The 57,890-nt window shown below is 40.9% G+C and overlaps 2 protein-coding genes across 5 annotated transcripts; one reads left to right on the forward strand and one right to left on the reverse strand.

The window, feature by feature from the left end:
• Positions 1 to 14,001: 14,001 nt before the first annotated feature.
• On the reverse strand, positions 14,002 to 36,294 carry INTS7 (integrator complex subunit 7; the record flags this gene model as incomplete). Of its 4 annotated transcripts, none has more annotated exons than XM_080340844.1 (20): positions 14,002 to 14,328; positions 15,265 to 15,450; positions 16,266 to 16,364; positions 17,651 to 17,741; positions 18,801 to 18,869; positions 19,259 to 19,362; positions 20,151 to 20,345; positions 24,003 to 24,209; positions 24,929 to 25,066; positions 25,792 to 26,031; positions 26,716 to 26,813; positions 27,393 to 27,527; positions 28,504 to 28,621; positions 30,469 to 30,591; positions 31,088 to 31,287; positions 31,794 to 31,840; positions 32,360 to 32,497; positions 34,507 to 34,653; positions 35,533 to 35,662; positions 36,204 to 36,294. In XM_080340844.1, the coding sequence occupies 20 exons, from the start codon at positions 36,292 to 36,294 to the stop codon at positions 14,041 to 14,043; spliced, it is 2,844 nt and encodes a 947-aa protein (XP_080196970.1). In that variant the 3' UTR covers positions 14,002 to 14,040. The 4 variants fall into 4 exon arrangements, with proteins under 4 accessions (XP_080196970.1, XP_080196971.1, XP_080196969.1 ...); XM_080340845.1 differs by having other exon boundaries at positions 16,266 to 16,322; positions 17,621 to 17,741; XM_080340843.1 differs by having other exon boundaries at positions 17,609 to 17,741.
• A 361-nt stretch (positions 36,295 to 36,655) lies between these two features.
• DTL (denticleless E3 ubiquitin protein ligase homolog) lies at positions 36,656 to 57,299 on the forward strand (the record flags this gene model as incomplete). Its single annotated transcript, XM_080342120.1, has 15 exons — positions 36,656 to 36,701; positions 36,924 to 37,049; positions 37,837 to 37,935; positions 38,260 to 38,321; positions 38,413 to 38,533; positions 39,031 to 39,096; positions 40,222 to 40,337; positions 41,007 to 41,080; positions 42,008 to 42,111; positions 43,094 to 43,198; positions 45,112 to 45,224; positions 48,900 to 48,989; positions 50,807 to 50,945; positions 54,890 to 55,752; positions 57,231 to 57,299. The coding sequence occupies 15 exons, from the start codon at positions 36,656 to 36,658 to the stop codon at positions 57,297 to 57,299; spliced, it is 2,193 nt and encodes a 730-aa protein (XP_080198246.1).
• Positions 57,300 to 57,890: the final 591 nt, after the last annotated feature.

The following is a 57,890-nucleotide window of genomic DNA, read 5'->3' on the forward strand; positions in this document are numbered from 1 at the left end:
ATGCTGCAAGAAAGTTATGCAGTTTTTGCACAACAAGCTGAAGCCGAGTGAAGAAATAGTGCAACACTGGGAAATCTAAAAGAAGAAGTCACATTGTAATTCACATTTAAGCCATGCTCACCCACATCCTCTGCAGTCTCACTACCTGCTCGTTTCATGCCTGAGAAACACTATTGCTGTCTCTGCTGACTGTAGTAAAGTACCGTTGTCTGTTGTTTACAGCAATTAATCATTTCTTTGGGTAAAGTTCAGTTAAAGCTACTGTTGGCATTGGTTAATCAGTAGTCATTAATTAAATTAGACAACACTATTAGTTAGGCATTAAAAGGTAGCCTGCTTTTTCTTTTTGTTTTTTTCCCCTCTCCAGAGTTAAAGATGTAGGAGGAGGCTGAATTCCAGAACACCTTTACGCATCTTAGTTGCAGTTTCACATTAAGTTTATCATCCTAAGCCAGGGACAGTCCCAGGGTGAATCAAAGGGAGCAGAAGGGAGGAGGCTGCATTACAACTGCCACGTTACGTAACTGGCATCAACAAGAAGGCCCTTTCCTGTCCTCCCCACAATAAATCCAAGCTAGGCCACTTCATCCTGGTTTGTACTAGCCTTAAGCAACAGTCACCATCAATCAAAGAGGAATTTTAATCTAGAGATTTGAGAGTAATGCTTTTATGTACTACAGACCCCCAAGACCAGTTTCCTTAAGTCTGTGCCACAGCACAAACATGTTTGTAAGGGACAAATACTCCATAATTTCAATGCCATAGTCAAGCACTGCCCAAAAGCTCCATTGGCTGGCATGTCCAATGTGCTGGAAATTGCTCTTCCTAAAATACCACAGTTGTTTTTCGTTAGTGCTATTGATGCACTCCAACTTAATAAAATGTAATAAAAGCTGTTAGACCATTTTAAACTGTGGCTAAGAAAAGCAATCCTCAGGGCGTGGATGAACCCAGGCAGACCACGGGGGATTACATAGCTTGATTTGCTCAGCCTAACACTCATAACAAAAGGCAAAGGGAAACAAAACGAAAGTTTCAAAATGATCAAGACACAACTAATGCTACTTTTGCTTAGATTTATTCATCTACTGTGTCTTTAGGAAAAAAACGGTTAAAGAACATAAAAACCCAACAGAAACTCTAAATGAAAGACTCCCTTTACTACACAGAAGTGATACAAGGGGAAAGAAAAAACCCTTTCAAGCATCTGCTAGAGTGTTCTCTCTTTTTCCTCGAATACGAATACTCTGCCCACAATACTCCATAGTTCCAGTTTCACTGAGCTCCTTTGGACACACATACATTCTGTCCATCCCACTTAGCCTGTGCTCTGGTCAGTCCAACCTCCCAGTGCATTGTGCCCACTGCCTCACGCCATCTCAAACTCAACAGCTTCGCTAAGGTCCCAGCTTTCACCTCTTGGTGCATTATAGCCCCAAGGATTAAAATAGAAGCCAGTGCCAAAAGAGGAAAGAGCACGAGGCAGAAGAGCAGGATCTGGGCTGGGCATATATTTGAGTAGGACACAGCACCTGCAGCATATATACCCTGGGTCACTCACCAGGTCGTTCAGATGGGGCTGCATCCCCAGCCTCCAGGAGAAAAAATGGCAGTAAAATGGAACTGTGAGACTGATAAACGAGATGTCTGGTTATTGGTGTAACTCAGGTCTTTCTGCTTGCTTCCACTAATATTGTCAAGACTGACAGAAAGCAGTGAAAGCCACGATAATTAGATTTGAGGTGGAGGAGAAGGGGAAACAGGCTAATATATTGAGGTTCTTAAAAATTATCAAACAAGATGTGCCTTGTATTAATGCTGAGTGGAAAAATGATACATCACAGCAAATTTAGTATCATAGAACCATAACTGCTTATCACACGGAGCTGTGAGAACTCGGTACTGACTGAATCGAGGTCAAGATTTAATTGCATGTCTTTTAGATAAGATTTTTAAATGGCAGTATCTGTCTAAAAAGAAGACATTAATTCAAACATTTTAGGCCAAAGATCTACAGAGAAGCAGAAACTTCCAGTCAGAGCAAAAATATGAAAAAAATAAGTAAAAAGATATCTTGTTTTAAGATGTGTCTTGATTGCCAAACTGTAAGTATATGCTCCAGTAATATGCTGGAGGAATAGCTGGAGCAACCCTAGTTATGACTTGGTCAAGGGAATCTGCAAGAGGACCTACCATGCCCAGCTTAAATCTGTTTCTTTTCCTGAAGGCAGGGAGGAGAGGAAGCAGAGACTTGACATCTTCTGGTCCCACATCAGCTATTGCTGTCTCAAGCTGAGGTGGAGCCCGGTAATTTGGAGTATTGCAAATTGTATTGCACATTCCACTCCCTGCAACACACGCTCTTATTGTGGTAACTTCAGTCTGCAAGTAGAGGTAGTATAGGAGTTGTTACATACCTTAGATATTGATCATCTCTCCCTTAAGGATGGGGTACACCTTAAAAAACAAACAAACAAAAAACAACCCCCCAAAAAACCACAAAATGACAACAGTCATTAGCTGAGGCCACAAAAACATTCCCCAGGCTCCACTCTGATAGATGCCAAAGGCAGAAGGCAGGACTGCAACCAAGCACAGGGTATGTGTGTCCCAATCGATAGCAGAAAGGCTCACATTCCAGGTGAGGAAACACACTTAGATCTCTGCTATTCATTATGCTGCCAACAGCTTTAACACTTGCTCTTGGCCACTAAATTTTCCCAGTGAAATGTGAGCAAGGACGAGAGCTGCCCTAACACAGCCTGGTCAGGCAGAGGCTGTTGCTCACCGTAAAGTTGCAAGGGTGATCCCTGCTGCTACCCACCACACACATGCACATTATTTCTAGCTGCTCCTGCTCTTCCTTCTTTCTGACATAAATTCCTAAGTAGCACAACTTTTGCAAAGATAACTTAAGGGAATGACAAAAAGAAACAGTGGGTATATTTGGAAGTACTGGGTGTAAACACTGTTGTACAGGATGACCTGTTAGAAACTATGGATTATGTCTTGAGGAGATGGATGAAAATATGCAAATTAAAAGCTGGATGAAGACACAATTGCGGAGAAATCCACTTGTGAATATGACAAACAAAGGAAACAGATTATAGGGAAACATGTTACTCAAGTGTTTACATAAGATTGCTCAAAGATACTACATAGTGCACTCTGGAGAAACCTAAACCATTGCAGGAAGTCAGGAAGATTGGCAAATCACTACTCTACCAACACACCGAGAAGCACTCACTCTTTACCATGGGCCTTAAAAAACACCACTACTTGACTTTATGATCAAAACAAAAAGATAAAAACATTAACTTGCAATTTGAGTTATGCAATTCTGTAGTCCAGAGATCAGCAGCTGCCAAAACCTCACACCATCTCTGGTCACTGTCTTTAGAAACAGGTGGCAAATTAAATATCCTTAAAAAATTCAATGGATTAATATTCTGTTCCAATAGGAAAGTGTTGAGTGATACAGAAAAAAGTATATATTTGCTATTTTAATTTAAAGTCTGTATTTCTCAAATATTACCACTGATTCTCAGTAGCATCTCTACTTAATTAACTGTTTCTTTTTAGGTCTCTGTGTCCTTTTCATCCATCATGTGCGCTATGTTGCTGGGATTTTACCAAGCCTCTAGCAGCTGATCTGGTTCACACTGAATTTCAGCTGAACAGTCACAAAAATCCTGCAGGGTCTCTACAAAGGTCAACATGATATACACAAATGTATATTAATTTATATGTTTTCATTATGCAAGAAAAACAATATGAATTACTGATTAAAAACAGTACATGTGAATCTAGGTATGCCAAAAACTACTTCTATCTAATCTGATCGTCCTAGTCTGGGACTTCATTATGCATGGAAACAAGAGCTGGTATACTCAGATTTTTTCAGTCCAGTCTACAGTTTCACATTCACAGCCATTTGCATGCAATCAGTTCTGGGCCAAGGCTACTCCTAAGTACATTTGTGATCTGCAAACAGAGTTCAATAGAGCTGCCTACACAAACATAGCAAATCAAGTTTTGAATTTGTGATACAATGCTATTGGATTGGCCATTAAAAACCAACAAAAACCCCAAAATATCCTCACAAGAACAAACAAAAACACAACCAAAAAACCCCAAGCACAGGAGCATGTAAATATCAGCTGTTGCTGCCAGCTAGATTAAAAAGTATGCTTACAAACAAGATTCTAGCTTTAGCAATTCGGAAGTATTTTAATAGTCAAACTTCCCTATGTGCCTTCAGTGAAGCTGTACCACTAAAGGACATAAGGACATTTGGGATCCTCTCTCCAGTATGCCTCCCTAACACAGCTAATGAATGCTCTTTGCAAGCCACATTACGCGTATTCTGTCGTGGGCCTGATATTTGCTTTGTATTTATTGAATTTATTGCTTCTAAGAGCTAAAGCGGAGAACTTCTTCTATAGTCCGGGGTTTTATTCCTCATTCTGAATTCTGTCAGACAGACTTGATCATCAAGTACACTTAAATTAGTCTTTAATCAGTAGTTTCATTACTTAAAATATGCTATGGTGAGTGCATTTATTAAATGCACTGTTAAATCTCTTCCCCTCTCCCAGAAACTCAAGATCCTTTTCAAATTTTCTTTTAGAATTAATCTTTAATCTTTGCTATTACCGAAGTATAAGTTTGACCAGTTTCTCTTATCTTCCACCCCCCATTCAGAGTAGCAGTTGCTTATAAACCACAAATATTAATACTTTAAACACTTAACATCTTGAAGATAAGGTACAAAGTGGTCATGCATCTCCAACATACTTTAGTAAGTAGAATGCCTACTCAACTGTAGCTCCTTCTGCTCCTAGGTAGTCAAAATAATTAAAGAAACAATTTAAATAATGACAACATTAATCACAAGTAACATTCTTTGCAATGCGGGGATTCTTTGCCATTGCCTGGATAATACACGTAAATATTTCACTGTATCAGGTTGTATGTCCTGCCAGGCCTGTAAATGAAGTGGCCTGGAAGTTTTAATATTTTAGAGTGGCACAAATGAGTCATGGTCTCGACTGCCTGTGCTGAGAGTGAATTATGTACCTTGAATCATATACCTTGTTTTAACAGAAGTCCAATACAGAACTACTGCAGTGATCTTGTGTCCTGAGTTGACCCTACTACAGCATTAACCGGATTTGTCCTCCAGTAAAGGAAACTTTTGCCTGCAGCCTGTTTAGCAATTTGATTCCTGTGAATCCACCTGGACTATCAAGTAACCAAATCACCGGCGAACAAGTTACGTCTCAGGTAGCACAGTTGCAGATTGCTGCTCTCCTGCTGGATAAGGCCCTTTCCATCTCTGACCTTCTGTCATTTCAGCTGGCAATTTTTCATTACCAGCACCACAACTAGTACTAAGAACTGGTAAAAATAAATCAGTGCTCAAACAGCTAAACTGCTATGACTAACCCAGACTCCATAGCTTCTTTGGAAAACTGGCCACAGTCTTTCCTTGTAGGTAAAGGACAAAGGGAGTTATGTTTTTATTCCCAGTGATCTCATTATTTCAAAACTCTATAGTTTACTGAATATGTAACTTCATTAGTTGTAATCGTTTCTAAAAGCACAATCAGAGGGTGTTAAGTATTTTCCTTTTCCAAAAGGTGGAGATGAGGAAACAAAACACGTGATAATTACAGTGATATATTTTTAAATTGCTAACTGGCAATCAACTTTTGTCAACTTGGAAGGCTCACTCACACAAGCGCTCTCCACCTCCTGTCTGCACTTCCTTTTCTACAGGTTTGAGCAGAAGTCACTTGGCTTATAAAACTTATTATTTCCTTTTCTGCTGCTCTTTTACTCTCTGAATGGTCAAACAGGTCAGGCACAACCTAGTAAGACTAGGCATTTGAAGGCCAAATCTAAGCTAATTGGATTGTCTAGCAACATTGTCAGAAAGACAGATTTTATGGAATTTTTTTTTAAAGCCACACTTCCTGGAGTCAAGTACTAAAAATAAAAATGAGGAATGAGATTATGTAAAACAGAATTTATGGCTATCATTATTGTGGAAAAGCAGCTGAAGGTAAAAGCTCCAAGAGATTAAAAGTGGTGCTTTTTAAAAGCTATTTATTCAGATTGCATAGCAGAGTATTTGAGGTGGCCAATGCCAGCTTCTCCTAGGCTGCCCTGGAGTCACTGGAAGCAGGCTGAGATGTGCAGCAGGAGGAGGGCATCAGGCTCCCTGTAGCTTCTCAGATCAAAGAAGATGCAATCTCTGCCAGCGGAAGGTGAGAGGTCAGGCACACGTGAGGACTCATCCATCAGAAAAACGACAGTGCATCACAAGGGAACTGTGGCTGACCTGACAGCAGATTATTAGCCCATAAATGCTGTTATTAGCCATGATGATAAGGGCAGTGCCCAGAAAGCACAAAGCCCAGGAGAAGCAGAAAGGCACACTTCAGGTGATGAGGTGGGCATCACAGAGGGCTCTGCCATCTGTCTCGTCACAGCAAGAGCTCGCTATGTTTATACTACAGAACGGGCTTCACTGAAAACAAATTTTCAGTTACCTATCCCTCTTGGTAAGCTGTTTTCTGGTGAGGCAGCATTTACATATCCACATAAATATATGAGTCATCAACATTCCCATCTGCCAGTTAGTACACTCATATCATTAAAGGACAGACCTGGACATGAGTACCTGGTCTGCATCGCTGGTTTTTTGTTCAGAAGAATTTTCCTAATTTAAAAAACAAAACCACAGGGAGAAAGAGACTGATTCATCAGCATGGCATTTTAAAAAAGTTTTTCTCAAAAGTGTTATTGCCACGCATGTTCTGCACTGGTTTTGTTATATCCTGCCAAGTTGAACTACTGTAGGTATGGCAACATACTGAACAGACAGGGGCTGGGACCTCCTTTTGGCTATACAAAAAAGACAAAAAATATCCCTTCACAAAACAACAGCATAATATTTTGTACTTCTGTAGGATCAACGGATATCTAAAACTCTGAAAAACAAAGCATAAGGAATTAGGGTTTTGCGTTTTGTTTAAATGGGAAAACAACACACAACAACTAGGTGCTTTTCTTAAGGTCAGGCTAAAATATCATCTTATGTTGTTTCACCTGTATCGCCCTGCTCTCACCCAAAGTAAAAATCAAAGTGTATTTTTGTTCTTAACCTAGTGTACAGAAGTTAACAGAAATACACATCTCTCTGGTGGACCCATCACGTGGGTTGCACAACCCAGATGCACTCAGAATTCACCTGCTCACAATGGCTTTGTCCACACTAACACACAAACCCTTAACAACAGGTGAAACAAGGAAAGGTTCTGCATCTCTCCCACAGGACACAGAAGACTGTCAGGTAAATATTTCCCTCTGCCAGCATGAAAACGCACATCAATTCTTTACTGGTGACATATAGAGAGGCAGAGGAAATAAACTATCAGAGTTTGTATACTGCAGACAGGACCAGTTCACACTGCTTAGGAAAAAATGTGTCGGAGTGATGACTTCACTCCATGAGTTACAACAATTACCATAATTAATTACAATAGCTTTTGTTCCTCCCTCATAAAATGCGGGGAAAAAAAACCCTTCTGAAGAGGGCAGACAACATTTTTGGTGAATTACTACAACTCCTGGAATTTCCTATCTCTCTGAGGTGGGTGACTAGCTCTGAGAGGCCTCCATTCATGTTGCTTTTCCACTTTACTCGGTGAACAATGATCTTGTTTGAACATTGTGATTTACAATTTCTGCAACTATGTACACATGAAACTAGTGCCAGTGGGCTTAAGATTAAGTGGTAAAAGCCTGGCTTTAGCCAAAATTTCAAAGGGTTCATGGAGGAGTAACAGCAGCGTAACAGAAGAATAACGTGAAATCAGAACCTTGACATCCACAGGCTTTAGGATTTTGTTAAACAAGGCAAGTGAGACAGGTGACATTGCTCACAACTGTTGGCTACTACCCACATGCATTGCTGGCAGGTGAGGAGATACTCAAGCACACCTTACCCACTCCAGAGCAAAGCCTGACAACTCACGGCAGGCTTGGCCTCATCCACCGCTCCACAAGCGCGTATCTTCCCTTCTGCTGCCTTGCTCATGGGTGGCGACTCAAAGCAGACAGGAAAGCCACAGAGCTGCCTGGTAACCACCGCAGCCATCTCTGCCCCCTTGAACTGGCCACACAGAAATGCCACAGTTCAGAACAGATTGTTCCCTTGAAACTTGTGTTAAATACAGTATATACCACAGATGTATGGTCTTTCAGCCCAACAGTTGATTATTATGTCTAGGATACACCACACATCTTCCCCAGCACCTTCCTTGTACTGCTTCTGTTGATCAAGTTGCTGCACAGTCAGACAAGACAAAACTGCTGATTCAGCTGAAAAAACACCCTAGCAAAATGAAACTGTTTTAACTGGATGAACTTGTGATCTGATGCAAAGATGGAAGCAGGAATAAGCAGCAGAGAGCCCCTTTCAGCAACACCATGCACCTAGACTGTGTTAAGCGAAGCATGAAACTGTACCCTGAAGATTCATCCATCATCTTTGGCAGAATCCACTCATCCACATACCATTCAGTTCATGTTTATCACAGTCTCTTCTAGTTCAACTGCTACGCATTGTTTTTTTGCCCTGTAGTTAAAAGCTGTGTGTTAAGCATGGACAGCTATTAATTTCAAATTAACTGCAATCCTAAATTTAATAAGTAAGCAGGGAACTGATCTATAAGGCAGACTGCCAGCAAGTCACATGCGTTAACTGTTGAGCAAAGGTGTTTTAAATAAGCCAACCCCCACAAGTCTCTATCTTCTTTGGAGCTTTGTAATCACCACTGATACCCATTAAAAAAATCCAAGCAGTTACTTTTACTAATCAGAGTTTTAAAGAACTTATTGAAAACCCCAAACTTAAATCTGAAGTAATGTGAATGTAACATTCCCTATCCACACACACACACACAAAAATCCCCCCAAAACACGTGATGACTTTTAAGACTGTGAAGTAGCTATGGCCTAAGTTTTATTTCTGTGCAACAAAAAAGCTGCAGTATCTCCTGTCTCCTTGACTGCTCTACTGGGTGATTGGTTCAGCACTGACAAAAAGAAAAAATCAGCTTTTTACCACAGTTAAGTGTCCAGTATACCAAAGAGCTTAAGACACTGCCACAGGCTCTTTCTAGCCTGAGAGACTTTTCTCTCCAAATTCACCAAGGACTCTTCTTACCTTGCCTAAGATCCTTGGATCAGGAGGCTAAGGTTAATTGGAAACCCCATTAACATATAGCCAAGCTGTCCTTAATTTTGATAGCATTGCTTTGAGGTTGGCAAATAAGAAGTATATAAATACTTTATCCTAAAATCAAATGAGCACACCGAGAAGGTAATTCCTATTTCTCAGCACTATGCTGACAATCAGCAGAATAAAGCAACTTTTTGAAGTGTGCAGAACAACTGGGATGATTGCTCACTGAAATAACATGTAATCCATGATTTCAATAGCGAGTTTGAGCAGTTGCTCTTTCTCAGAGAGATGTCCCTTGAAGCACAAAGAACCCAAGAGCTATCTAAGGTCACCACTAAGAGTTGCTTCCCAGTAATGCAAAACAGCACCTGGCTTAAAAATTCACATGGGGAGAAGGTAACTGCAACACTGCATAATATATCTTGTAAGATAAGCAATGTAACACTTGGTTTTCCCTTGCTTTCAAGAAGTGTTTTTGTCTCTGTCACTCTCTCTGCTTTGGAGATTAATAGGCCAAGGTTAAGACTCCTTTGGCTTAGCATCTAAGGTTGTGTCCTTGGAGGCATCTATGTGGGTGAAGCGAGAGCAGCTCCAATAGTGCTGGACGGGGGGTTACAGCAGTCAGGCAGAGAGAACGACCAGTTCTTGGGCCCTGCTCAACTCACAACTGCTTTGTGAGCTGGCTGGGCTCCTAAGCACCACCCTCCACCCCCTTTATTTCCAGCCCCCCTTTTACTTTGGTCAATGCATATATCCAACTATACCTGCCATAAAAATGAACAGACTGTTTGGAGAAGATGCCACTAAGAATTAAAAGGATACCTGTGTAAATATGTAAATGTGCTGACCAAGGAGACAGCAACTCACTGTGGGCCAGCAGAAAGATGACAGACAGAAAAGAAATACAGCTACTTTGAAGGCAAGAATGTTTTCAGTACTGTCATACAAGACCTCTATATAGATGCACATACACACATTGAACACTCAAAAGATATTCTAGGAATGCAATAGAATTCATTCAAATCCTGCTTCAATAAGCGTTGCGGGGTTTTTTTAACTGAAGTTGTGACATCACTAAAGAAAGTAATTTTAAAAGTTTAGGCATATGTTTAAAGGACCACTGAACTTGCTTCTAGATCTGTCTAATTCCTGTACAGTTTCACAGGATTTATCAAAGATACACCTATATCCACTATCAAATAGAAACACCCTATCTAAATTAAGGCTTTTCAGTCCTCAGGTAAAATGAGTGCTTATCCAAGGAAACAAAAATGCAAAGAAAGGGATGTAAGATGCCATGAATACCCACAATGAGTGCAACTTTAGAAAATCACTTATGAAACACAGTTAAATGACCTCAGCAGGAGACCACACTCTAAATTCCAGAGGAAGGCAGAATTTGACAGGGGAAGTTCCTTCCCTACCCCTTGGTGAGTTCCACATTGCCTTATGCAAGAGGTCAGCCAGGAATCTAGAAATGACACTTTCTGGTATGTCTGAGCACAAGTTCACAAGAATGGGAGCAGTAAACAGTTCTCAGAGTAACTGGTTACATCACCCACAGAGAAGTCAGGTTAAATTCTAGTGCCTAAGCACCAATTACTGTTGCCTTAGTGCAGAACTGCATTATTAATACTTCCAGTCATCTTAATTTGATCATCTCCACCCTTCCCCAGCCCAAGAATTTATCAGAGCTAGATGAAAGCATATCTTAATCATTAAGACTAGATAATGATATAGCTGCCTGCATCAGCCTTTTTGTTGTTTGAATTCTTAGCAGCAGCCCCAAGACCAGTGTCTAGCCACTGAGTATGTTCTTTCTTTTGCCAGTAAGTGAAGAAAGATCTGAATTGTTTTCCATTATCAGTGTGCAGCTATGCACAGTGATCAATTTAATGCTTTATTGAGAAAGAATAAGGAGATTTAACTTGAGGGCATATTATAGTAGTACCTTCTAGGCTCTTGCATATCTTCAAGTACAGGCACCAGAAACAGAACCCAGGATTCAAGATAACCTCCCTGCTTCTATTAATAGTCAAGGATCGCATTTGCTGCTGATAGCTCCAACAGCAGCTTTCTGCACATTGCTGTAGCTGTAACACTCTTCCTTATTTCTCTTCGGGTATTTTGAGCCATTGATTTCTATGAGAATCTTCACTCCCTATTGCCAAGGGTATTTCACAGTGTATTAGGAATAAAAATACACAATGTTTGAAAACAAATGAAACAAGCACCCAAAGAATGACCTGCCTACAAAACCCACATAAAATAAAACACTGTGCTTACCTAAAAGGACAATTTAGTAACAGGTCCAGGGTCTTTCCTGATCACTGCACACATACAGCTAACCTGCAAATGAGCCAGCATGAGAAATCCTTCAGAATTTGTTAGAAATTCAGATACTTGCACAGCAAGCCACTTTCCTATACAAACTAATTCCAATAAATACTGCTTGCCATTTGCCAGAAGACATTTACCCCCACCCCACAATCTCCCATACCTGGCATTCATATTTTCAGACTTCAGTTATTATTTGTCCAGCTCCAAAACAGATACAAGTTTCTGGAGTTCTAGAGGCCTCTCAGATCAGATGAACAAACTTGTCTGGAGAAGAAACAATGTTTTCAAGTGCAGCAGGGTTAATCTTACCAGCTCAAAGACAAGTGAGCCTCAGGCCAGGTCAGGGCTTTCCCTGGGTAAGTTTTTTTGCTGCTAGGCTTTTCATAAGTTTAGCTATGCACATCATATGACTTACAAGAAAAGTCTGCTCCCTCATGTGGAAATTTAGTTTCATTTCTCAGTTTTTTTGGAGTGCTGCCATCACAGGTTTCCAGCAACGCATTGGTCAACAACATAGCAAGAAACACACATTTATTGCACAAATTAAAAAAAAAAAGTTTGACCTCAGACTTTTTGTTTGTTTGTTTGTTTTTCATTACAATAAGGAGGGTTTTGTGGTTAAGATGCTGATCTGCAACAACAATGAAAAAACCCAACCAACAAAAAACAGTTCAGCTCTTCAGTCTGACAGACTGAATGTACAACACTAGGTGAATTGTCTCTTTCTGGACCATGTAACTATAGGTAGATATAGGTACATGTATGCATGCATAGCATATGTACATAGCCATATGTATTTACACACACACAAAACTAAGTGTATAACCATAAAAGCGAGGACAGAAGCCACCACTTTCCTCAGCTAGCTTCAAGGGCAGTGGTAGTTTGTCTCCTGTGCAAAATAAAAATCAGATTCAAGAGGGATGCTAGTGAATTTTTCATCAATTTTGTGAGCCTGCTATTTCTATCTTGCACCCCAGTTATCTTTTCTAGCTAGGTTTATAGCCTGACCAAGACATTATGAAACCTACCATGATCACTTCCACTTTTTTTTTGGTTAGTCTCAAGCCAAGAGGAAGAAAGTTGATTGCTTAAGCAACTATTACAGGAAAACATGGCAAAAACAGTTCTTCATCCAGCTATGCCAAAGAAGCCTAGGCTTATAACAATTCACGATCATATTCTCTGCAGACTCTGCAAACTCTAGTCAGCTTCTACATTGAAATCAACTTGAAGACATAACAGTATCTTAGGAATTTACTGTTAGGAATTAGGAATTTATTTCTCCTCCAATTAGAGGGATTAAGCCATTTACTAACAGAAGTCTGTAAGAAGTCCTTCCTCCTCCCTGTTCAAGTGGGTCCTACTTTCCTGCAGAATGATAAGCAGAGATTATTTATGAGGACCAGGTGAAGGACATGTTATGTGATCTATTGCCTGGGAGTCCAGACGCAGGCAGAGTTCAGCCTTTTAATGTCTGATAGGAAGCATGAAAACCGTATGTACAAAGCAGCATATTTCCAAAATTATTCTGAATAGATTTCCAGTATTAGCCAAATCCTCCTTCAGGTTATCCTGTAAAAGTTACAATTAAGATTACTAAATTGGTCAAGGAGCACACAAGATTACAAAGCCTTGGTTTATAAAATTCCTTTTTTAAAAAAACAAAGCAATTACAACACACGAAAACTTGCAAGTTAACTTCCCGCTTCAAAGAGAAAAACAAACCCAAACCACCAAACCAAAAAAACCTACAACAAAACAAAACCCTTCCAAAATACAGATACATGAAGATTTACAAATTATATAGTAATCTTTTGTATATCATCTGAGAAACAGTTTATTGTTCCCACCAGTAAAATTCTGCCTCTGGTAATACTCTCTGGACAGCAATACCTCAAGCAGTCTCCTCTCTCTACAATTACTGGGTATGAGAAGTGAGCTGCAACATTTACTTATATTTGTGTGCATTAAGTAGAGCCGATGAATTGTAATAATACACATACACCAGCCAAATACTTGCTATTAAATTGTCAGAGAGAAAAAAAAAGTATCTCTGGATATTCCTGCCAGATACAGACTTGGTATTACACTCAGTTCTTTATTATCTAGTCAAAGTATGTACTGATGTCCTCTGAGCCTAACATTAGAACCTATGTGCTTCAAAAAAAGAAAGTACAGAAAGTACTAGTCAAAGAGCTCTTACTGTCCCCCTGCTACCAAAGTCTGCTGCAACAGGTTTGTAAACAGAAGTGATCAGGTAAACATCCTTATATTAAAAGTACAACTCCAGATTTGAACAGAGTTGCCTCAGCTGAACCAAGTTCAAATTTACCCCAGTTGGCATCTGAGACTTTCTAGAAAGTTAAAATTGTAGGTCTTTCAAAAAAGGTTTCCAAGAGGAACTGTAATACCATTGACCAGGATAGAGTCACTTCTGGGGATTAAAACCGTGAGTATGCTGTTCTCTGCTGTTGCTGCTGGGATGGCGGCTGTCCTTGCTGTTGCTGAAGACGAACCTGCTGGGAGTACGGATCCTCGAGAGATTTAACTAAGATAGTTGTTTTAGGCCCAGTTTTCCAGACAATACCATTTGAATCTATTACAGAGGACTCCACTGTGATGTTGTGGGTGCCAAGTATCACAAAGTTTAACAGAAACTGAGTGCTGAAGTAGTCGTTGTGTGGTTCCACCCTCTGCTCCATTTCATTGGTCATGTTGTCAATAGGAATCTAAGAACACATGGAAGGTTAAAATGCCATTTATATAAACCTATTAAAATAACTTTTCTGCTCTCTGTTTGAAGGAGAGAAATTAAAAAAAAAAAAGAGAAAAATCTTTGTCCTCAGTTTTCCTAACCTAATGCATGCATGTGCACGCATAAACCAGCTTGACATGCTTTTTGATCAACGAATGAATTATTTTTACATCTATTTGCAGAAATAAGGTAGCTAACAAGTCGTCTTCTCCCTGAGATTCTAGTTTTCCATGGAGTAAAACCAGACAAACATGACACACTTCCTAGTCCTGTTCTTCTTTTAGAAGGAACTGACCTTTTTTCCCCCGCCTCAAAACAACCCAAATAACAAAACAAACAAAAAACCACTCCATATCCCACCTAAAGAGGCCTTTCACTGAATATCATACGTTAGCAGAACCTGTACTTCGGACACGTAGATAAAACTGTTGACTTTAATTTAATAATTATCTTCTCAGGTGCTATTTACTTTGGACAGCCTGTCCTCCCGATTTCCATAAACAAACCAACGAACCAACCTTAAAATGAGGATAAATTCTAGAGGCTATGTGGTAGAGAATAAGCTACTCCTGCCTTTTTTCCCTTTGGAGTTTCATATGATATATACCTACACTGAATTTTCCTGATATCAAGCAGATTCCTAAAGACTTGTTCTAAGCATCACAAGGCCTTTTTTGCTTGGAAAAAAAACCTGTTACTAAAAAGGTATCGGCATACAGCAGACTTAAAAATCTCAGATCCCTTCCATGCACTACACTTGGCTCCCACCAGTGCTTGAATGTCAGCTGTCAGGATCACAGAAGAACCCATTTGTTTCAACCTGAAAGTTCTGCTAACCAGAGCCAGACAAGAGAGCAGGAAAATACAGCAGGAAAGCTGAAGGCTTCTCCTGGCTCTGTTTTCTTCTTACCTTATAGTCTTGGCCAGATTTGCTCTGCAGTACCGAGGAGACGTTTAGACAGACTGACTGGATTTTACGGAAAAGGCCGGGTTTAGAACCATGCTGAACCACTCCTTCCACCTTCAGGGCCAATTGCTGATTGTTCTGTACTGCAATAGGTTCTGTTGGGTTCCTTGGAGATGGGGATAGCGCAAGCTGAAACACAAGAAAACAGACAAAAATGTAATTTTATGCCTCCTGAAAAGCAAACACAATTCAAGGGTGAAACAGATCACCACCTGCTTATAGAAAAATTTCCACAGAGGGGTCTGTTAGGGAAGCCAGCAAATGGCAACACATAACTTGTATCTGAGACTCATTAGTGTAATAACGAATAAGCATCATGAGCAGTAACAGATGAGGTTTTTATATCAATTTCATTAATTGTACTTCTTCAAAAGAAGTGGAAAAAATCTTCTATAAAATAGCCACAGGTAAGTATACTAGGATGAACAGAGAAGTAAAATGTAATAAGAGTAAATACTAAAAATTGTAAGACACTTACTTTTCCCAGAAAAAAAAAAGAGCACTTGAGTAAAAAGAAAATATTATCACTGAAGGTCACATATAGCCATTCTTATTCAGTCAGCTGATAAATATTACAGGTTTTTTTTCCCCAAGATAGTAAATATTGCTTTTTAAAGGAAAAACAATACAAATTTTTAAAGGTTGCTTTTCCAGGACTAGAACACTATTTAGCTTTGCAGATTTAGAATCAACAAGAGTTCCAGTTAGATTTTGTCTTTAAGGCTTTGCAATCAGAACTGAATCCTACTTGCCTAAGTCACAGCCTAGTGGATCTTAATGATCATATGTACATATTATCCAAGTTATTTCTAACAGATAAACCCAGCTGCTATTTGCAGTTACATATCTTCACTAAAAATGCTGAAGCTTTGTGACCTCAGTAAGGCTTTTCTCATAAAGACAGCATAAAGAGAAATTTTAGGCCATGTTTGAGCAGTACTTACCTTAATACTTGTAGACTGTAGCTTTTGAAAAAAGTACCTTTGAAAGGAAAGGGGTACCTTCAACAACGCAATGACAGCATCACACAGGCAAGCGGTATGCTGCAAGAAACAGAGCCAAAACAACTGAGAAAAAAATATATCATTCATAGCATAGGAAAAAGACATGCACTCGAGGTACTGAAACTGCAGTCATTTCCACTGGAAGTCCAGAAATATATGTAGATAGTAATAGAATAACAGCCACTATGAAGACAGTGAGTACATTCAGCCTCTCTATGTTCTGCCCTTTATGAAGAAGGTATTCTCATCTGTAAAGATCAAGGAGGCCAAGAAACACAAAAAGCCAAATCATTTCAGTCTTAGTGTTAGGCAGCAGAGCAGGATCTGCTCGAAATGCTCAGACACAAAACCCTCACATACAAACAATTCCTCTCCAAGCAAACAAGACTGGCATCTACCACAACTTAATGTGCTGCAATAATTAAATTTTAAGCCTCTTGTCTACTTCTCCTTTCCCCACTACACTATACCATCCTCCTGGCTCAGATAAGCAAAGGCAGTGCTGCTGAAGTCACCGAGCTGCATTGGTATGGAATGAGTCAAAACCAAGTTTACACGGTTTACCTTTGCTATGTTTTACACAACTCATTCTTCTATTCTATTTGCAGTCTTATCAATAAGAACTGTTGGATTTAGAAACAAGGCAAATAGATGCCAGCCATGACAAACGAACCACCTTGTTCCCATCAAGATGCACTTCAGCTTTATGATGTTGACTAAAAGAGGAAGCCACACTAGCCTTGCAAAGGAGTCTGTAATCAGCTCACTGTTTGCATTCAGCACACTTTGCATTGTGTTATCCGATGACCTGCACTGATAAAAGAAACGCTATACTCAGAAAACACAGTATTAACTGCCAGCAGCTCTGCAACCCAAGCTACGCTAGAGCTGGACCCTCCAGCACTCTGTGTGGTAGGGGAAGAATCCCTTCAGATAACAGCACAAACAAAGAGAATGTGCTTCAGTATCTGAACACCAGTGTTGTGAGAGATCTGACAGAGACTTGACACCACTTTTAAGTATCTTATCAGCATCTGCTATAATCTTAGTACCAGAATTTTTAAAACATTTTTCATCAGACCAGTAAGGGTACAGATGCCTTAGCAAAACCTTTTTTGAAGTATTTTTGAAGTACTGAGTCTCTGTAGAGATCAGTTGTGCCAGTAAGAGGTTATGTTAATTAACACAGTGTACTCTTCAGTTTCTTGACCACCACAGATACAGAGAGTTGTGAGTTTTTGGAACCTTTCTCTACAGAATATACATTTAAAACTGTTACTTGCCAAGTAAGACACAGGAGCGTACTTCCTGTTCAGGGATTCCACTTCTTCCAGTACATGGTTAAATACAGACATCATTCTTCTTTCATATTCACTCTCAACATGTGCTGTTCCATTTGAGCTATATTCCTGGAAACTAAAAAATAAAACCTTTTGTGTTTAACGTACTTTCCTCATCGTAATGTAGGAGGGCTTACTGCCAAAACAGGCCCAACATGATGATCCTCTGTTACAACTTCAAATTCATTAAGAAATAACTATGTCTTTCAAACTGGTTATGCTGTTTATTTTTTTTTTTTCTACTATAAGACTTGCCCTTTATATTTAAACCCTTTCTTAACCACAGTTTATCCATTGCTTTCTGTCCTCATCCTCTTGCACTTGAGGCAGCTACAGGTCTAACAGACTGCATGCTTAATTTCCTTAGCTTTTATTTAAGCCTGAAGTGTGTAATTCCCCTGCCTTTTATTCAAGCTTGAAGTGTGTATAATGTTCTAAGAGTCTCACAACTCAAGGAAAAGCAAGAATGGCAGTCAGAGTTAAGACCAAATCGGGAAGTTTATAATGTCATGCTTCGAGTACAATTCCATCTCCTAGACACCTAATGTTTTTAAGTCCACAGCTTCATACTTTTTACAAGTATGATTAATACATCTTTTAAGCAATGCTTAATTCATAATGAATAGGATGGTCGCTTAGGGTGTTTAGTTCATAGGTACTTCAATGGGATTTTCTAGTGATTATAAGTTCACTGTTAAAAAAGAGCCAGAGGTAACAGATTTACATTAGAAGTTTAAATTAATTTAGCGCATATATTTTCAAGACTCTAAAAGAAATTAGGGTGTGCTTACAAGTGCAAACAGTAGGCATGGAAGCTAACACAGAATGACAAGTTAAAATAGGTAGCTGAAGAAGAGTTTAAAAGTTTTTTTTTTTTATTTTAATGCAAGTCTATGTTGAAGGCGAGTCCAGTATATTGCTCTTAAGATCAAAATCAGCATAAAATGCAGAACTTAAACCACAGTCCCTAGCCTGCCAGGTATAGCAAAGCAGTAACGGGTCCTCCAGCCTGCCCAGAGCAGACTTAAAGGGTCTACTGAGAAACCTTCTGAACATTCTTTGAATTCCTAGGCTTAAAGCTCCAAGGATTTAGAAATAAATAGTAAAGTAGTAGAAAGTTAACTATCAAACCTACCTTACAGATTCTGGATCCAAAATCAGAGCTTCTATCGCATGCGAAATCAACAGGCAGCTCTGCTGTTGTCTGATATTAATACTAAGGAGTTAAAAGACTTGCCAAGTTGGCACCTCAAACAAGAAGTGTAGCATATTTACAGGCACTTTTCCTTATTTCTCTAGTTTTTGTGAAGTAATCCTACAGTCATTACTCCTTTAGTAAACATAGCTCTTGCTCTGTGAAAATCTCAAGTTTTACGCTGTTGCGATTTCTGTGTCACAACTTGTTCATAATGTAATTCCAAACAGTAGCATGGCAATGTCTATTTCCAAATAAGTTTCACGCAATTGGTACCTAACTTTTGTTACTAACTGCTTCAAAATTACGTTGTGCCAGTCTTCATACAAAAGAGGATTTTTAAGCTTCGTGCTGTCCACGTGAGAAGTGGACAAATTCTAAAATTTTTAAAAGGATACAGCTCCACATTCCTTAGAGTTGCTGAGTCTGCATCAAAAGATGACTGATACAGATCTCCGTACCGTGTAGCCAGGTTTCGGAATTCCTCCATTGAGTGTTTCATCTACAGAGACAATGTTACTAGCAAAAAAAATCTAAGCAAAGCAAAATAAACAGAACCCACACATCCAGAAAACAACTACACTATAACATAAAACACTGAAGGAGTAGGACAACATGCTCTGGAAAAATAGATAAAGTTCTTGCTTCTTTAGACAGATAAAAATCACCGGAGTGACAGATCATTATCCACACATTAAACAGATGTCTTTCCTGAAACACAGCACCAACACACCCTCCTTGGGCTAAAAGTAAAGCAAAACAAGAAAGCCTCACTAACAACCTCCCCTACCCCCTACTGGGAAATCAAACTGCTCTGTCTTTCAGAGACTACCCACTGATTCTATCTTGCAGACTACAGGGATTTTACAAGCAGAATGTCTTGGTGTTCTGTATTATATGAAGTCAGTTCCCAGTGCTCGCAGAGAGGAGCTGCAGTATGATCCTAAAGTATATCTTCTTCTTTAGTGTAATCACAGTATCAGAGGTGTTTCAAAACAAAGTGTGAAAGGTCTTGCTGCAAGTATGAGCATACTGAGTGGCTTACCACATACATACCTTGGAAGCTGTGCACTTGAATGTATGAGAAAACACATGCACATGCTCCACTTCAAAATACAGCCTGCTACAGGCAGGCATTTTTATAGTAACAGGTGGAAACCAAGGCCTGCTATTTAGCAAAACTGTTCACTACCCTTTTTCCATTGCTTTCGTCAGACAGGCTTGCTGAGTAGCAAAATTCATACCAGAGCCATAAACGTAACTGCGCAAGAGTGGAACAAGAACACGTGCCTGGTTAGAGATGCGTCCACACCTTTGGAGATCATTTCCTGATGTCATAGCAATCGTTGTGGCAATAGCTGGTGGTGGACTTGTTTTTAGGCTGTTGCAGGTACAAATAAGTTGAGAAAAAGCTTGCAGAAGGTCAATCCTGAGTTTCACAAATCCACACTGAAAGCTCAGAGGATTAAGTGGCGTGCTAGCAGCCTGAAACACAGTAATAGGAACGTTGGCAATCTAGGTCAAAAGCAAACATGATAAAATAACTTTGCAATGTCACTGTACTGTCTCATCAGACAATTGAACCCTTCAGTTCAATTCTGAAAGCTTCTTTTTTAAAATTGCATAAGAGATTTGCTCACTTTAAATCATGCTGAATATAAACCACACAGAAGTTAGGTAATGACTAAGCCCTATTTCAAGCGTATCACCCTCACAGCCAATGTGACTTCAGCTGTTACAATGCTATCAGGGCACCTATTTCCTCTTTTTCCAAGGCCAAGCCATTAGACTTCAAATGACATTAGTCCAGACAGTCCTTACCATAAGAGAGAACACACTGAACTGGAAGACAAACAGAAAGACAAAGGACTGAAAAAGTGATTCTCTGCATAAGCCAGAAGAGAAAGAATTGGCTAAAGTTCCCTACAGTGAGAGGAAGAGGTGATAACCTTTGGGTTTTTTTTGGAACTGTGAAATAGACAGGAACATGAGGAAGGTACTGAACCTTGCATGTGATGAATGCAGGAACACAGTTCAGTGACAACTAAGAACAGTAAGTAAGAGAACTCCAGGAGGGCAGGCATGCTGTTATTATTTAACAATGATGGTTCTGTGAAATTTTGCTCCCTAAGAGCTTATCTAGCTTGTAGAAGCATCTGCGACAGCTTGGGACACCCAGGAGGGGGTAAATTGCAGCACTCAAGTTTTTATACGAGTTAAGCCAAAAATCTGCTATTTTTTTTCCTTATACTGCTGGATTTTGAGAAAAGATTTACCTTAAGGAAAAACAAAAACCAACTAACCAAACAAAAAACCCACCACCAACAAAAAACCCAGAACATTTGTAAAACAAAGTGCTGGGGCCTTCTCTTGCTCAGAGAATGGATGTATGTTAAACTCATGTATGTCTTCACCCAGTGCTTCTTATTCCTCAACAGAAAAGGTGACTTCTGGAAGCAAGAAGTTATAATCCACCCCAAAACCTTACTAAGAACCATTTCTTTGCCAGCAGGAAAGCAGCAAACTAGTTTATCACAAAACATCATATCATCTGAGAACTGGCTCACTACTGACTAAAGCGAAGAAACATCAGCCAGCTGCAACCCCTTTGAACTCTTGAGCTAGATTTCAACCAAAGAAATAAGACTATTTCATCACTTGAGCCATGTAGCCCCTCTTATTGACCACTTCGCTTTCCCTTCTCCAAGGGCATTAAAAAAAACGCCTTTTGAATGAAAATTGTCCAGTTAATTCTACAAGGGTCGTTTCAGAAAACCCTCTGTGGAAGAGATCGCACTACACTGTAATTGATCAACAGAGACTACATGCTTTTATAGAGATTAAAGTACCAGCACTTATATCAGAAAATCCAGACATTTTTAGTAGCACAAGTTGAACTTGATTCTTGTAAATGGAAATACAAGCTTGTCTCATTAATACTGCAATTTACCTTATCTGCTACCCATATAACCATGGGCAATAAATGAGCTCCAATTCTTTTTTGAAAAGGACAGTTCTTTGCCTCAGTCAAGTTCTTCAAACACCACCACTTGTAATCAACATATTTGGGGTTCGTGCTACTTAATCGATGGTTATATTAATGCTTTGTTCAAGTTTCATATCTGCTCTAGATTACCAGCAGTGAAAAATAAGCACAACGCTTCCAATGCGATGCATGTTCTGTGCCAAAAGAGCAGGTCTTATTCAAAACCTTTGCTAACAATACAAGCAAGTACATAGCAAGACAGATGGGGACTATGGCGGATACACTCCATGACAAGTCCCTGCTCTTCCCCACACCTCTCATCCATAAAGTGATGGGACTTTTTTCCTCAAGTGGACTAACTCACATGAAAGAACATTTTGCATGCAGCAGTGCAAGACAGACAGTTTCATATCAAGAAGGAACTGAGAAATTTTCTGACAAGATCAGACACTGAGTATTTCATCATTGCTAAACTGGGCTGACAAACATTTGCAACAGATTTACTTGCACTGTGTCTGCCAGCTACAAAGCTGACAGCTACACGGGGTTTATCATATGCACTAAAGGTCTGCGGTGCCAACAGTGCTGAGTCACGCTCTACACTGAAACAGCAGCAACAGTAAAGCCGAAGTCAGAGGGAAGAGACAGCAAAAGTCTTCAGCAGTAAGACTATCATGTGCATTTTACCATCCTTTGCTCCCATTTGAGATGCTGAGTTCTGCAGATGCAAGCAGTGAGTGCCTCCTTATACAGCTGATACCCTCAAGCACGATTAGAAATTTGTCAAGAGCGATGCAACAGTCAGCAACAGCAAGCAATAAAACACAACTCCCTCTTCTCCAGCCCTCCAAAACCTGTACTTACTCCTCTGGACAACAACAACCCACAAGGAAGGCACTGAACCCAGAAAAGCACTATGTGCAACATGCAGAGAGTGAAGTCAGCAGAGGAGATGAGGACAGGAATCCTTCAGAGAAAAAACTAACTCTAGGGAAAGGCTAATAAAATTACTGAATCACAGAATGATCTATTTATGTGAGTTATTTTCCTGCCTGTATTAAATATTAACATCTAATTAGATGAGGTCCCACCCTGCAATGGCTTCTAGACATTAGAGAAACCTTGAAGTGATGAATTAAAAGCCTTATTCACTCAACCAACAAGTTAAAGACAAGTGCTTCAGAAACGATGAAGCTTTCTCTCAGAGGACAAAGGTGTAAAATTTACATCCTTCCTGCTTACTCAGGGACAGCTTATTAATAAACAGTAATACCTAAACTTTAGTAAACATTAATATGTGAATTGTTACTGTTTTCAGTTTCTGTTCCTGTAACTGGAAGAACAAAAAAACCCAAAACAAACAGCTTCATTCAAGAAACATACAGAAAACTGTATGTAAATATTTCTTCATAGAAACTAAAATATGAAAGAAAGTATTGTGTGCAGCTGGATTGTCTTTCGTTAAGAAGCAACTTCATAGTAAGAACTGAAGGGCCATATTCATTAGTGCTTTTTTTTTGCCTACATTCACAGATATCATACACACAGCTTGTTGCTATTTTCACCACTTCAGAGAAGCAGAAAGTATTTGCACAAAAGCCGGGACCATCTGATTCTGCTGATTTGATGAGACTGGATTGTCGTCCCTCCTCTTACTAAATTGGTGTTGCCTTGTTGTTGGGATACCATAGGATCACATTGTCTGATACAAGGCAACATGAACTCTGCAGGAGGGAGGAAGACAATTAAATCCATCTCTGTATCTCGAGAAGATAGCAGCCAATTCAGACAAATTTCCAGGCGTGGCTATTATAATAGGGTTTATTCAGCCAAGACAAGGAGTGGAAAATTTTAAGTACTGTAACATTAAAAAAGATCTGTCGCGTAGCATATGATTTGATCAAGGCAGGAAGCGAAAGAGTAGAGGAGAAAAGGAAAAAGAGAGGTCTAGCTAATCACACTTAGCTGAGCTACAGGATCTTCTCTCTGAAGATGCAGTGTGTTACAGCTGGCTCTGCCCTGCAGTCCTCTCAAAACGAGATTCTGGCAGATACTGGACATCTTCAAAAACTTTTCAGAGGTTTTAGAACAGAGACCAAACAGATCTGCTGCACTGTACAGAAACATCATCACTAAAGTGGAAGATCTGTGCTAACCGTGAGTGATGCTATTCCTTTGTAATAGGATTTTAAAGCTTCAGCAATGCAAGAAAGCGCGGAGCTGTAGTTGTCCTCCTGCAAACCTGTCAGACACTGTTCTGCATGGGAGAACTCCTTCAAGCTGTTCAGCCAGAAGTAGAAGTGTTCTGAAGCCACTTGAGTCAGCAGGCTTTGATAGAGCTCTCTGGCCATGTCATGGTTGCCCTGTAATGACAAGAATGTTTCTAAGAGCTGACATGAAAAAAGCCTGTGGGTTTCTACGAAACAAATACAAAAAAAAAAAAGAACAGTAACACCTCCAGAACTCCTCCTACTTTAAAAACAGAAATAGCAAAACTTCTTCCAGTCATTTGATCATGACAATCCTAACAATGAATAAAAGCACAAACACTTATTTTATGGAAATATCAGCCATTATAGAGTATAGTACTTATTTACACAAGATAATTCAATAAGATGAAAAACAAGTATCAAAGTTTACTTTTACCCCAGCATCTAGTACTACAGTTTCTACATAATTCTAACCTCAGCTGTGACTTTACTGAAGGGAAAGTTTTCTTCCTTTCTTCACATTGAAGAAAGACAAGTACGCATCAGGATGGCCTGTATCACCTTCTAAAGAACAGCTGGATAACGCAGATTAGGCATGTGCTCAAGAAAGTATCAGTTCATTACCTTCTTCCTTCTCAAATACTTAAAAAATACAAGGGAAAAAACATCCTGCTTGGGTGCCTGCCCTAAATGGTATATATCTGAATCAGCATTCCAGGAAATCATGAGGGAATTTCTACAATCCCCTTCCCCCTCTTCATTTCCTCCTCCCAAGTCCTACCATTTTCTTTACTTTCTCTTTCGAGTTCAAAGAAATCACCAGCATCCTTCCAATCACACCAAACCATTTTTCTCCAGGTATTTTCACTTACCATTCTGGAAGCCTGCCTGGCTATCCTGTAGGCAGTCCATCCATTGGAGGCATTCTCAAGCTGCTGTTTGATAACAGTTTTGACTTCTGGAGACAAAGCTTTCTGACTGGAAACAAATATCACTGTGGCAAGAGAAACCTAATCAAGAATGCAGGGGGGAGGAACGAGGTTATATTTCAGGAACTAAGCAAAACAAGAAAAAAAAGCCAGTTCTGTTTCCCAAACGACCAGAAATGATCTGCTTGATTTTGAACTCAAAACTACATAGACGGTTACACATACATTTTAACTGAGGAATTTTTCTCTATCATGTATCTTTTAAGTAGTTATGGCAACTCAAGTACTTCTTGCAGATGAAAGTCACTTTCATTCAAATAATCTTCACTGTGGTTACTTCAAATGTTTCAAATTAATTAACAGCAAGCTTGTAATTTCTTCCTTAAAATTCAAATTCATTTCCAAACACATATGATAAAAGCATTTTTATCTCTCACAGTATATTAAAAGTCACGTGCATCAGAGTACAGTACATAAATTGAGCTAACTGCCATTTTGTTTTTCTATAATCATTATCTTACAGATACCTCAAGAATTTCAATAGCTAGGTTTGTCTAAGCAGTGCCATCTGCTGGAAAATCCAGTAGGATACACTGCACAGTTCAGCTCCATCTACGAGATATTTCAACATTGAACACTGACATGTACAGTCAAAAGTTAAAGCAAAGCTGAAAATGGTGGCTGCAGACTGGCACATCAATTTGGACATATCAAATGGCTTAGCTGCATTGCAAATAAACCCCATCCACAGTAGCTTATACAGACTTTATCCATCAAAAGGGCTATTCACCAGAACGAGGTCTTACCAAAAGCTCCTGTTTTTTATCTGTGGCAGCTTGTCCAATTAACTTATAGAGGTCCATCAGGTCTCCTAGCATCCCATCTGCTAGGACAGGCAGCTGCATGGCAATAGCTGCTAAACAGTGGCACATGAGGATCCGTGCAGCGTCCTGGGCAATGTGCAGCTGGGTCAGCAGGGATTCAACTACTAACTGGCTCAGGTGAGGACGGCACTTGACCAGCTTCACCATACAAGTTAACGTGATCTGCAATTCACACAATCAACAGCAACAATAAATACAATGTGTACTTAAAAATAAAAAAGCCAGACATACTTATCTGCAACTATGACTGCAGAAATATAGAAGATCCGGTAATTTCAGAACCATGTACTCCATAAAAAATGTCTTTTTTCTAAAAGCCTAAGCCTGTATCCCTGTGCTCACAGCATAACAACATATCACAGACTCAGGGAACAATAATCTTCTTTCTCGTACTACCAGATTTTACAAGTAAATATCTAGATAAAATTACTGGTGGCAGCTTATGAGGTGGAAAGATAAAAATAGTAGTTTATAAAAGTGTTGTAATCACATGCATTAGTACCTCCTTCTCCAAAAAGAAGGTTCTCTCCAAGATTCTCTTCATCCTCCAGACACACTTCCATTTCATATTCAAGTTCATGTTTTATTACAGCTGTTCCTCTAAGAGGAATGCATTTTTTCCCCCCTACAACAATCAACTTACTCTAGAACTAAGCAGGGTTCCACTATAGTTGTTCTCAATTTCTCTACCACTCTGAACTCTGATTATGGGCAAAATCTTCACTTCCTTCCAGTATGTTATGCTTCCAAGAGAAAGGATCTGGTGCACATTAGCCTTTCTGTTATGCAAGCTATTACTATACTATAAGTTACAGCTGTGCTAGGGAAAGACAACAGTAATGTCACCTTTAAGGTTGCCTGAGCCCCTGGACTGTCATCTTGACTACAAAGAAGAAGAAGAGCTTCTAAGCTACAAACGGCATCTTGCTCCAAAGGCAGAAGTTCTAAGAAAAGAAAAATAAAGTTAGTTCCCTGTTATGTTTTTCGACCGTAATCGCTGTAATGCTTCTACTGGTGTTGCAGTCATGACAGAAAAGTATCTTGGTAATACTTCTGCCTTTACCTTATTTTGATTAGAAACAATTCTGCCATTCCATGTCTCAGGTAATTCAGCAGTCACACCAACTGTGACATTATGTCATAGAGCGTGCAGAAATCTCTGGACTAAGACTTTGAAATGCCTTGTTACTCTTTTGCAAAAGACTTTGTGCAAAGAGTTTTCACAGGCTGACAAACAATTCACTAGTCTTACAACAAAGGTAAGACAAGCAATTATTTAGCACGAGGTCTACTGTGCCCAGTAATTTTCTCCAAATAAGCAAAGATGGAATCTTCCCAACCATTCATAAAATCACACAGAATATTTTCAACTAGATTAAAGGTCCCATCCCATTCTCCCCAACCAGCATGAAGGATCAGACAGATTTACAGACATTCATGGACAAGACCAGTTAATACGTGCTCAGTGCATAAGCCTGAATGTAAACACACAATTGTCCTTAATTGTCCTTGTTGTCATTTACCTTTTTCCTGACAAGAGGTTGATATATTAGTCATAATTCTCACAGCATGAGCTGCAATGCCACGGTTAGTATGGTAACAGCACTCCTGTGCTAGTTTTACTAAATCAAGTGATCTCACAGTTGTAGCTGCCGTTCCTAAATAAAGACAAGGCAAACAGGACATAAAACAGCACAGTCCATAAGTACAACACAGATCTTTTCAAGTACATTTCTTCAAAAACCTATATTGACCTAGGATTTTTTATTTTTCATATGTTTAAAGGATAGGAGGAAAACACATCTCTCTCTTTCCACACACAGAGGTTCTCCATTCCTGAACACTATACAAGTTAGACATAGATAAGAAAGAATGTTTGGGTCTAAAGGCTGAAGTGTCAGAGACTCAGAAATATCGCCTTAAGAAATACTATACCTGATTTTAAAAAGTTGGTGAGTGTATTAAGACATACTAGAATGACTGAAGAGCATTTACTATTTGTCTCCATTTCTGCAGCCCATGTAGTTGGGCTTATAATACTCATTAGGCCAGTCTGGCTTTCCAGAAGAAAGAAAACAGTATGACCATCATTTTAAGAACAAGATACCTTGAATCACTTTAAAATGTCTACTCTATTTCTCCAGAATATAGTCACAAGGCAGAAAGGGTCACTTGGGACTGAAGCAGGTCATTCCCATAAGGGTGGCACAGTGAAGTGGTGTAAAAGTGGGTAACTCACAAGCCCACTCTTACACCATTAAGTCTCCATGCTACTCCAAAACTATGCAAATTCATGGTTTCAGATCACCTTAAGCAGAATGCAGGTCAGCCATTTGAGAGGCAATACATTTCTTCATTTTATGAAGAAAAGTTGAAGACACAGAGGTAAAAAACCCTTTAACATAGCATATTACCCACAAAATCCAGGACAAAATCTCAGACCATGACTACTCATGGGTATATGGTATCCCATTTTAAGTTTACATACGATGAACAGTCTGACTCTCAGCTACTGTTTTCAAGTTCAAAACTAGTTCAAGAACATGCTACAAAGTGTTTAGATGAAACTGATTATCAGTGGACAGTCAACCCATTAGAAATGCCAAAGATAATGATCTAATCTAGTTTTCTTACCTGGAGCAGTGCTGAAGTACTGTTTAATGGCAATGGTTCCCGATAATGTGGAAAGAACAGATAGCATGCCCAGTTTCAAGCTGTCATAAGGAGTGTGAAGAGCAGATTCGCAGAGTGCCTAAAGATCAGCAGGAGAAAAGATACAGAGGGAAGGAAGTCCCATGAGCTGCCTGCATTAAACATTCAGTTGCACTTGTCCGTGAAAAGTTTTAAGATTCAAGATTTTTCCACAGAAAATACTATACTGAAATGAAGAGTTAGAAGTGATGTCCTAAAGCTTTTATTTTACTTGACTGAGAATACAGCTTGCAGAAAAGTGACAGTGGGTCTCATATGCTAGGAAACACCAATTGTAAGTCATATATTAATTAAAAATCCAAGGCAAAAATATTATCAGGTCTCACTGATCAAATATTGCAAAAGATTTTAAGATAGTTCTCCAGCCTTAGAGATAATATTGATTATTTTGCCTTATAACAACTGGCAGGGTTTTATGTGAGTATATGTATCTGAAGAGCAAATTTTCAAGTGTCATTTCCTTTAACAGTCCTGATGTCCAACACAATACAGTTTAAGTTTCTTGACAAACATCTTGAAGCGTATTTTATTTAACTCATTTATAGTAGAGCTCCTGTCATACTTTTGTGCCTTTTTCCAGATCTCCTCAAGTCTTATTACACCTAGATGGGAATAACTCTCACCATCCACATTTTCTCAGCTTGATTATGCCAACACTGTCCACAATGCAGTCATTCACTGGTTTTGGAGGCTTTTTCAGTCAACAAGAGAGAAAGCAATATGAGACACAAATGGAAAATGTATGTATGTTTTGCCTTAAAGCTGAATTATAACATCTAGTAACTGAATAAAGAAAGCCAACACAGAATTAATTCCACAGAACAAATAAAAACCCCAAAAGTGTTCTTAGCAGCTATACATATGTTCTTGTATGGTGTAAGGGTTAAATTCTAAATAAATTTGTAAATAGTATGGCACCAATAGACAGAAGAAGATGCAATGATTAGGGTTGAAAATAAGTCTTGATGTCTCCCAGCACACTGATGTTTTACTCCAGCGCTATTAGATCACCACTCACAGAGCGTATTTGGAACGGTAACTACAAAGAATGCCAGGAGCACTGAAGAATTAGCAGGATGGTCTGCAGACTGCTTGTTTCCTTTGCAGTCAGTAGGAGAAGTGCTCCAAGCATCACCAGCAACACCTTCTGAAGCTGACCTCTAGAAATCAGTGAAGTCTTCACAATTCAAAGACCACATCCCCTACCTAACCTACACAAACAGATCCAAAATGCTGAAGAAGTTAACGCTGCCAAAACTCTTGCTGGTACAAAGGCACAAGAGGAAGGTTTTGCCGTGAGAAAAAGGAGGCTCTGCTCCAGGCCATCTTCTATAAACATTACCCAGTCCTTTAAATAGATGGAAAAAAGTTGCCCAACACAAAATGTTGACCTTGTATTTCAGAAGTCAGAAAAAACTCTCATTACTTCTGCATGCCATTCAGCAAGCAGTAAGAAACTTCAGCCAACTGATTTTGTTCTAACCCAGTCACTGGTTTAGTTCTGACTAAACTGGAACTTTTTCCCATGCATTTCAAAATTACAATTGTCCTTCTAAATATATCTTGCTGGACGACATGCTTTGACAAACCCCAGAGAGACCATCTGCGTTATATGAGAGAACTAATACGCACTCAGTATCGAGTGATTAATGTAAACATACAACTCTCATGTCTATCATCTCAGATGAGTTTGTCAGATGGAAAAGTTATTTCCTTACTAACATTCTATGAACTGTTCATTAATACTTGGTAGAGTAGCCTAACTTAAGGATATTGATACGTATGTTGTTCCTTTACCTCCTAAATTGTTCTTCTGGAAAAAAAAATCCAACTAATTTACATTTACTAATTTACTAATTTACAACTCTAGTTTCAAAACGTATAAACCTGAATATTTTCTCTGCTCCATGTATGTGGTGTCTTGTTGGCCAGTAACTTTAAATCTTGGATTGCAAGCCTCTTCACAGCCTTCCTGGGGTCATTCTTCAAGTACTGCAACAAAAGCTGGATCTGCAAGTAAATTGTTTAATTATCGCAACAGATTCAAATTCCTCAGAGTTCTTCAATAAATACATTTTTAAATGCACTCTATTGTATTGAAACATTGATTTGCTTGCTTGCAAGGATGGCAAAAAACTCACCCATGACCCAAGAGAATATACAACAGTGAAAAGTGAAGCCTGGGTCCTACAGGTAAGATGAAATATTTTCAGAAAAAGTCAGTGTGTTTGCTTTTCTAAATGTGATTGATCCTAGCCAATTTCAATCCCAGCTGATTTTAAGAAAGACAGTTATGATCTATAAAGAAGGGTTCATGTGTTTGATAGAGTGATCTGGAAATGGGATCAGAGAGGGAAAAAAAAATAAAAGCAGCAGCAGTTTTCGGGGTATTTTTTTCTATATAGCACATAGAAGCAACCACCCTAGCATATCCATCACAATTTATTTTCAGCATCAGCCAGAATCTGAGTTTTTTAAGTTGAAGGAATGAATTAGGAAGAATTACCTGTTTTGGAATGTCAACCAAAGAAGAGGCAGCGAGCAGAGTAAAGGTGTGCAGAGTAACAATGACCATCTTGGTAGAGGGATACGATGTCACCAGCTGCTGAAGCAGCTGCCGGGAGCTGGAGGCCAGGCTGGCATCATGATGCATGTGCTGTAGAATAGGGATCAACTTCAATTTCAAGTCCACAGGTGTGGCCAAACCTGCAGCAAGGAAAAGAAAGACAGGCAGAGTGTTGGTCCGTTGTGCTGGGTTTGGGCAGTTCTGAGGCACACAGGACATCTGCATTGCTACCATTGCTGAGGGCCGATTGTGCAGACACCTGCACTAGCTTCAAATAACTAATCTGCTAGGCAAGAGCATAACAACAGCGGTATCAAGCACTTCCACAGCTCTTTGAGAAGATTGCTCCTTCCTTCATTGCAGGCAACACATATATTAACTCATCTGAAGCAAACTGTTATGGTCTGTGTAAGTTTATTCATCATACTATAGATGAGCTTTTTTTTTTTTTTAACCAAACGGGTGTTTTGAAAACAAGAGAGAAGAATCAGATATTAGATTATTGGTTAGATAATTTATTTTAAAAACTAGAATCATTTGAGGATAAGGGCAACAGCATTCTGATATCCAATATTTACATCTGGATAATAAACAATTCTCAGAGAAATTAGAGTTTTCCCTTTTATCATTCAATATACATATATACCTTGAATCATCTCACTGATTTTATTACATATTCCAGCAGCAAAATCCCTGTAGAGAAAAGACAAAGTGCCAGGTGAAATGAAAAATAAAGTAACAAATAATTTAAAAATAATAATAAAAATAATCAACTGAACTACCAAACATTCTGTTTTAAAAATAAAAACTTTCACAAAAGAGTGCTTGCCAAGACCTAAGTCATTTTAGAACCACTGCACATGGGCACGATCAAATGAGAAAGTGCAAGCTTTCAAAAATGTGCAAAAGTAACAAGCAGCACTACATTTTGTTCCCTAATATAATTCCTGTAAAATAATCCTTGATTACAACTGTTGTTTCACTTTGCAGTCCCATATTTATGAGCTTTACGTTACTATTTCAGAAAAAAAAAATCTGTTAAACTTGTATTCAGATTTCTTTACAATACTGTTATCACACATAATTAAATGTTTTGCTATAAAGGACGTGGGTAGAACTACAGAAGGGAATATTAAGGATTGTGAATGCCAGTGTCAATGGAGTTTCCACTCTCTGAAGTACAAAAAAATTGAAAAAAAAATTACATCTTACTTTGATTGTGCAGAAAAGTTGGCAGCAGCAAATATAGCAGCTTCAACTTCCACATTATCATGGGAATCCAAACTCTGACGAATACTGTGATGTGCATTCTTCCTTTCTGGAATAATAGATGCCATACTGCCCAGCATCCTACAGAAATAAATCACAGCAAAATCAGGAAAAACAATGATCATGAAGAAATGCAAGATGAAACCAAACAGAAATGTAAAAGGACTGGTTAAAAGATGATTTTTATATAGATATGTGCTCTTTCATGTCTATTACAGAAACAAACAAATGCTAAAAGTAGGCATATAATTAAAATGTAACAAATTTTGTCATGTGGGTTGTGTCAGCGGTTTCATAAAAGAAAATTACATTTTGATACCTTGTAGCTTGAAATGGGCACAGTGAGAACCTTACCAAGAATTCTCATAAAATTAAGATTCTGTTATGGTACTGGCAACAAGTATTTTAAAGATGCTTTTAACATAAAACTCTGGTATCAGTACAACAGATTTAATGCTAAAATGTATTGATGGCTGTTTTCAGGCACACATGAAGTACCATGGGATATAAATTCAGAGAACTGTTTCCATGCTTTCTAACTCTCTTCCCAATTAAGACTGCAAAAGAGTTGCTAAGAAAGCAAAATTTCCCAGTGTTACCATGATCCAGCAAACAAACATCTGACTTCCATAATCTGTTTCTAAGATCTTTCGCAGATGTAAGATATGGTTATTACTGGGAATAATGCAATACTTATTGTGCAACTACCAAAAAAAAAAGGAGCAAACCAGTCTGTACTTTGCTAAGAATATCTCAAAGATGCTTTTCACAAATATCTAGCATAATCCAATTAAAAGAAAAATTAATGCAAGATTTGCACTGATGGTAAATTTAGCAAGAGTGCTATGCACATATTTACAGGCAGTTATCCGGCAATAAAATTCCACACACGGTTTTACTTTTTGCAGATCTTTCAGCATATTGTTTCCTACTGATGATACTTAAGGAGGACAAAAACAAAGCAACTGAAGACTTTAATCTGAAACTGCTGAACCAACAACTTTTTTAACCTTTCACTTGATGCATCCTGCGAATTGATTAGTAATTCAAGTATTTTTTTCTGAGCAGATTTCCCAAGACTACTAGTAGTCCATTAAGGTAGCCCTCAATACCAGTCAACAACTGTAATCTTATGTTAGAACACTGAAGTGGAACTACAAAACATGTAGATATACTGTATTTACCTATTTCTGAGACACCAGCACATGAAAGCATAATCTCAAATAAAATATCAAAAGAAGAAAGAAATGCACATATGAGCTAATCAAACAAATCCTTGTTAATGCCTCCCATCTTTCTATAGTGAAACCAGTAACAGTTCTAGATGGGAAGAAGAAAAGAACACAACGGAAGAAAGGAATGTGTTCTCTTCACAGTTCACTGGCACAGGAGTTGAAAGATGCAGTTGAGACGATCATGTTGGATAGTGTTAGAGACACAGACACCAAAGCAGCTGGACAGTGACATTAAAGATACCTTAATTTTTTTTTTTATCCCCCATTTGATTCCCAGGACATCCAAAGTAATAATACAATGGCACTTCCTTAGAAGTTACTGATCAACAAGCAGTAAGAGACAAGTTGAGACAACAAGCAGTAAACTTCTAAGACAAAGATAAATGAAAAATAGGTGCAAGCATAACAAGGTTCAAATAAGTAAGTTTTGGTTACAAGTTAACAAAAAATTATTTTAACGCGGAAAGAAGCACTTTCCTTTTGGTCCCAGTCTAAATATATCACAGGCAACATATGATAGATTGCATACAGCTACTCTCTGGCTTATGCATATAACAGGTTTATTTTTCTCCTCTTTAGTACACAAAATTTAAACGCTGCAAATTCTGTTTTGCCTAGAGCCATCAAAAAAAATCTGATTGTAATAAACAGTCAATAACCTTGATCTTCTGATCACAGATCCTTATCAATTAGCCCCTTTGAAGACAGATGTCTTTGCTCGTAACTCTTATGAGCAGTGTATAAGACGCCTTCTGCGTTTCATTCATGGTAGCTACAGATTTTGTTATTCCAGACTGGCATACTAATAATTAGCTAGACATTTGAAGTAAGTAGGTGCATTTATGTAATACATACCGAAGCGTAATAGCCCGAGCAACTGGATCATTGCTATGAATTACTGAGAAAACTCTTTTGACAAACTCATCCACATTTAGGATCTTCTCTAAGTGCTTCTCACTCTGCTGGGTAACTTTGAGCACACACAGCCTCAGGAAGTTGTTTCTGTGAGAAGACACACACATTTCTTTATCATGCTTTTTATAATAAAAATTCAAACACTTTAAACACTAAATTATTTTTAAAAATCTTCTGAGAGTAAATGAAAACGAGGAAAGATCGATGTTTTAGAAACATTATATTTAAGTAGACTGATATGGTCAAAAAGAGACCATTAGCACACTTAAATTTCAATTTCTAGTACAGGTAGTATCAAATTTAGGCCTAATTCCAGGGAAATGAACCTGTTGACACTATCAAAAAGGAGAGTAATCAGATGCCTGTTTTGTGCACACTGAAGGATCTAATTCTGCCACAAAAGCACGTCCAGGTCTAAGACAGAAAAGTCTAATTGCCATTGCCTGGTGTGAGTTTCTTTACCTTCCTGTAGCCAACAGTGAAGATTCTACAACAGCAACAGATAACTTAGTAAGCTATTACAAAGCAGCTCCAACATCATCACATGCATCATTTAGACATCAGGCACAAAGCTATACTTTGGGCTTTGTTATTAATGTTCCTTAGAGATGCAATTTGCAAACGTGATCATTCATCTATTTATTAATTATTAATTTGAACATGCCTATGGCACAGAATTTACACCAGTGGACTTACACTGGTCAGCAAGTGAATCCTCGGATCAGGACAGGTGGAAAGGAACTATGTCATTGACCACCCACAGCCACTTAAGGCCACTAAAGATGGGAAAAGCATGCTTCAATCAAGCATAACTTGTCCCCAGTAGGCTGGGTAACACTCCGGTATTATCAAGCAAACAGAAAAGCCCCACAACCGCCCAGGCTCCAATGCTGCAACTCTCCAAGATACTGTGTATTACTACAGGCCAGAGGTTTCAAAAAATAGAAACTGATGGATGCTACTTACCCCATCCTGAAAACATCGGCTAGCTTTAGGAAAGCTGAATTAATGAGAATAGGGAAAGGATATTTCTGGAAGAGCCTGGGAAAACGAACGACGGCTTCGCACTGCTCCCCGAGCTTGCCGGACCTGAGGCCTACACAGGACAACAGCCATTACTGTAGGTGAGGGGTGACCTCATTAATGGTTATAAATATGTAAAGGGTGAGTGTCACGAGGATGGAGCCAGGCTCTTCTCGGTGACAACCAATGATAGGAAAGGGGCAATGGGTTCAAACTGGAACACAGGAGGTTCCACTTAAATTTGAGAAGAAACTTCTTCTCAGTGAAGATGCCAGACACTGGAACAGGCTGCCCAGGGAGGTTGTGGAGTCTCCTTCTCTGGAGACATTCAAAACCTGTCTGGACACCTTCCTGTGTAACCTCATCTGGGTGTTCCTGCTCCGGCAGGGAGATTGGACTGGATGATCTTTCGAGATCCCTTCCAATCCCTGACATTCTGTGATTCTGTGACACCGACGCTCCCTGAAGACCAGGCCCTCCCCGGCCCGCGGTGAAGCGGCACAAAACCGCGCTCCGCACCGCTGGGGACCGAAGGCCGGGGGGACCCCGCCCCCCACACGGCGGCGGCCCCAGCCCCTCTCCCCCAGGCCAGCGCCAACCCCGCCCGGCTCCACCTTTGTCCAGCTCCATAAGGGCGGAGTTGGCGTCCAGCTCCTGTTCTCCGTAGCCCGCATCGGCCAGGAAGGACTTGGCGCTGGCAGCCATGCCGGCCCCTCACCGCCGCCCTGTCTCCGCGCATGCGCGGCCGCACTCCCGCCGCCCCAGCCCTTCAGCCCTCCCGCCGCCGCCGCCGCGCGACTTCTGCGCAGGCGCGGCGCCAAGGCGCGTGCGCGCGCCAGCCGCCACACCGGCCGCGGCCGCTCGCGGCGGCTGCATCCCGGTGCCGCTTTGGCGGGTGGGTGTGGCCTGCAGGCCCGGCCCCTCCTCGCCAGCCAACCAGAGGAAGGGGGCGCGGCGCGGCGGGCGCCTGCTGTCCAATGAGGGGCCGAGGCGCGCTTGGCGGGTCGGTCGGTGGCGGGAGTCGCTGCCACGAGTCGCGTCCCGCGCGCACCGGTTGCCGTTGGCCATGCTGTGCCGCGCGCTGCTCCGCCGCGCCTCGGCCGCGCCGCCCCGTGAGTACCGCGCGCCCCCGCCCCGCTGCGGCCCGGCCCGCCGCTGCCTCTTCCCCGGGCGGCCGTAGCGGCGGCCTCGCAGCCCCCGGGTTAGATCCCCCTCTTCCCCGACCGCAGAGTGGGTGGCTCGGGCGCCTCCGCAGCCGCTGCGGGGGCCTCGGGGCTCCTCGCGCCCGCGCCGGTGGTGTGCGGTGCGGTTACGGTCCGTCTGTCTCACCGTAGGTCCGTCCTCGCCGCTCCCCCTGCAGCACCTCTTGGACAGTTACCATTGCAGCCGAGAAGATGACCACCTGTCCTACGGGGAAACGGGGATGCCCGTCCCTCCTTTCGGCTGCGCCTTTTCTGCAGGTAAAGTCACCTTCGAGAGGCCCTTTCAGGGGCCAGGGTGTGGGGTCTGCTGTTGGCACTCAAAACTTCTTTTTTTTAATGTATCTCATTATTTGTTTTTAAAGTTTATTGCTTTAAAGTGAGCTAGTAACAGTGCACTTGCATCTAAATGTGATATAAACTGCATCATGGTGCTCGTAGGTATACGGGTGAAAAGTATTCCCTTAAATAAGTGACAACAAAGCATGTATTTTGAAGCCTCTTTGTTTCAGCTTTGTCTGTTTCAAGGTGTGTCCTCTTGGTGACAGTGCTAGGCTACATAGTTGGACAACTGAATTTTGTTCAAAGTGTATAAAATATATGACAGGATGGAGTATGTAGAAATCAAAGAAGCGGATGGATGTCACTAGACTGTGACATGTAGCGTTTTCCTGTGATAAATACATGCTTCCTGCTTTTCTAATGCACATCCACAGAAAGTACTGGAGGTTGTAGATGATAGGCAGTATAGATACAGAAAACTACAACTAGAGAACTATTATAGCTGGTGAAAGAGGCCATTATCTCAAAAGTTGCTCCTGGAGCCATTTGATTGCCCATGTATCGTAGTTCCTGAATGAAACATCTAGAAAAAAGTGTTGGCCAATATTTCTGCATTTTGAACATTTAAATTGCTATGTAAATACCTTTTTTTCAAACCTATCTATTTGCGGTGTACCCTACTTGAAGTATATGTGGCCCTTCACAAAGAACAGGGACATTATGATTCAGCTACATAATACACAAATATATTTTGATTTCTTTTCAGCCCCAAACTTGGAGCATGTGCTGGCAGTTGCAAATGAAGAAGGATTTGTTAGACTGTACGATACTGAAGCTCAAACTACCAGCAAACTCATCTTTAAGGGTATATATTATACAAAATGTGATTTTCATTTGATATGTCATGTACTAGACCTACTGGAATCAAAGGAAGCTTCTTGCAAGTCATTTAAACATAAATGTGGGCAGTACTTAAATCCTTTCATATACTTTGCTGAGTTTTCACAGAGCAGCAGTGTGACTGTGCCCTTACAACAGCAGTAATAGGCGAATTGTTCTGTATTGTTTTTCTTGCCTAAGGGAAGCTGTTGACAAGTTTTCTAATTTCAGTGTCTGGTGTTCTTTAGTCGTCTGCAAAATATCCCACTGCAATGCACTGAGCTAATCTTGGTTTTTGTTTTGTTGTTAGAATGGCAGGCTCACTCAAATGCTGTATTTGACCTTGCCTGGGTACCAGGGGAACACAGGATTGTAAGCAGTCTTTTCCCACCTAATTTTATTTTTAATGCTTTGGCAACTGTGTGCAGAAAGTGACTAAAGCTTTTTATTTTTCCTTCTGAAGGTCACTGCTTCGGGAGATCAGACAGCCAAGGTGTGGGATGTGAGAGCCGGGGAGCTTCTTGGCATATGTAAAGGTCACCAGTGTAGCCTCAAGTCAGTTGCTTTTTCTAGATTTGAGAAAGGTAAATGTTGATATTCCCTGTTGTCTGTTTTTCCCTTCATCTTTCCTCCTGGCACATCGGTCCTTTGGGGGCTAAAAAGGGCTTTGGAAACTGTCAGTTAAAATAGCAGAGGCAAACTGAGCAGCAGCCTAGCCAGTGAAGCAAAACTAACTTGTTGGAACTTCACGGTGACCTGTTGCTAATATCTGCACATTTCTGATCTTGGGCAAGTTTAAGACATGATATTGAAATAATTCAGTCCTTACTTCCATACATAAATATGTAAATATTCTTTTCATAAGCTGTTTTCTCTAGAGCAGTAGTAAAGAAAGACTAGGAAGACTAAGGAAACTAGTCAAAAAGCATAGCAGAAGACTGGCCTGAGTTTTATATTTCTAGGACTGGCATTCCAAGTGTTGTGGCAAAAGAGCCAGAGGAACATAGATGGCATTGTACAGCATTCGGTTAATTACAATAAAACTTTTGAAAGCTAATAGCACTCTTTTTCGCTCTCTCAGCTGTCTTCTGTACTGGAGGCAGAGATGGAAACATCATGGTTTGGGATACCAGATGCAACAAGAAAGGTAACCAGACTTTCAGATCCATATCAAAAAAGCTCAGTATCTTGTGTAAAAACGGTATGCAGATGTACATGTTGGACTAATGCTTTTGATTACAATATAGGCAACACTTCTCTAAGAAGAGCCTTGTCAGATAACAGTGGACTGCTTTTGTACAGTAAAGGGGCAGAATAGGTATTCCTTCTGTGTCTAATGTTTTTTGCACTTTGCAACAGTCTCAGATTAACAGCATGATATACATGCTGTTCTGATAATACTGATAAGGAGGTACAGAAAACATCCTTGTGTGGGACAAGCAAGGAGATAGATGTGTTGGGTGAGAGTGCTCAAGTCAGAGCCGTTCAGAGGGATGAAGCAAAGCTGGGAAGATTCCTGCCAGAGTTGGAAGAAAGGCAGAAAGTGCAGGAGCAAAGGTGCTTGTGAGTCCTGGGAGCAACTGAATATGTTGTGGGAACACCTGCTAAATGCAGGGTGAGCTCATTCTGCCCCTCTCTTTCTGTTTCCTGGAGCTTTTCCTTCCCTGGTCAGGTCATGCCTTTATGCCTCTTCCCAGTTCTCTACTCTATCCCGGAAGTTTCCTGACCTGTGCTGTCAGAACATGTCTCTTTCATCTGTCCCAGGCTCTTCAGACTTGCAGCTGGGGGAAAGGAGAAGCTCCATATGACTGATGTGGAAAGTATAGGGAAAAAAAAAGTAGAAAAGTCACTTTTCTGTAGTACAGCAGTAAGTTTCATGAAGTGAGAAGTAGCAGCCAAAGGCTACTGGAAAATTATGAAGTGGAAAAGCACTGGAAACCTATCTATGAATACAGTTCTGCTCAGGATGAAGTGGGTTGAACACTCCAGATGAGGTTGCACGCTGAAGCCCGGACCAAGGGGTGATAATTTCCAAAGGCAGCCAGTCCAGGCCAGTTCTAGCTTACACTGACCTCTGCAATTTTTTGCTGTATATGCTCCTGTTTTGTACTGTGTTCTTCTCATTGGTTTCATATGTAACCAGCAATTGTTGTTTTCAGAATACATTGTTTTAAATAGTTTTAAAGGTTAGTCTCAGCCACTGCCTGTTTTATTAAAGTGATGGAAAAATTGCATAGAAACGTTTCATTGAGATGTCTTTGATTTCTTTCAGATGGATTTTATAGGCAAGTGAATCAAATCAGTGGAGCACACAATGTGGTCGACAAGCAGACTCCTTCCAAACCAAAGAAGAAGAGGCAGAACCTAAAGGGACTTGCTCCGTTGGTGGTAGGTATCTGGGGAACGAATGAAAAGTAGGCCTGTCTTCTGAGGACAATGCTGTTCATAGAAGCCTTCCTAAGTAATTATCACGAGAAATATTTGGTTTGGATGTCATAATTGCTTCAGTTTATCTTTGCAGAGGTAGTTTTTATTGTTATTGTCACTTGCTATGGCTAATTTTAGACATTGTTTATTTGTCTAACAACCCATGAGCCATCAAAACCATCTTTGTGCAAATGCCATGTGAAAATACATCTTTTTTTTCCAGAGAGGAAAGAAGTGGTCCAGCATTCTTCTTTTGAGGGGGAAGATAGGGAGGGCTGTAACTTTTTATTTTTCTTTAATTTGACCACACAAATGACTGCTTACTGCAGTAAGACCTAGTCTTATTTAATCTATTAAACCTTGTGATGAAGGCAGCTCTCTTATCTCTGACCTGCAAGGTTTAGCTTCAAACTGCTGCCCAAATACTTACTGCTCAGTAGCAATTGCACTTGTGGGAGTGTTCGAAGGGTTGTTGTGTGTTTCGAGGTTCTCCTGCCTGGCTAGGAGGAGGTGTCCTTGGTATTTACTTGACCTTGGACTAACCAGCAAGATCTTGCTGACTTTGGAAGAAAATAAATGTTGTGGGGTTTTTATTTCCTTGTTGTTTTTTTTTTCCTTTTCTCCTTCAAGGATTTCCAGCAGAGTGTAACTGTGGTGCTGCTTCAGGACGAGCATACTCTTATTTCTGCAGGAGCTGTTGATGGGTAAGGCTTTTCTGTCTATTCTGCATGTTCTTCACAGTGGCACAAAAAAAAACGGGCAATTTTTTCCTAAGATCACACAGTGGCCCACAAAGCTACAGTTGCTATTAGATAGATTGAGCAGAGCTATGCTGCTAGCTTGCTTTGGCAAAGCTGAATGCTGCTTTTCTTCCTTACTGGAGGTGGCAGTGCTGGGACAAATTGTGCATATGTGGTAAATGCTCATTTTAGTGTCTTAGCTATGGGGCAGAACGGGAGCAGTTCTTAATATCCCTCTCTATTCTTGTGGACTTATTGGACCTCAAGTAAACAAAGTATTGTCAGAGAGCTGTTTTGGGATGCAAGTGGGTGGTTGGTGCCTGGATATGTGTAGGCATGCTTGAAAAAATGTTGCCTTGAGTTACAAAGGGTGCATTCTTCTAGGTGCCAGATCTGGTGCAGATCTTGGAGCGCAGGCAAACTGTCTCACTGATTAGCATGGCGATTACCCTCTCAGAACTCAATTCTTTAGCAGGCTCCATGTGGTCAGAGCCTTTCTCAGGCAGATAAGATTGACTCTCCTGCCTATGGCTCGCGAGAGAGGCTTGCTCCTGTCGAGGAGGAAAAACCTTGAGGGCCTTCATTTTTAAAACGACAAGTCAGGAGTACAAAGACATCCTTGCATATCCTTTTACTAGCTGAAGAAAGTTGACTTGTGCACCCATGTTGGATGTTGTGTAAGTTACAAAAGACAATGCCACTTCCTCATCCATAACCAGCAGAGCAGTTGTTTTGCTTTCAGCCTGTCTCTGCTCTACTCTTGCTCAGCTGCTCCGTAGCACTGGAGACTCCTCAGTAATGAGCAATCTGTCTTCCTGTGCTCTCAGAAGGACCTGTCAGCATTGCAAAATAAATTTTTAAGTTGAAGACACTTGTGCTTTTCTATTTCAGTGTGATCAAAGTGTGGGACTTGCGCAAGAACTATGGGGCTTACTCTCAGGACCCGGTGCCTTTCAAGTCTTTTTTATACCCTGGGACCAGTACTCGCAAACTTGGTAAGTTATTGGAGGATGTATTTGTTTAAGTGCAACGTGAATTTAAGAAGGACCAACAGTTCCATCTCTTTAGCCAATTAGATCACACTGACAAGCTCAGCAGGGTATTTCGATTGCCAATACCAAATCTTCAAGTTGCAGAGTGAATGTGCCCCACTTTTGTATCATTGCACCAATGACAAACACTTGCATAAGCTTCAGCAGTGCATTTTCAGAAATGGAGATGAGGGAATGATAGAGCTCTTGAGGCAGAATTCAGCTAGTAGTTTTGATACATGAGGAAAAATCAGATTGAACTCTTTCTTTGCATTGTATCTTGCAAATGCAACAGACCAGACTGGGTTTTTACATTATAACCTTCCAGAGTGGAGCAATACTTAATGCTGTTTGTTATCAAAAACAATAGCACTCTTGTTCATGCTGCTCTGTGCTTCTTTGTATCAATATCTTAACGCCTTACAATGCTCTGATGCAACACAGTAATTCCCGATGACTTATCTAATCAACTGTCTTGACGTGGTAATGATCAGTGTCAGTCCCAAGAACCTGAGAGTAATCCTTGAAGAGCTGTTTGTGGAACAATGTGCTGTCAGGGAAAGATTTTTTTTGAACCTAAATCACTAGGAAATCAGAACTTGGCTTTTTCTACCAAAGCATGAGGGTTTCTGTTTATTTTTAATCTACAAATTCTACGATTCGTTGTTCCTGTTGTCCATTTGAAAGTATCAAATGAATCGCTTGCCTGCTCTGAAGGTGAGATCCTCTCTAAATATCAGCCTGAATCCTCAAGAGAAAACATAGATATTATTCTAGAAGCTTTCCTTCCCCAGCAAGTGCTCTATCAAACAAATAATTTTCCAATAACAATCAATCTCATATACAATAGAGATCCTTTCCAAATTTCCCTCTCTAGGCATTTCTTTGAGAATTCCTGTTTTTTGTGGAGTTATTTCTGATGAAGAACTTCTCTCTTTGTCTATAGGATATTCTAGCCTTGTTTTGGATTCCACCGGTGCTAATCTGTTTGCTAATTGCACTGATGACAGTATCTACATGTTCAACATGACAAGTTCAAGGACTGTTCCAGGTATGCACGACATCTGTGGAAAGAGCTGCAAAAAATAGGTGTTGCAGACCATAGAAAGGCAAGTTTCTCCCTGTGACTTAGAGAGACCAGCTTGAATGCTTAGGAGACTTATTCCATGCTGTTGTATCTAAATCTGCCCAGGAGAGAAGGCATCTGTGCAAGGGCCAATCATATTTTGTGTTAAGCCACCCACATGAAATTAATAGCACAAAAACTTGCATAAATGCAGATACTGGTTCACCCAGACTGAGACTAAGGATAGTTTACATGTTTTCTGGTGGGGAACAGCTAGTTTCCAGCTTCCACTCACCTGAAGCAACTTTGAATCTCGTGCTTACTGGCAATCACTGATTTTTCGAGCTCTTAGATATGAATCCATGTAAAATGGTCTTATTCAGATATTTGATACCTTCAGCTCTGCATCTGTGACTTTTATGTTGGCAAGACAGCCCACAGATTTCAGTGCACGAAGCTGCTGTGTCAGAAGCCAGTGGCCGCTTCTCAGGAAGCAGCAAAACTTGTTAGATGCATTCCAGCCAGACACGCGGCTTAGTTTCCGTTGCTTTTCTCAGTCTCTCAGTTAATTGAAATTAAATGAACAATATGTCCTTCTGTCTGCTCTTCGGGAAGGCATTATGGTGGGTGGGAATGCTTCCAGAGTCAAAAAGTGGTGCAAGTAGCACATTTTAGTAGGTCAGTTGTTGAGTTTTACCATGGGTGTGACTGTTGAGCTGTGGAAATACACAGTATCCTGCCCCCCCATGGGAGTGGGCTCTCTCCAAAGTGCAGAGCATCCCACCCTTGGCCTCCTCGTGGATGAAGCCGATAAAACCCAGCGAGCAACCTCAGTTCAGCCAGCCGTATGAAGCGTGTGTGGCTGTTCCCGCAGAGGGCAGCGCCTGCCCACCGCTCTGTGCTTCTCTCCTTTTGTCCCTGCTGAGGCTGCCCTGCTGAGGCAGCTGGAGCTTGTGGGGGGGCGTCAGGAAATTCCTCACTCTAGCAGGACTTGCTGATAGGTCTGGCTTAGGAAGGGCCTCGCTGTCCCGTGGCTGTTGTTGTGCTGAGAGAGCTGTGGGTAAAAGTTAAGGGATATTTTGGGGGTCTTGCAATTTTTCAAAGACCACCAAACGCAGCCACCTGTCCTCTGGTCTGTGGGTCAGCTCCTTTACCAAAACCGCTATTAAAACAGGGCTGGTAGAGGGGGTGCCAGCCGTGTCTGGTGCTACATCAGGAAACTCGACCTTTCTGCCCCGATGAGAGGATGTGACGTAGTGCAGCTGGGTGCTCTAGGTCCACCCTCAGCTCCTGTGCTGGCCAACAGCTCCTCCAGCTCCCGCAACAGGGGAAATGGTGACCATTCAGGGTGATGCTTTCAAGGCTTTCACAAACACTATTGGGGCTTTAAATATAGGCAACCAGCAAGCGTGGTTGACATGGTGTAAGTTTTGTTGATGAAATAAAGATGCTGGAGCAGGAGGAAGGAGCAGCAAGCACCCTCCTTGCCGTCTGAGTGGAAGAAGGCCCTCGCTATGCTTTCTGCTAATGTTGTGGGGCTGGTGGTGGTGGAACCATAACCAGAGTAGTGGGGCATCCCAGGTGATGTCTCAGGTTGCTTGTGACATGGGTGAAGCTGAAGCTTTAATGAAACTGCCACTGCTTCCTAATGCTGCAGAGAGAGCTGTTCAGGTAAACCTGCTTCATTTGGAAAGCCTGAAGGGCTCCAGGTGAATAATAAAGAATTCCTGCTGCCCCAGAGCGAGGGAGCAGTGCAACCACTTTCTCCACTTTCTCCAGAGCATATGCGGCTGGGCAGGAAAAGCCTGTAAGATCAGCCCTGCTTGCGCAACCCACCCACTCCAGCGCTATGCATTGAGTGGGGCTTTTGTTTTGACTTTTTTCTTTCTTCCTCACAGTGGCAGTTTTCAGCGGGCACCAGAATTCAACCTTTTACATCAAATCCAGCACCAGCCCAGACGACCAGTTCCTGGTCAGTGGCTCGAGCGACTGCAACGCATACATCTGGAAGGTGAGGTGACGGGGACAGACCCAAGTGTGCAGCCCCAAGCTGCTCTGCTCTTTCGTTTCATTTGCTTTTCATGTTCATGTAGGACACTCCCTGTCTCCCACTCCTGCTTGCAGCAGCCTAGGGTTAGCTCCTGGCCTGTTGTGCCCGGAGTTTGTTGCTCTCAGGGTTAGATGTAACTGTTTAATGTAAAACAGAGCTAACCTCCTGCCTTCAGTATGTCTCTCATCACTGCTGCTTATTGCAAGTTGCTGATTTTAATCTGATTTTAATGGGCATTAAAATCCTCTTTCAGTCCTGGTGACTCATCCAGCTATGACAAGTAGACAGACAGTTCTAGCTTCATATTTAGCAATGGAGCACATTAACAGAAACCTAACAGTTTAATTGTTTTGAAGGGCACTCTTTCCCCCCAATTCCTCTTTTTCCAGCACTTGCTTCAGACATAGCTTTTTATCATGCTTAATCTACAGTAGTTAAAGCCTTTGTATTACAGCAATGGCTCAGCCAGAGCCTTCAGCAAAATTCCAAAGCACTGTCTGACAGCTGAGAGGCTTCCTCACTTGGCATCTTGTGCTGACATGTAGGAAACGCAAAGTCATCAAGTTAATAGCAGGGACCGCAGAACAAGGTGCACTTCAAGTTCTGGTTTTCATACGGGACAGCCATGCAGTAGAAGGGTAGGCTTCTTATTGACGTAGAATTGACAGAAACCACAGGTGACTGCTTCTTTCGGGTTAGGGAATGCTGACTTGTTTACCCCTGCCATGATGACTTCAAAAGTAACATACAAACCTTTAAGAGTAGAGGGTCAGGCTGCTGTGTCTGTGGTTTGAGCATGGAGTCTCTTTGGTTTGGAGAACACTGGTAAGCAGCTGGGTTGCTTACTCAGAAGCAGCAGGAGTGCAGTAGCGTGGGTTCTCCCCTGCCAAGTGTCATTTTATTCTTCCTCAAGTTCTGTGTAATACCTGCGCAAACTTGGGTTGGGCGTCCTACTTTCATGTGTTTTGATGCTTTCTTGAAATGCAGGCTGGGGCTGGGAACGTTAGCATTCAAAGAGGTCATTACATCTCAAAGTTTAAGTGTTTAAGCATATTTAGAATGCATTTGTGTACAGAAGGCTTTTGTTGGTATCACATGTGGGTGACAGATTGTCTTGCATATGTATTAAACAAATCATCAGATGATCACTTTTTAATACCATGGTCATGTTAGAAAGTGAGATTTCCAGCAAAAACTTTCTCTTTTGAGATCTGTCATGTTCAGAGGCTCCTTAATTTGTTTGAAATGCCGTCAGCTTTTACTGACTCTGAAACATATGTATCTTTTCCTGGGATGAGGATTTACTATGCCATGAAGAAAACATGGTTAGATATTGCAGAAGCAAATAATGTGTTATGTTGGAAATAACATAATGAAGAGCACTAGCTTTCCATATCTAGAAAGAAATGAAAGGCAGGACAAGACATTGTTGAGGAATGAAAGGCCGAGCAAGAATTTGTCCACCCAGATTATTTCTTTGAGAAACTTCGGCATCAGTGCCAAGCTGTGTTTGGGTCAGCAATTCCCGAAGAACACTGTAGCTAGAAGTTATTGCTGACAAGGACACTGTTTCAGGCTTTTGCAACATATACATCACTTTCAGGCAATGAACACTTGCTTTATTGTGTTGTTGGTTTGTTGCTTCGTTTTTGGTTTTTAAATTACTGGTCTGTCAATTAACGAACTGACTCTTCAACAACCCTAAGATTATAAAAGCCAGATAGCAGAGAGGTTTCTCTGGACAAAGATGGTACCTAGCTGAGCTACCTTCCTGGTAATAAAAAAATTCCTTTATAGACACATACTTCCATTGTCCTTTGAATCCTCTGGTACACATGTAGCTGTACTTTACAGCTGTACTTCACACCTCACTCCAATGTGACCATATTAAGTTACCCTTTGGTCTCTCACAGTCTCGAAATTTAAGTGCTTCTGTATTGCATAGTACATAAAACTACATCCACTATTTTACGCAGAATCTTGAAGATGGATATAACAGCTGCTTCAGTGGGTAGAGTAACTAATGAAGTCCCATTTCCTAGGTTTCTCTTTTTAACCTTTTCACAATAGCTCTAACTTCCCCACCAATATCCTGTCAAATCAGGCAAAAAGCAGTATGTGCTGTGGCTAATCCTGACTTAATATGCACAGCCTGGCCAACTCTCTTTTGCCAAGCACAGTGGACACAGCTATAACTATGCATCCTCCTTTAGTTCACAATAATATAAGTTGGGTGTAGTTGGTCTGATTTACTGTAGTATAGCATAAAACCACTGTGTCCCAGCAAGAGTAATTCTCTTCCTCTGTGTTCCTTCCAGCAATCAGTGCTTACTGGACCGCTATTGTGTCTGTGTTGTGTGTTATAGAAGACTGCTATTAAATATAAACAAAGGTGTTTTCTGCACCGAGATCTCCTGTTGTTTATTCCCTAAATAGGGATTTGGTTTCCGTGGTATTACATGTTTTGACAGGGAAGGGAATACCCTGACCAAGGCCTTTAGTGGATATTTAGTCAAGTGATTGCCTTTGCTATGCCAGGAAAAAAAAAAGTGGCCTGTTAAGATGAACCAGTTTGTATTAGAACAACTTTAAGATCTGAAGCTGGATGTTCAATTGCAGTTTTGCAGGCTGTTGTAGGAGGTGATCCACAAGAGGCAAAAAAACTGTGTGTAAATCAGAAGCTTTCCCCCATGTCTTGCATCTTCCTTTGTAATCTTACACATCTGCTTCTTTTCCCACACAGTAAAGAATCTGCTCATTCACTTAGCTGTTTATGCAAACTCCCTGGATAAATCCCCCTTATAATGTCACATCAATAATGGTGACTCATAGCTCCAGAATGGATTGCCTGCTGAAAGCATGCAAAAGTTGGATGCATGTGTGTTTTCTTCTTTGGGCCATTTAATGCTAGCTTCAGCTGCATCTGTCACTGACAGGAGCTGTAATCAAAGATTAATAACAATACTGTAGAACAGGAGCAAGATTTCTTTTTTTTTTAAGGGTGTAAGAGAAATGGAGATCAATTGGATGAGCCCGAGTGGTTTAGGAAGCTTTTTTTATTAACTCTTAAGAAGGTCTGTTGTCCAGCTGGTTGGAGGAGGTACAGGCACCTGGCAGTCGCACAAATGCCAGTTCTGAAGCCAGTGAAGGTTCATGCATAGGATTTTGTTGGTGACAGTTTTATTTTTTTAATAAACTATTGACCCACTATTGATTGGGGCGTTGGTAAAACAGCAGCAGACCCTTAATAAAACTATGAGCTTCCCAAACCGGTAAGCATCTTACCTAGAACAGGTACTTAATATAGTAAAATGCTTGTGTCCTGTTTTGGGCTGACAATTCTGGAGGCAGAAATCCTGAGTGTAGCAGAAACTAAACAAGTGTTTCCAGGCAAGTAAGTACATTTCAGTGCTCACCAGATGCTTCACCTTGAGAAATGAAGCACCAACTGATTCTTAGGGCTCCTTCAGCTGTCTCATGATGACAGGCTGAGAGTGTTTGGTTTATCCATCTCATATAGGAAAGATGGAAAGGACTCACATGTTTCACAGGTGGGCTGTGGGGTCTTTTCTTAGCGATGTATATTAGGTTGCAGGACTTCTGATTGTTTACTTGTTTTTCTATGGAATTTTTAAGGTTTCTGAGCCCAGCCTTCCTCCACGGATACTCCTTGGTCACTCTCAAGAAGTTACCTCCATTGCTTGGTGTCCTTCAGACTTCACTAAGGTTTGTTTTCTAGAAAATTTTCTTTCCTGTGAAACAAAAGATGTGATGTGGCAACATCTGCTTTTCAAAATTGCAGCAGTATTTGTTTATTTGGGAGGAAATTTTTAGTCAATAATTTCTAAAACTGTTCATTTAGGGGGCAGTAAACGGTGCTAGTCACATGAGTACAATGTATCAGAAGTTTTTAATTATTTTCAAATAATTTAGGCTATTTGATAAGACCAAGGAAATTGCAAAAGAAAAAATACCTCTTCTGATGAGAGCCTGTGACACTACCTGTAAGAAACAAAACTGTGAAACCATTTAATCCAGGCTTTCATAAGCCAAAAGTTTGTTCTATGGTTCTATTCTTACAGCTTTCTTACCTGTCTGACCATTGATATATCTGCAAGTCTTACACAGAGCGGCAAGAAGTTTTGAATACCCTTTAAAAAATGTGTGGACTCTTTTCATTTTGACCTTTTTTCAAAATCAGAACTGTTTTAATGACATATTTGTGTGTATACCCAAAAACCTACAGTGAAATTGGGTCAGTAATTTTGCACCAGAGATCGCCAAAAGGAAGAGGACTGCAGTAGGAGGTTGGTTCAAATGACTGGCCTAGCTCAAAATGTGAAACAACCCTGAAAAATCCTAGATAGTGTCCTAATAATAGCCAGAGTTTCTTTCATCCCGTAATATTAAGCAAGTCAGGCACTCTCCCTGGTTTGCACTATAGCTCTGGGTCTTTGGAAAAGTGTTGCAGTGTAGGAGGGTGGGAGTCTTGTGGCCAAACAGGAGGAATTGTTCTGGTTGTGTAAGATGCACAAAAATATGAGAATTGGCATTTTAGATAAAATCTGTGATCTAGAGGTGGCCCAGCATCCTGATCATGATGTGTTGGAAATGCAGACCAATACCGCTTTTAAAATCATTACTGACACAGGTAAGAAATAGTCAGCCATTGTACAGATGCTGAAGCATGAAGAGAAGTGGAAAATGTGGTGTTAAGACAGGTCAGGAAGCTGCTTGGAGTGACTTGAGAGGCAAAGCTGCTTTTTGTAGGTACACTATTGGTGTCACAAAGGTTAGAGTAGAGGTACTTTCCCATCCAGTTTGCTGTGAACTTTGGCCACAGCATTTCCTTTTTCTTGCTGCTAATTCCTCTGTGAGTCATCAGCCAATTTGTCCAAAGAGAGCCATAAAAGGGGTGCTACGTGAGTTCTGCTGCTTCTTTGGATGACATTCCACAGATCCTTTTGGAGCATGTGATGCTGCGGTGTGGATCTAAACCAACGTTTCTAGCAGAGTTGGTTTCTCTGCCAGGTACTGCTGACATATGACTCTGAAGAGAAAGTGCCTGAGGCTGGTGCAACAGCCTTCCAATGTCACCTTCTTGGTGTGTTGCAAACGTTTGTCCCCAAGCAGAAAAGCTTCTGAATAACAGAGACAGACCTGGATGCAGGTGCAAAAAGCAGCATGGCTGCATTTTTCTACCGAGTGATTGAGATTTCAAAATACACCATGGCCCTTCCTGAGCAGACAGGTGTCTGTTACAGAGCTGTGCAAGGCAGCCGGTTACTGGTGACTGACATTTTGCAGAAAGATGTGGAAGTGGCAACCTTGCCAACTTTAATGCAAATGCTGCTGTCTGGTATGGCAAAGAAACAGAGTTGGGTTGGTTTTTTTTGTTTTACGGGCAAATCTTGTACCCGCTTAATCAGGCTTCACCCTCATTCATATTGGCATGGTGTGTTGGGTGTAGCTGTTCTGTTTCACTTGGCCAGCGATCCAGAGGATGTGCCTTGGTTACTTCAACAAACTAATTTATACTGTAGATTGCCACATGCTCTGACGACAACACTGTGAGGATTTGGCGCTTACGACATCGTCCTGAGGAGGAGAAATCAGCATTCAGCAAAATCAACTTGGTGGGCTGGGTCACTCAGAAGAAACCAGAAGAGCAACGTGGAGCAGGTAAGGCCCCTGAGCTGAGGTGTCTTGCTCTGCAACACAGCTTCTGAATTTTGGCTGTTCGCTGTACCAACAAAAGCCTTTGGCTTTTCTTATTAGTGTTCTATTTTTTTTTGTATTAGGCATTAATTCATATAGCCAGACAATCACTTCTACTTGTAAATACTTCAGCCACCAACAAGAAAAGCTGACTGAAATAGCTTGCAAGTATGCTGAAGTCTATATGAGCAGACTGCAAAGCAAATATTCATTAATACAGCTTGTCGGGCAGCCAAATCTTCAGTGGGGATCAGCAGGGTTCAATAGTCGAACAGTCAAAGCAGATCTTGTGTGCGTGTGCTGTAGCACTCTTTTTTTTAATATCAAATAATATCTGAGAGCGGTAAGATCATATACTTTTTCCAGTTTGCTAGTTTACCTGTAAAGGGCTGATGGCTCATATACCACCTTGGACCTTTGAAATGTTTCCTCCTGCCTGGTGGTTGAATTCTGCACAGATTTTTTTGCTGCTGCTACCAGTATTACACCTCCTTCTTCAGCTTCATACAGTGGTACTGACTGTCTACACAGACAAATGCCATGTAGTGAAAGTACTTCGAAAATGAATGTAGACAATCGTGATGCAATCATAATGTTCAAGAATTAATTGGTAGCATTCATCTGCTCACATGTTAAGACTAGCTAACGAATGCAATACCTTTCTACAAAGCCTAGGCGATCAGACAAGCTACGCAGCATGTGCTCACAGCTCTCAAGCAGATCTGGCCCCTGTAGAGAAGCTACACACTGGACAGAACTTGAGACTAGAAGAAAGGAGCCCCGGATCATTGCACTACTTTTGACTTGTCTGAAACTTGCATTTTATTACAGTAGAGTAGGTGAAAGGAGAACAACCCTCCCAAAAAAAAAGTGAAATAAGATGAGCTGCTCTGTGGTGTAGCTCTGAACCTGAGACTACAATAGCTTCCCAGCAGCTGGTGGTGTGACTTCCTGTGTTCCACCTATCTTTTCTAGCCACCCTCCAAATGAATTTCACCTTGGCTAGCACAGATAAAGGCTGAAGGTCTCCAAATCCCACTAATGGGATAACATTACCTCTAACCTTCTGCCAGGGAGTAACAGTCTTGCAGGAAGTTTGCAGGACAATAGCGGGGAGAGTGCCAGGCCTGCTGCGTAGATGGTAAATGGTTTGTGTGTGCACACCCCTTGCTTCAGAAAGGACTCAAAATCACTTTGTGTACTCGTTTCAGCAAAAGAGAAGTAAGTGTAGGTCTGGTCCAGAAGCCTGAAACCTAAAGTAGCTTGTACACTAAAACTTTACACATCAGCTTTGACAATTATGCTAGAAAAATAGCTTATTTCTCCTCACTCTTGCTGTATTAAAGTAACAGAGGAGGGAAGAGGAAGTACACAGACACTGCAATCACAACAGCCGGCTTCCTGCTGACCTTGGCTCTTGAACACAAAGCACGTGCTGTTAGATTGTAGGAGTTATCTGCAGAGACTGATTCAGAGCTGGCAAGCTAAGCAATATTTCAGACCTGCTGGGATGAGGTCTAGGTAGTTCCACACCCATTTATGTGGAACAGTAACTGTGAGACTGAGGTTGTGTATTAACTGTTGACCTATATCGTCAAGCGTAGCGAGCACAGTTTCCTTTTCTTTGGAAATTCTTTTTGTGGTTTCCCTAAGTTGCACTACTTTCTCTATGTTTTTGTGTAACCAAATCTGGAGCAGGCCTGTGCGTGGACAATTTGTGACTCTTAAATCTGGAGATTGATTATATCACTCTAGAAGGTTCATAGCACAAGAGGTATGAAACATCTGAAATAACGTGCTTTGGTGTAATGCAGGTTGACTACAGATATTTACAATATTGTGCTACATTCAATAGCAGCTTAAATGGAAAAAGCTTGGACCTGGCTTAGTAGAAGCCTGAATAATGCAAGCAGTCTTACAAAAAAGCCCGATCTTTGTATTCTTTATCTCAAGTTTGGGGTTGTTTCTCACGTTTGGGTTTGCTTCTTGCTGTGACACCCATCCAACTCTCAAGATAACTTTTCTTTCCCCTTATCTAGTGCCTCCTCCAACTTTCAGACTGATTTGGGGTTGAGAGTTGCCCATACCCACCTAGTAATGCAATATTCCTGCTCTGTGAATCTGTAGACGGTCATTCAGGATCAAGAGTTGCTGAGCTTGCTTTTTCTGCCTCTAGGAGCTTAGATTTTTAAGCGCAACTAATCCCCAGCTGAGATGTTATTGTTTTGTAAGTGCTCATTAAAGTAAAGATTAGGACAACCAATCTTGGCGGTTACTTTCTCTTAGACCAGATTGAAACAAGTTGTTGTGAAGTGGCAAATTTTATCAGGAAAGGAGTCCTTACCTCTCTTTTATTGTGTTAGAGTGATTTGTAGTGGGATCCGTTAATATGGGATCCTCTTTAATTTTGCTCTGATGCACCAGTACTTGTATTTTGGATAGTAGGTAACACAGTAAAAGGAAGTACTGAAAGAGGCTTAGTATGGTATATAATCAAAAAGTCATGTAGATGCTCACTTAACATGCTATTTGTGAGACAGCCCAGCAAGCTAAAGAAAATGGCAGGTTATTGACACTAGACTTCTCATTGTTCTAATGAAGTGCTTTATAGTACAGTGCTAATGCCGAGAATTAGGAGTTCAGACTAAACCCCTGGTATACAGAAAATATTTAGAGCTCTTGTGCTTAGCAGTGGGAAGGTATAGAGTAATTACGGTGCTATCCTATTTAATTGTATCACCACAAGCTAAATGAATGAGAAAGCAGGCATCTAACGAACCCTCTAATGTGTTCTCTGTTGGAGGGTGCCAGAAATAAAAAAACAATAAATAATTAAACCCCTCTAATACTGCTGCAGACCAAGATCTTTGATATATATGATTCCCACTGTTACAAGTGAGGTCCTTATGCCCCTGCCTGTGACTACTAAGAGGCTGGGTATTCAGAACCTCTTTTCTAAAAGCAGAGGAGTTTACATCTTGGCTAGTGAGCTCAAAAGCCACTGTGAAATCTGTTTGGGACAGATTTTATTTCGTTTGGAATTTAAGTCCTTGGTCAAGAGTTGAAGAGTTTCTCACATTTCCCTGGGTGTGGTAAATAACTGCCATCTTCATACTAATCCTTCAGCAAAATGACAAGAGAATGAAAGTCTCCTTTCCTGCTCTCAGTCTTTTTTTTAACCTTTAAAATATGCAGCGATTAACACCTGACCAGGAGCATTATTCATATAGTAGGGCATTATAGCATAAGGCAGGGGTGTCAAACTCATTTTCACCAAGGGTCACATCAGCCTCACAGTTGCCTTCAAAGGGCCAAATGTAATTTTAGGACTGTATAAATACAGTATTTACACATAATGTGGCCCCTGGTGAAAATGAGTTTGACACTCCTGGCATAAGGCTTCCTTGGTATTGTAATTAGCTGTGGGGCCTGCTCTCATTACCTTTGTCCCTCACCCCAGCTATGCAGACACTAAAGATGGCAGCGCAGGTGGGGAAGGTGGGGACCAGCCTTGCTGTCAGGCAGCATCTGGGTACAGAGCAGTCTGGACTGAGCCACTACAAGGCTTCCAGCAAGGCCAGATAAATGTGCACGATCTGTTTTCCCTGTCCATCCGTCCTTTGGCTGTAGCTCACATAGGAGTGCTCGTTACAGAAGGGATAGACATCAGACATTACACAACTGTACTGTATTATACTTATCAATATGATGTGGGGTTTTACATAGGACTTGTACCAGTTTAGCCAAAATTAGAGGGATTTATGCAACCTCTTAATTCAAAAGGGTATGTCTGAGAAGCAGGGTCAGCGCTGAATTCATCTCCTGGTTGGAAGGGCTGTTTATAAAAGGGCTGTCTTTAATTTGCTATTCTGTGTTCCTCATCAGACTACTTATTTCTCCCCCATCAGGACCGACAGCCAGCCCACAAAGTACTCCTGCCAAGGCCTTCACAGTGGGCAGCCCCTGTAATTCCTCGCCACGGATGGCTGCCTGTGCTCCCATTTATTCTGGAGACCTTCCCCTGCCTACAAACACTCCGACAGGCGCTCTCAAAACCCAGACGGCGGCAGCTTGCGCCCCAGCCAAGCGGAGCGGAGCCAGCCCATGCACTTCTCCCAAACCAAACCCTTCCTCCAAAATGTCCATTAAACATTGGGTTACAAGGACTCCGTGCTCTTCTTCTCCAGAAGTGGGGACAAAGGCTCCTTCTCCTAGAAAAGCCTTGGCAGAAGTCACCCAAGGTCTCCTGGAAGCCTCGTGCCCTCCTAAAGCCCCACACTCACAGTTTGAAAAGCGTGCCAAGAGGAGGCTCGAGTGCAGCAAGGGGGACGATGTGGGGCAGAAGTGTCTGCAGGCCTGTAGCTGTGTGACTGAACTGGACCATGTGGCTAAGAAATCCAAGCTCAATTTATGTCACTTGGCCACAGACCAAAAAGCTGATGATGAAGGCTCTCTCAGTCTGGCTGACTTTGATAAAGACTGTGAAGGCTCCAGCCGCAGCCCAAAAGAGCTCTCCTTTCCTGGAAGCCGTATTAATCTATCAGGCATTCAAACTCCTCCCCATCTCTTCAGATCTCCATGTGGGAAAGACACTGAGGTAGTAGATAAAGAGAATAGTTCACCTGAAAGAAAAAATTGGTTGTCTGCTCTGGGAGAGAAGCTCCGGACTGGCAGAGCTGGCAGCCAGAGCACATCAAACAGCCCCCCGTCATCCTGCAGTCCTGGTGCCAAACGACGAGAGACTGTGGCAGCGGCCACTTCACCGAAAACTGTAAGTAGGACCGTCAGTGACAGTGGTCATGAAAGCACTTACCCCTAGCTGCCACTCTGCCCTTGTTCTCTCCTGCTCAAGCATTCAAAGAATTATCCCTTTGTGGACAAAAGGGATGACTTCTGGCCTAATAAGCCAGATACATTAATTCTGTTATCTACTAATCCCCTCCATGTGGAAAGAGAATTTTTAGGATGTTGACGTCCCTCACTTTAAAGGGACTTAGAGCACACAGGAGATCAGTGATCCTCCCAGTTCCCAGTCAGGTGTTCAAAGGATGTAGCTGTCATCTGAAATACAGCTTGCTCTGAGACGCACAACAGTGACAGCACCTTTCCTGGCAGATCTACTGTTTGTGTGTTCACTGTCACATCTGCCTGATTGTGTTACTGGAAATCCACTTCAGCACTGGAAGAAAGAGCTAAATTTTATTCTAGCTCAGGTAGCAAAAGAATTTGTTACCCATGTTGAAACCACGGGACTAAATAATGCCTTCAGTTCCTTCAATTGAAAACTAGCAGAAAATAAAGGAATTGCAAGAGTCAGAAGACAGGACTTAACCTACATAATCCTACTTTCCATGTACAAGAAGCCTGGCAAGAGCTCATCCTAAGATCTGAATGTTAAGCTTATAAAGTAGCTAAAAAAGTTGGCATGAAGGTTTGATATGCAAACTGAGAAACAATAATTATGTTTTTTAAAACAAACCAAACTTCACTTGTGTCTGAAACTGGGCTCTGAGTCCCACAATGTCTTTGGCTGAGTCTCATTTCAGTAAACATTATGTAAAGTTTCACTTATCATATTTCAGTTGTACTCTAAATTGAAAATCTAATGCTAGAAGTTGCCATCATTAAGTCTTATTTTAGTAAAATACCTGATTTCACATCTTCCAGCACTTCTATCAGATGTGAAGTGTGCAAGCCACCACTCTTGCAGTTAAGCACAGCAGCTGAGCTCTTCTTATTGTGGCTGCACCAAGAAATCTTGGTTATAGTAAACCTACAACTACTTGTGCTTTATGCTGCATGTACTTAAATACAAGACAGAGAGATTTGCCGTGGAGAAAGATTGTTATAGAACAATTATCTTTTCTGCCCAGTATGCTCCAGTTCAGATTTCAGGATGCTCCTGAGTTGTACTTGAAGCCTGAGGAGATGCCAGGAATACCAGCAGTATTTGTTGATCTGTTACATCTTGGGTACCTGCAGCCCTCTGATCTGCTGTAGGGAGAAACTGCAGCCAGAGTGCTTTTCCAGTGGCAGTAAGACTACCCGAGGTTTCAGCCAGTGTTCCCGGGAGGTAGTAAGCCTCTTATCTGTGAGACAAACAGATTATGGCAAAGAACCTTTCATTTATTATCTTATTTGGGAAGCTATCAGACCAGAGCAATGATGGAAAGCGACTTTAAGACTCCTGCAGCATATGAACTGTTAACCTAGAAATGTTTCTTGTTGGTTTTGTTTTGTTTTTTCTAGGCTGCAACCACTTCAGTTTCCATGAGGAAGATCTGCACATACTTCCATAGAAAGCCACAAAATGACTGAAGCAGTTGCACCTGGATGTTGACACTGTGATATCAAGAGCAAATTTAGCAACACCACCAATGATGCACCAGGATTACACAGTTTGTTGTTAGATGTTTGTAAACTTGGGGTTTTATTCTCCTGCTTTTAAAGCCATTAACACTTGAAGTCAGCTGAGTGTGGAAAATTTACACAATACTTAGAGATACTCATGATCTCTTACTGACTTCAGATGATGGATCTTTTTATAGGGAAAAGCAGAGTATTTTTACATGTCAACTGTTATAGGCCAAAGACAGCAACAGCTTTGCTGTGCATTGTTGACAGGCACATATAGCTTGTCAGTTTGTGTTACTAATCTACTGTTGAAACTTCCTCTACTTAAGAGTAATGTGTAAATCATTATACCCTCCTGAAAAGCAAGTGTTGGAATGTGTGTAGAGAAACTTACTGGAGGTAGATCTGAGCTACTTTGCTCTGAATGTCATTTCTAGTTATTCCTCTAGTATCATGACGACCCATTTCCAGCAGGGAATTTATGAATGTGTTAAGTAAATATAAGACTTTTAAATACCCTGAGTCCATCTGATGGTGATTATAGTCTAAGAGGAG

Source organism: Nesoenas mayeri (assembly GCF_963082525.1).
Source record: "Nesoenas mayeri genome assembly, chromosome: 3".
NCBI lineage: Eukaryota > Metazoa > Chordata > Aves > Columbiformes > Columbidae > Nesoenas > Nesoenas mayeri.